Source organism: Gigantopelta aegis, chromosome 4 (genome assembly GCF_016097555.1).
Source record: "Gigantopelta aegis isolate Gae_Host chromosome 4, Gae_host_genome, whole genome shotgun sequence".
Lineage (NCBI taxonomy): Eukaryota > Metazoa > Mollusca > Gastropoda > Neomphalida > Peltospiridae > Gigantopelta > Gigantopelta aegis.
Window position 1 is genome coordinate 34,288,473 of NC_054702.1, and position 60,600 is coordinate 34,349,072.

Genomic DNA, 60,600 nt, shown 5'->3' on the forward strand with positions numbered 1-60,600 from the left:
TCCTATGAATGTAGGGTAGGGGTAACCCTGTGAAGATCGCCTATCACCTAGGGAGGTTCCAGCAAGACTAGGGTACAAAATAATAAAAGATAAAAGTTAACACATTTTAAAAACATAGGAATGCAAATAAACATTAATAAAATAATAAGTATTAAAACATCGTCTTGAGTCGCCGGGGGGGGGGGGGGGGGGGGTGTTACAATGAGGCATAGTCGGCTATCATCGGAGACATCCATACATTCATTGACTAACACTATGCTTGTCACTGATAAGGTAGAAAGGAAAGGGGCAGAGGGGGTGTTAGGGCTATATCAGCAACCAAATATTGACGTGGGGGATTAAAAGCCACCACCCCCCTCATCTGGGAGGAAGGTTAGTTAAGGGGAAATAATAATAAAAATAAGTATGGGCAGTCCTCAGGCCGTCTTGTCTGTCAGAAATAACATTAATATATTAAATTAGAATTTTCGTGGCCTCTACAAAGGCCATAATAGCCTGCTCCACTAGTTGTTTATGTACTACGGGTGGGTTAAACAGTTTAATTGGATTGAATTTAATATCTAAATTAGTAATTATATTTTTCAGGGTAGAACGCTGGTCTTTGTATTTATTACAGTAAAACAGATAGTGTCTGACGTTATCAGTTGTATTACATGCTACACATATAGAACTAGGTGTCATATTTAGTCTATGTTTGCTGTCGTTCAAGCCAAAAACTAATCCCAGACGGAGTCTAGTTATAACTTTCTCAGTTTTAGTATCTAAATAGGTGGGACATTTTGGTGTCCCACTCTTGTTGCCAAAAATTAATTAAGTTATTATGTGCTATGGCCATAATTTCATTAAAATTAACATTAACCTTAATATCTATTTTATCATGTAAAAGTGCTTTTGTAGCAAAAAGGTCGGCGTGCTCATTGCCAGAGATGCCAACATGAGCAGGAACCCATTCCAAAACAATATAGTGACCTTTATTACTAATGTAGTTAATTAAGTTAATAATTTGTTTAATTAAGTAAGAACTCCAGAATTTGAGGCTATGAAGTGCTTGTAGAGTGCTCAAGGAGTCGGATAATATTAAAAACGTTTTGGGTGAAGTAAAGTTATTAGTGTTAGAAAGTATCCACTTAAGAGCCGAGGAGATAGCGACCAGCTCTGTAGTAAATACAGAGACATGGTCGGTCACTCGTGCTTGGCAGGAAGTGGATTTGGCTAGCAGTTCCGGTGTGACATAAAATGCCATACCGGTTCTGCCAGTGGATGGGTCTTTAGAGCCATTTGTATAAATATATGTAAAATCAGGGTAGAGATCATTTAGAGCTGCCTTGAAAATGATATTTTTAAATGGATTAAATTCAGTTTTAAGAGTCATTTCTTAAAAGTAATGAGTTATTATGTGGCTTAATTAACCAAGATGGCTCCATAATACCGGTTATTATGTCAGCATTCAGATCCAGGAGTTCTAGATTAGAAGCCATTCTATTGTTAAAATTAAGGGCAGAATTAATATTTATGTCTAAATATAAATCATTATTTGGCTTCATCATAGAGACTGGATTTGTAGGGACCAAATTTTTAACTTTAAACCAGTGTCTGAGACACTGTTTGGTGCGCCTAACATTTAGGGGGAGGATATTAAGCTCAACACGCAGACTGTCGTTCGGGGTATCAGGGAATACCTTTGCTAAGATCATCAAGGCTTTGTTATAGACTGTTTCTAGTCTATCTAACTGCGATGGGGTTGCACAGCAAAAGGCCTGAGCACCATATTGGAGTCTGGAGACTATTAGAGCTTCGAATATCATTAAAAAATGTATGTCTGTCTGCTCCCCAAGTGGTAGCTGACAGAACTCTTAACAGATTAATATATTTATTACATGAAGTGACTACATTAGTAATATGTTTAACAAAAGAAAGTGATTGGTCAAAGGTTATTCCCAGAAACTTAACAGTAGAAACTTGAGGAATAGGAGTATTATCACAGTTAAGGTTTAATTTATGGGTTCTAATTTTAGCGTTATCAGTAAACAATATAGCAGATGCCTTGAATCTAGAGACAGTAACCCCCCAGGAGTCGGTAGTAGTAGTGGGGCCTGTTTGGAGGCATGACCTACTTTCTCGTGACCTTGGCCTTGGTATGAGTCATAGCATGACCTACTGACCTACTTTCTCGTGACGTAACTGACCTACTTTCTCGTGACGTAACTGACCTACTTAGACCAGACTCGAGAGTATAACACACAGGGTATTTCGTTAGTAACTTCATTCACTTTCTACGAACGAGAACTGAATTCATTTGACATGGCCTGTTCGACAAGTGGAAGCAGTACCGATACGAGATGCAAGATAGAACTTGGAAGTAACGTATACGTTGTGGCCAAACTGTGGAAAGGGGACATTGCCATTCACATCAGGAAATTTGACGACGAAAATGCCACTTTACCCACGAAGCGAGGTATTGCACTAACCCTTAAACACTGGGTCGAACTGTGTACAAGTAAGAGCCAGATAGACGACACCATTGCAATCTTAAAAGAAAGGAAAGAGGAGAAGTTGTTTCGTCATATGGGGTCCAACGTGTACGTGAGCGTGGACAACAACATTGTCGGTGTAGACATTCGACAGTGGTGGTGGTGCGTTGACGCGATCAAGCCATCGAAGAAAGGAATGTTTCTTCATCTGGACCAATGGGAAAAACTCAAAGACTGTTTCGCAGTCATGTGTGACTTTGTACCAGAGCTGAACTCGATCGTGCCCTGCGCCATGCAAGACGACCAATCTAATTAAAATTAGCTCCACTATTACATGTGGATCTAAAGACAGCCAGTTGGAGCTCATGTCCACCAATCAAAACCTTACTTGCAGAATCCTGCCAGTGATTTAAAAATAATTTGAAAACATTCTGAATTATCCTGAGGGTATACGACATGTTTCGTGTGAATTACGAATGCCTTAAAACATGTTTTATTTTATAAAATAAATAATTTGTAATGTAAAACTGAAGACTGATTTAGTTTTTTTTAATTTTATAAATAAATAAATAATTTTTAATGTAAAATTGAAGACTGATAACCCACCCCGTACGTATTGGTATGGTTCGCTGTACTGCGGCCACTAAAATAGACTCGCCCGATATTTTTAGAATTTGTATGCTCCAAAATAACGTTATAAAAGGCGAAGTGTGATTGGTCAATATTTAAATTATTATTTACAGACAAAATGTTACCTGGACATTGGGGACTACGCAGTGTTGTTAGTTTTAAATCACTGGCAGGATTCTGCAAGTAAGGTTTTGATTGGTGGACATGAGCTCCAACTGGCTGTCTTTAGATCCACATGTAATAGTGGAGCTAATTTTAATTAGATTGCAAGACGACCATCAAAATCAGATGGGATTCCTACAGTGTAACTTCTGCAACCCGAACGAGTGCCATCAGTGGCTATAAAAAGTGGTTTGTGGTATAAACGTTATTTGTTTTACGACTGTCCTAGGGAGCAGACGTGTTTTTATGATTCTAACATTTTTGTGTCTTGTTGCACTCTATCTGGAACGAAGAAAATGGCATCGGGATATTCGATCAGTGTTAGTAGCAGCAGCAGTAGCGACGAGGACGACGTCTTGGTCTGCAAATGTTCAGAAAGACATACGATCAAAAGAATGGCTACCAAACCAGAAGAACATTTCACGGATCAAACGGATGCTGCCTGTGACAATATGGATGAAAATGAAGATGGTGAAATCAAAGAAGCCGTGGATCAAACAGATGCCGCTCGAGAATATAAAACAGACGCTGCCTGGGATGAAGAAGACTGCTGTTCGAGACGTTACCTGTTCTGCCATCGTCCCGAAATGCGCCACGTGTACACGCGGATGCAGACATTTGGGTGGTGGCCAATACAGTTACGCCAAAAACCGAGGGAGCTCGCCAAGGCCGGTTTCTACTACACGGGAGATCACGATGCCGTCGTCTGTTACTGTTGTGGGCTACGCGCCTACCGATGGCAGAGAATGGACGACCCAGTGATGGAACATTACAGACTCTCTCCGAGATGTCCCTATGTGAACAATGTGTTCAGACGCATTTGAAACACCTGTATGTTTTTGCTATGTTTTGTCATATATTTTGTGTATTTCTGCTGTTTTTAGTAATAAATTTTGTTTTGTATATTGTGAATCTGTTGTTTATAAATAGCATGTCTTTATGATCTATCGGTCAGTCGAGAACCATGTCTCCATGGGAACGGTACCTGGAATCTGTTTACTACGATGCGAAACATCCTGGTAGTTATGCAGGTCCTGTTAAACTGTACCAAGCCGTTAAAGCAGAGGATAAATTTAAAATTCCTCAAACGCAGATTAAGAAATGGTTGAAAGGTCAAGAGACCTATACCATGACAGATCAAGTGGGGCGAAAGTTTCCGCGTAATACCTATACGGTGGAAGGCTTAGACAGCCACTGGCAATCCGACCTGATGGACATGATCAGTTTGGCTAAATATAATAATGGGGTGAAATATCTCATGGTGATAATTGACCTGTTCTCCAGATACTTGTGGGTTCTGCCGCTCAAATCGAAAACGGGCAAACACGTGACAGACGTTTTGACAGATCTATGGAAGTCAGAGTTCAGAAAACCCAAACTGTTTCAGTCTGATTCGGGGTCGGAGTACAAGAACCATATGGTCAAAGCATTATTAAAGTCACACGGTATAACGCAGTTGTTTTCGCTGAATGAAACCAAAGCCAGTTATGCAGAACGGGTCATTAAAACCATTAAAATGCGCCTGTATCGCTATATGTTAAAAAACTTTACTTACAAGTACATGGATGTGTTAGAGAAAGTCGTCCATAGTTATAATCATACCATACATAGGATGATAGGTCAAACACCAATCAGTGTAAACAAAACGAATGAAGAAGAGGTCCGTCTGTCGCAGTATCTGATCAAATCTAAAAAGAAAATCCAGAAAAAGAAGAAAAAGTTTACTTTTGACATAGGTGACAAAATTCGAGTCAGTCATCTTCGTGGTACTTTCGATCGGGAATACCAAGAGAAATGGTCTGGGGAAATATTTACCGTCGAGAAAAGATACTGGTCTCAAGGTAAAGACATGTACAAATTAAAGGATTGGAGTGGTGATGCCATCGAAGGGACATTCTATGCTGCCGAACTTCAAGAGGTGACAGAGCATCCAGAACAGATATACCGCATCCAAGACATCGTGAAAAAGAGAACTCGTAACAAGAAAAAAGAAGTGTTGGTGAAATGGCTTCACTGGCCTAAGAAGTACAATACGTGGATTCCAGAAGCAGACGTCGTTCGATATCAGATGGTATAAAAGACCTCAACACCTGTTTAACTTTCATTAGTATGGACGACAGTCACCTGGATCAGATGAAAGCAAAAACCGTATGGTCAGTGATCACGGATCGCTGGAGATATGCAGGATCTCTATAAATAGGATGTCTGTCAAAAACCATCATCATTTGAGGATAGAACCTTCAGAGGAGCAACATGTCAGACCAGTACAAATTGTATGTTCCCGACGTGGATAAGTGGACCCGTTTCTACAAATAGCAAGCAGAAGGCAAACTTCAACCTCACTTCGAAATTCAACGTGGTGGGAAAAGTCAGATCATGTACAGTGTGGATCGATGTCTAGAACTCTACGATCCCACGTGAAAAAAAGAACAAGAGGAACAGAACAAGCCCCCGACACCCAATGTTGTCATGGTCTCCCCAACGCAGCAAGTGGTGGAGCAAGCCAAGGCCGATCTGAAACGGAAACAACAACAACAACAACAAAGTGGTACGGGTTGGAAAGCCCCAAAACTGCAGAAGCATTTCTAAATAAACTATAAAAGGAACTATGTGGGTCAGATATCGTCATTTCATTTAGAGTCATCATGCAGAGCACATGTTCAGAATGTGGTTTCACATTCTCGAGGAGAGACGCCATGCTAAGACATTTTCAACAAAAACATGCTAAAGGTATACCACCACAGCAGCAGCCACCACCACCACAGCTGCAACCACCACCACCACCACCACCACAGCAGCAGCCACCACCACCACAGCTGCAGCCATCACCACCACCACAGCAGCATCCACCACCACCACCACCACCACCACCACAGCAGCAGCCACCACCACCACAGCTGCAGACATCACCACCACCACCACCACAGCAGCAGCCACCACCACCACAGCTGCAACCACCACCACCACCACCACCACAGCAGCAGCCACCACCACCACAGCTGCAGCCATCACCACCACCACAGCAGCATCCACCACCACCACCACCACCACCACCACAGCTGCAACCACCACCACCACCACAGCAGCAGCCACAACCACCACCACAGCTGCACCCACCACCACCACCACCACAGCAGCATCCACCACCACCACCACCACCACCATGTTCGTGTCGGGACCCACGTCGTGTCGAAAGACATTTTTGGTATACAAATTGTTGAGGGATGGTAAGATCTTCCCATCGCCTCAACGCATCGTTTGGCTCTACAAACGATGGCAACCCCTCTATGATACGATCAAAGTGGTTGCTTGAGTGAAATTTGTTCAAGGCATACCCGAGAATTTGGAAAAGGATCGTTATTTGGATTCGAGAGTCAGAAATCTCATCGTGTTGGACGACCTGATGTCTACAGCTGGAAAAGACCCTCGCATCACCGACCTGTTCACGTAAGGAAGTCACCACAGAAACGTATCCGTCATTGGCATCAACCAGAACCTGCATCACAGCAAGGACCCGACACAGAGAAGAAACTGTCATTACCTGACACTGTTCAACAACCCCATCGACAAGCAGCAAGTCCTAACCTTGGCACAACAGATGTATCCTGGAAATACTCGTCATTTCATGCAGCGGTTTGAGGAAGCTACCCACAGGCACTACGGACATCTCTTGGTGGACTTAAAACCGACCACGACCGAACATTGGCGCCTTCGACCTAATGGTTTAGAGACGGGGCCGTCCGAATGGTATAAAAGCACAAACGTAACGACGAATGTCTCAGAAGAGTTGCAGCCACCGACGGAGAAAGAGCTCTACATGCAAAGAAACGCATTCAAAAGAACACTACCAGGCATGCCCGCCTACGAAAGTGACGACGAAGAAGAAGATGAGGTGGAACCCTATCTGAAAAAAGTCAAGAGGATGCAGTCTTGCGATACGTGTGGTCTGGTCTTTAAAGACGGGAGCGACTTGCAGCGACATCTGCGATTTAAAACGTGCGAGGAGGGAAATGAAAAAGAAGAAGAGCTGTCGCCCGACCTGGAAAACGAAGGCATTCGTCTCATGGTGGAACGTGAATTCGACATCAATCATGACTATATCGAAAGCAAGAGAAAACGCTACGAAGAAAAAAACATGTCCCAAGATGCCATCGAAAGAAACATGAAGACTTTACAATGGAAGTTATTTAAAGACACGTACTCTCGCTTTCTGAACTATATGCATTACTTTGACAAAGGCCCCAACACGAGGAAACTTCTACAGTCTGTGAATCCTAACCGAGATGTCGGATCACAAATTCGTTCTAAATTAAATCAGTATCGTTCCTGGATCGGCGAATATTTGGACGAAATAGACGACGACCATACCGATGATGATGATACTGATGATGAGGACGAAGATGAAGAGAAATGAACACTAATATTATTCATATGTCGCCCTTAAGGCCTCTCGATGTAACCCAATGCGTGCCCCCATTTTATATATGTGTCAGTGATTTGTAATTTAGAAATAAATGAAAAACCAAACCATTGCGTTTTTTTTGTTGTGTGTTTTACTCTATGACTAGATTTGTGATTGGATATTTCTACCGCTACTTTATAGTAGCAAGAGTTGTGTGTACAGGACAGCACATACCACGACCTTTGATATACCAGACATAATACACTGGTTGTCTATAAAGGGTTGTAGTCTAGGGAAATACTTGTGTTTAAAATGCAGTTAAAAGATCATAGGTTAGGTTGGAGCGTTGATTTGCAGTCACGCGTTCTGTCTTCAAAGCAATGGGCTGGGAATGTTTCACACACACACACGCACACACACACACACGCACACACACACACACACACATTCCTTTCTTCGAGACAAATATGTCTTTCTTTCCCTGTGACTAAAATAAAATACTAAAAATAAATATTTGTATTCAATTAATCTTTATTTTACGAGGAAGGAAATGTTTTATTTACTCAATATATTTTATTTTACGGTTATACGGACATATGGTTAAGGACCACACACACACACACACGCACACACACACGTTAATACGCGTGACTGTTTGAAATTCAATACCGCAATTTTTTATTCACATTCAGTCGGGCCTACTTACTATATTCGTGAAATTTTGTTTTGTATACCTAACAAATAGAGAATAAACAACTATAGATTTATATAAGAAGGAAAAAACAATAAAAAAACAACAAAAAAAAACGAACAATTGCATTACTGAGAACCGACACGGTTCGCCTGTGCTGTACGCTTACGCTCTATTCATTACACCACAAGATGAATGTGAAAAATAATTCTAATTTAATTTACATAACGAAACGATACGGTAGGGTAATTCCTTGTTTGGAGGTAAATAGCTTCATATTATGTAGATGAACAAAGACAGTCTTTTCGCTTGTCATAATCATTATACGCAAATTAACTGTCTTGTGGCTGGCTCCATCGTTTACGTCACGAGAAATGGTGAGCGGTGAAATGGTGAACGGTGGTCTTTAAAGGGACATTCCTGAGTTTTCTGCATTGTAAAATGTTTCCGACTAATAAAATAGTTCAACGATTAAACTTGCATATTAAATATATTTTCTTGTTTAGAATATCAGTGTCTGTATATTCAACGTGTTTCTGGTCGTCTTAATATTTGTAAGAAGCCCCAAACTGGATTGTGTCTTCAAATAATTTTGTACGTACGAAATAAACTATATTTTAGGAAATAAGATGCAATTTAACCTAACAAATATTAGAACGATCAGAAACACGTTGAATATACAGCCACTATTATTTTATGCAGAACAATATGTTTGAAATGTAATTACAATCGTTAAACAGTCTTTGTTAGTCGATAACATCTTAAAAAACTGCAGCAAACTCAGGAATGTTCCTTTAACAATAAAACATATTTAATTAGTTAAAGCTGTGTACCTGTATTACGGCACCTGTTATTTCATGGTCTTTACTAAAGAACGCCACTTATTTGTAAAAGTATTGTCCACTGTCGTTAGCGTGTGTATGTTAACATCTCGATAGGTGACAATGATGTCATTATCCACCCCAGGAGAGGAGCGCTTTCCCGCGTTCATTGTGGTTCCGCTGGAGCGTTACGATAAATCTAGTGTTAGGCAGTTAGTCGCATTGACTTAAAGTGCCTTTATCCAATGAAGGTTTAGTCACCTCTTCCGTGGATACCGTTCACCATCAAAGGCGGGACCCGTCGATGTCGAGTCTGTACCCACGACGAGGAACGGGAACATCTGGTGTTGTTATCTTTTTTAAATGTGTTCTTTTCGTCACGGTAATTAAGTTGCCATATGGCATATGGGGATGTTAACGGGACTTGATTGCTCGCATCATAGTATGACGATTATAAATTCATTGCTAACATTCATTCATTACTTCGAACACAGCTGCTAACAGTCATTCGTTACTTTGGACACAGCCATGCACCCCTTTCAAACGTAAGTTTTACATTTACTTCTTTTTACGTATTAAAATTGCATTCATTTATATATTGCAACGATTTTAAAATCAGTACACCTCTTAAGAAATCTCAGTTACATTAAATGTCGTTCTTTTTTTTTCAGTATCGATGATTTTGATTTCGAACGTCTGTTCGATGAATTAAGGTTAGATTATTTTATAAATTGTTACTAGACTTTTTATCTTTTATTCAACGTCTACGAAATACAGGCTCTGTTGTTTCGTAGATTGTCCAAACTTTGCAACAACCAATATGTTGATCAATTGTTTGTCAATGATTAAGTGAACAAACAATATACTGTTGATTGATTGAATAAGTATACAATACAATACAATAACTTTATTTCCATGTTCATATATGAATAATAAAAAACATAGTCTGGTTGACCAGCAAAAATAAAGTACATAAAATATTAATCGCTAACATAAAAAAACCTAAACTATAACTCTAATAAAGTACATGTAGTGTAACAGATTATATTGTCTTTTGTCTGTTCTTCAATATTCGGTAAATTAAAATAAAATAAATAACAAATTATAGCAAACAACAACAATTAGTAATATGTAGATATCAAAAGGAGGAAAGTATGTTTAACACTGCTGAGGTCATTTAAAGTAACCAGGCAGCCGATTGGATAGAATTGGTAATGTGGTGCGCAGCAGCTGTTTCGCTGATATTATGTTTGAGACAACCGGAGACAGTGCGCGTTGCATAACGTCAAATACATGTACATCGACCGTTCTTTTCATTAGTAATAAACTGTATTGTAGCTTAACAAATCAACTTGTTTGATATATATATATATATATATATTATATATATATATATATATATATATATATATATATATATATATGCTGACCTCGCTAAAAGTTTTATGTCGTTAATATATCATTGGTATGGGCGTCGCTAAATTGTTAAGGTCTCTAATAATTAAATGATTTACAGTATCACTTGTATATTTCCAGCGAAGAAGAATTTACCTGCCCCCCTCTCGCTCCCTCAAGCGTCACCACTACCGTCGTCTCCAGCAGTCCTGACGCCACCACGAGCGCCATGGATAGTGATGATGAGTAAGTGTTAAGTTTTACATAAAATAAATATTAAAATTGCATTCAGTTATACATTGCAACGATTTTAAAATCAGTACAACTCTTAAGAAATCTCAGTCGCCTTAAAGCTAATAATGAACAATGCTCTTTTTTTTCTTCTTTTTTTTACGTATCTCCTATATTTTCAGCGACGTGTTTATCTACACGCCCTCCACCATCGTCGACTCCGGCAGCCCTGTCGCCACCACGAGCGCCACCGTCGCCAACTCTAGATTAAGGTCTATTTTGAAGACCCCCTATATGTAAGTATTTACTGAAAACACACTATACCCAACTGTGCTTTATTGTATTACGTTATTTTGTTTTGGATGTTGCTTTTGATATTAATGTTCAAGTCCGTTCAATCTGGCATTAAGGAGGTGGAGTGATTGCGTGTATGTTCTCTCTCTCTTATACAAAGACTAGACATACTGATTAAATGACATTAAACTGATAAAACAAATTTACGTGTTAAACATCTTAAGCTGTTAAAAAACTAAATCAACATTTAATGGGTTTTTTTTCTTTTTCAGGGGCAGACAGGAACAAAAACGAGTTCTTGCAATGATCATCAGGTCATTGCAAGAGTTTCACGATACACTGTAAATAAACAATAAAATAAAACTGTGTTATGATTTTTGGCCAATAATAACCTGGGTATAGTAATTCGATCGTCGGCTGATTAGGAAAAGTAGAGTCTGTTAACTGTTTCATTCTCTCCAGTATACTTCAATTATTTTGTAGCTGTGTCGAGTGCGACAAAGCATTCATGTGATATGCGAAAAATGGTGTTCAGTCTTCAAATAACGTTGGTAAAACTTTTATTTATATTAAAATGTGTTTCGTATATTTAGAGGACACATTTCTGAGCTTAAAAATAAACGCATCACCTTTACATCGTTAAATACACATTTATTGTATAATTATTTTTCTACCACCAATTCATACTCATCCCTATAGTAGTTAAATTTATAAACTATAATACATACTTACTTTTTTTTCTCGGTGAATCTTCCTCACAATCAAATAATGACAGTCCGATACAGTTATCTAACAGCTGCAATGTTTGTGGTTCAGCTCGGAATGGCGCAACTTTTTATACACTTGGGCGTCTGGTCTAAGTAGGTCAGTAGGTCAGTTACGTCACGAGAAAGTAGGTCAGTAGGTCACGAGAAAGTAGGTCAGTAGGTCATGATATGACCCATACCAAGGCCAAGGTCACGAGAAAGTAGGTCATGCCTCCAAACAGGCCCCACTACTACTGTCGGTCCAGTTTTGAAGTTTATCAATATCTTTTTGAATATCTTCTTTAACTTTGTCTAAACACTTTCCAGAACGCCAAAAGGCCGTATCATCGGCAAAAAACCAATACTCAGCTTAGTATCTTTTCCAGATGTATTTAACAAAACAGAAGCTGAGTCATTAATAAAGATACTGAAAAGTGTGGGAGCTATGACAGAGCCCTGTGGGATACCGTTGTCAAGGTTCAATACTTCAGAAAAAGATTCTGCTACATGTACATTGACAGAAAAGGTTCTATTAGCTATGAAACGTTCAATAAATGTAAACATGGAACCCCTAATACCCATGTTATACACTTTAATTAATAAGCCATGACGCCAAACTATGTCGTAGGCCTTTTCCAGATCAACAAAGATGCCAACCACTTTTTCGCCAAAACTAAAAGCATTAGAAATTTCAGACTGTAGCCTAAATAAGTGGTCAATCGTAGAGTGTTTTTTTTCTGAAGCCACTCTGGTAACTAGTCAACAATTGATTACTTTCTAAATAAAAACTTAGTCTGGAATTAACCATACACTCCATGGTTTTGCATATGCTAGATATTAGTGAAATAGGCCGATAGTTGAAAGGGTTAGTAAGGTCATTGTCCCTCTTTGGGAAGGCTGAAGACTTCAGCATGGTTCCACGCTAGGGGCAGGCAACCCTGTTTCCAAACTAAGTTATACAATTCCAGGAAAAGGTTGAGGATATTATTGAGCATATTTAAAAAAACAAAAAAACTTATCTGGACCTGGCGAGGTACCTTTCCTATGAGTAAAAGCCTCAGTCATTTTCTGGATAATAAAGGGAAGATTATAGTTAGATCTAGAGAATTTAGCATCCAGAGGAATTTTAGTTGAATTTTCTAAATGGTCTTTAATTTTGGCAAATTTAGTAGGAAAATTACTATTACTGAAAATTTTTTGGAAAGTTTGCCACAAAATATCTGCTTTTTGTTGATTATTAGTATATATTTTATTATGACTTAGTAAGGACGATTTTGGGGTAGGTTTTCCCTGGATGCGTTTAACCTTTGACCAGACATCGTTACTATTACTCTTATTATTGAGTGATGAACAAATTTTCCCCAAGAGTCCTTTTTAGCTTTTAAGACTGCTTGCGTTACTTTGTATTTACTTTCTTTAAAATTATTAAAATTATCTTTATTATTATTTTTGGGGTAAATTTTCCTCATTTTATTTCTGTGTTTAGTTAAATTAGCAAGTTGATCACTCCACCATGGAACAGAATTACATTTAGATTTATAGTTTGAAATAGGGTTCTGTTGGCAATATCAATAATGCTATCAGTGAATTTTTTATTGAAACTTTTAATATTCTTATCTCGGATATCATCAATTTTTAATTTAGAACATAAGTGAAAGAAACCTGGCCAATCAGCTTTATTAAAATTCCATTTATCCTTTGCTTTAACTGGCTCACTCGCAATCTAATTAAAATTAGCTCCACTATTACATGTGGATCTAACAGCAGTCCGTTGGAGCTCATGTCCAGTTGACCTTTCAATCGACCAATCAAAACCTTACTTGCAAAATCATGCCAGTAATTTGAAAAAGAATTTGAAAACATTCGGGATTATGCCGAGGGTATACGAAATAATTCGGGTGAATTACGAAGTATGCCGGAAACTAATTGAAATATAAAATGTTATATAAAATTCGTTTCAAGACGAAAACAACAAACCGTGAAGGTATAGCCATAAAATCTGTTTATACTAGTATACAATCCAAAGTTTATTACTGCACTTTCCTCCCTGTTTTTTCAATGTTGAAATAGACCAACAAGTTCGGCTATTGCATAAATAATCTTGCCCGATATTTTTAGAATTTGTATGCTCCCGAATAACGCTATAAAAGGCGAAGTGTAATTGGTCGATATTTAAAGTGTTATTTATAGATGAAATGTCACCTGAACATGGGAGTCCACACAATGCTGTTAGATCTACTGGCTAAACCCAGTAGAGCTAATTTTAATCAGATTGGCTCCCTCCATGACCTGTCTAGAATATAATGGGTAATTACAGGAAAGTGGTCGCTATTAAAGTCATTCATGACTTGCCACTCACACTTAGGGGCCATCCCGTCGAAGACCAAGGTGAGATCAAGGCAGGTCCAGCAGTGATAAGAATCGGAATAAAAAGTTGGGGAGCCATCGTTAATACATGATATTTGAACTTCCTCCATAAATTTTTCCATGATGGCTCCTTGTTTACAAGTATTGTTGGAGCCCCAAAGAGTATTGCAACAGTTAAAATCTCCAACAATAATCACTTTGTCGCTATGGTCTTTTGAAATATTTTCTAAATAGTTTTCTAATGTTAAATTTAGGCGGAGGCTGCCCGGATGGATATAAAAATATATTATATATATTTATATTCTCTGCTCGGCCGTGCACCGTCACACCCATGACATCTATATTGGTATGAGTAACCTTTAACGGGATGCGGGAGTATGACAACGTATTCCTGACATAAACAGCTATTCCTCCCCTATATGTGCCACTAGTATTGTGGAAAAAAACTAAATAGCCTGGGGTATTTAAGGATGTGACATTTTAAAATTATGGTGGCTGGGTGTGGAGACAGGAGTCGGCTTGGCCATTCTGTTAGTGTACCAACTCAAATTGTTTGGTAGCACACTTGGTTCACTAATTGATACTCCCAAGTGGTGTTTAAATGAAAGGCAGGCCGCGTGTGTGGCTGATTTAATGGCCTTCTCATTAACATTTCCCTTACCAGCCGCCCCCAAAGAACCGTCCAGAAAAAGACCGGTCAAGATGCGCATTAATTGCACAGCTGTGATCGGGCAGTCTGGACTGTTGATAAATCTATTTTTCATCAAGGGGGGGGGGGGGGGGGAGTTGAGTAGGCGCCCCTAACATTGTTATTGTGGAATTTAGTAGGCAGGTGAGGAGACACAGATGTGTGTCTATTTTGAATGACCGGGACCCTAGGTACACCTGAGGGACCAGTTGTCTCCCTTGGCTTGGAGCTTAGTAACCTCATCGCCTCTTTGTAGTGACCGTATTCCTGGCTATGTGTGAAGTGCTGGCCCTTACATTTAGCACACCTAAGTGGCTTGGCGCATGGATTGTCTGGTCCCCGCTTTGGGCGCTTGTCCCCACATCTGAAGCAAACTGGGTCTCCCCTGGTCCTGCATTTCTTAATATTATGTCCCCATCTCTGACACTGGCTTCACGCACACCTGACACGGGCTTAATCTCTGACTTTCACCAGTGACTAAGTCCGGGCCAGGAGTGGGGGGTAAGTTTGAAGTGGGCAGAATTTGGAATTAATTGGAGTAGTCGGGGCCGCAGACTGCTCTGATCATCCTGTGAGGAGATCTGTTGTCTATCTTCGGAAACAGGACGGCTTGTCTGTAGGTCTGGTCCCTTTTAGTTACGGCATTGTTACGGAAACTTTCGCCTACGTCTCAGTTAAATAAGTACATGTGAATAAATAGTGAAATTCGTCTCCAATGTCATTATTGTTACATAATGTGCACGTTCGACCTTCTACTGGGGTGTTGTTCCAGCATCCTATTTCGATTGGTAAGTAGTGGTTAGATGTTCTACATTTTAGTAATATAGCCCAAAATGTTTGTGGTAATACAATAAGATATTTTTCTAATCTAAGGTTTTCTTTAAGTATAGTGTACGTTTTACCTCTTGATAATAAAGCTATGTTACTATTCCATTGTTGTAAATACTGGTCGTTTTGTCTTAATTTTACTTTCTTAAGAAGTATTTTTATGGATGAAAAGTTCCGTGACATCCAAACATTTGCCATGCCTAGCTGGTTAAATATATCTTCGACCATTTTTATCCATTTATAACTATATCCATTAACAGCTCCGCAAGGCTCAATGGGTAGGTGTAAACCACTTGCACCGACCAGTGATCCATAACTGGTTCAACAAAGGCCATGGTTAGTGCTATCCTGCCTGTGAGAAGCGCAAATAAAAGATCCCGTGCTGCCTGTCGTAAAAGAGTAGCCTATGTGGCGACAGCGGGTTTCCTCTAAAAAACAGTGTCAGAATGACCATATGTTTGACGTCCAATACCCGATGATAAGATAAAAACTCAATGTGCTCTAGTGGCGTCGTTAAATAAAACAAACTTTATATTCATTAACAGAAGAGTCGTGTAACATTAATTCATGCAGTAAAAACGATGATTTTGTTTGTTTACCAGATACGATACGGGCGCAAAAACTTATAATTCTTTGTTGAATAATTAATTTAAGGGGTCTTCTTCCTAGTTCTCCATATAACATGAATAGCGAGGTGCCTTTCTTATTGGTAGGATGTATCTTAAGAATTTTATATGAATAGTTTCAATGATATTGATGTTTTCGTAACCCCATATTTCGCATCCGTATAAGAGAATCGGAAGTACAATGGAGTCAAATAATTTTAATTTGCATTCTACTGAAAAGTTATTGTCTTTAGATTTAGACAGAACAAAGTACATTGCTCTTGTTGCCTTTTGAGTTAGCTGTTTTTTGCTTGTAGTAAATTTATTTAGTTTGGTAAAAGTAAGACCTAGGTTGGGGGTTTTCACGTTTTCAAGCACATCATTTCCAAGTGTAAAAACTTTCTTGTAGTCATTACTGGTGCCATTGAAAATTATTATTTTAGTTTTACTTGCATTTACTTTGAGTTCCATTTATGGCACCAGTCATGGTGTCTAGACAGAGAAAAAAATACGTACCCGTTTTATTAAGATAACTTAAATGGTAATGTACATTATCAGCCGTCCTGCTTTATTACTGTAAATAATTCTGTAAAACCCTTGATTAAGTAGACTTTCCCATCTAAAATCACAAAACTGACCAATTACGTAGTCCCAAAAAGAAAAGAAAATTATCACTTGGGTATCGTGAGTGGTCGTTTTTGCTCCAACGTACCATACCAATAGGCCTAATAATATGCATTTTTCTTTGGATTTTTTTAAGAGAAAAATACTATAACCCCATTTAGTTCTGTTAATGCAAATTGAAATATATTTAGTTAATAGTTTATTATATTATCAAGTCATTTATGTTGTCTTACAAGTCAGGTTGATACTGATGAGCTTTACAGCTCAAAGTTAATAAAGAATTGAATACAGTTTACACTGTGCATACAGGAGTTGGTCGTAGCTGACGTCACGTCGCCTCAAGCTAGAATTCCGGACGCACCGAAAACAAAAGAAAATGGCTGCCCCCAGTTAGCAGGAATAATCACGTTTTTTTGTTTTTTTTATTAACTCTAAAATTACGCATTTATTATTGCTTAAAGGGACATACCTGACTTTGCTGCATTGCAGGATGTTTTTGACTAATAAAATATTTCTACGATTAAACTTACAAATTAAATATATTTTCTTGTTTAGAATATCAGTGTCTGTATATTCAATGTGTTTCTGGTCGTCATAATATTTGTAAGAAGCCTAAACTGGATTTTGTCTTCAAATAATTTCGTACGTACGAAATTTTTTTATTTTAGGAAATAAAATGAAATTTAACCTAGTACAAATATTAGAACGATCAGAAACACGTTTAATATACAGCCACTAATATTTTATGCAGAAAAATATATTTGATATGTAATTACAATCGTTAAAAAGTCTCTATTAGTCGATAACATCTTTAAAATTGCAGCAAACTCAGGAATGTCTCTTTAAAGTGTCAGTATGCTTTGGTGGTCCGGGTATGCATCTTTCCAACACATAAGGCTCATGTTTGAGTTTACTCTCCCTTTAGCAATTTGTTCAGATCCATTGATAGTTATATATTTGTACAAGTATATCTGTTTTTCCTCAAGTTTATCGTGTGTGTGTGTGTGTGTGTGTGTGTGTGTGTGTGTGGTCCTTTATGTATAGTGTGAAAAAAAATCGAATGTTTTAACACTGGTGACAATTAATCTGAATTGTCACTGGATATTGTCAGATATATCTTTGGAGTTCTTGAGAATCCGCATGTGATTAATACCACCTGTCTCGAAGACTGTTTGGCAATGTAATTGTATTAAACATCCGTCCTTGGTAGTAGTCAGGATAATTGTTAGGTTTAGAGACAATGATTTGGTGGTGAATTCTGAGGAATGTTCTCAGATTTAAAATTTCTTTTGATCTACAATAATTTAGTTGGGGTCAGGGTTACACACCACCATTAATTGTTCAATGTAGTTCAATATAATTTCTATGTCAAAAATACATCAATACTGAGAGGGTCATCTGACAACTAGTTTTAGGGAATACTCTCCCTTGACAAGTATCTGGCAGAAAATTAACATAATTATGTTGACCAAGAACATTTTCAGTTAGCCACTCTCATTCCAGGGTACCACCTCGCGTTGCTGTTATACATGTCGTAGTATACCACAGTTCTTATCAGTTATTATTAATCAACTAGCCGTAATACGTTGGGAACTGCCCACATCGTATATGTCGTTAGCGGGCCATAGCTTGTATTTGTCCATGGGCTCATACGAGATTTTACTTCCGGTATTATTTTTTATTAAGAAGATTTTCTCTCTTCGTTGTCAGGGTGACCAACTTTCCGGAATTTTCCGAAAAATCCGGAATTTCAATCCCATACGCGGAGTTCCGAAATCGATGCCAAATATTCGGAATTTGTTTTCAAATTCACTAACAATTCGTTTTTAAGCAACTAATTTTTATTACATTCTGCGTTCTCCATTCCAACCTGAACTCGGTAGTATCTGCAGTTCTGTTATTACTAAGACGTTTGTTTATTGGCTGTATTTGTCAACAGCCGACCAATGAAAATGTTTTTGACAATCGAGTAAACTGAAACTATATATGAAATTTGTCTTACTTGTTATGTAGTTTATGTATTCATTTTAAAGATATTCAAATATCATATAGTAATTACTACGAGGCAGAAATCGGTTCTATGGCGATGCATGCATCTTCGCCACGGTGGGTAAAATCCTGAATGTATAACAGAACACTTGCGATCGTACGGAAACAAAAGAAACGGATCCACAATTCTCTTCTTTTCGTATGCTTTCACATGCAACATTTCACTAAATAATATTTGGCAACCAGTAATCTGTGACACATTCGTGACATTAATATGCCTACCGATCTTGTTTTATTCAAGTAAGTTAAACTATAAACAATGTAAATTTTCACAAACCATTGTTAGATTTTGCAGAGATATTTTTCTTTATACTGGCACCCCAAAAGTGCTACTATAATAGTAATGTAAGCGTAATGTAGAACGATAGCCAATCTTAATGTGGGTACCAGACGTTTCGTTCCGATTCAGTTAACCACAAATGATGAAATAGTGTAAATGTGGCAATGTACCTACATAAAAATAACATTGTTCCCAAGTGTGTCACTTTATTACTAATCTGTAGGTGGGAGTGAAACTGTGCTACACTATTTTCTTATAAAGTTAGGCTTTTTATTTAGAGGGGTTTTTTTTGTTGATGATTTTTTATGTTTGGTCTGTGTGTGCGCGCGTGTGTGTGATAATGCTATTAATTGCTGTACTAGGTATAGTAACTTTATTTACACTGGTGAATATATTTAACATGTTTTACTAGACAAGCCATAAAGTAGGCCTATGCCTAAAAAGGAAGTAGAACAATTCTGCCACTTATGTGGATTGATTTATAATTTTATTATTGAATACATAACATTCCAATAAATAATACAATTTTTTTTATTGTTATGTATCTCTTTGGGGGGGGGGGTGTTTCTTCAAATATTTCAAACATGGCGCTGTTTAAATTATTTAAAAAAAAAATATTTTATGAAAATGGCGTTTTCGCGTGCTTTAAAATATTGTGTTGAAAATGAAAATACCAGAAAATTTCGGAAAATATTTCCATTAGGTTGGTCGCCCTGCGTTGTGAGTAATCCTGTAAAAAAAAAAAAATTTACTTACTTTTGTTGACTTATTAAATGAAGAACTATTATTTTGTTAATTTTTTATGCAGTGGTGTCCAGTGTATTTGCGCACCTAAGCATTCAAGGACCATTTTCTGTCTAGATTTTCTAGATGACGATGATTTTTTTGTGTATCTTTCCAGAGCAGTACTGTTTGACTAGTTATATCGTCAGTCTGTATTTCGTCCAAAAGTTCCATGTATAACACCAACATTTTATCTTTAAAATATAAATACAAATCGTATGTTAAAAGTTTGGAAGTATAACATTATACACAGAAAAAATGTTATGCATTGAAAATATAGTAAAATGGCTGTTTCTGCGATTCGTTATCGGTCAGTGACCTTCATTAGACAAAATTTGTGACCAATTTATGATCACAGTAATGATCAATAAAATTTTTGTAGGATTTGCCTGCAAAACCCAATCTTGACATTGAAGCCAAGTAAAATGTTCCCGTTGAAGATTGCATATGGTAAAATACTGAAATAAGCCATTGCCATGGATTTATGCAACTTGCGAAAGTGCCCATGTAAAATTTTAAATCTTCAAAAAGATTCCCCATTCTCTAGAACTACATTTTAAACTTTAGAATCACTAAAATACCTTGCATACTAAGTATTATATAGCCAAAAAGGTTGTCTTCGGAAAGTTTGGCAACCATATTGAATTTATGAAAATTAGGGACATTTCAACAAGGTGCATTCGGGTGCATTTTCAATATATTGTTCTACAAACCTCTTCATAATGCACGGGAAAGAAGAATAAAGTTGCAATTTGTGGTAGGTCTGGCACCATATTGATTAGACTACAGTGTTTAATATTTCTTTTGTGCGTACATGCGTATAATACAGACTAGTAATGTGCTATTATATATGCAAGACAACAAGAGGAGTGGGGTTGTGAAAATTATATGTTAGTTCAACTGGCGGTAGTATGCTAGGCAATATGGATAATCTTTATAGTTGGGTGAGGGGCAGTGCTCCCCTGTCTACCCCCACCCGCGCTTCGACGCCTACACAATGGATGGATGAATGTTTAACTACACCCGAGCATAACAATGTATAGGTATATCGGTTGTTTGGTGTCGGTGATTATCTACATTATACATAATATACACATACACATACAATTACACACACGCACGCACGCACGCACACATGTACATACATACATACATACATAAATATATACACACACACACACACACACACACACACACACACACATGCTATATAGAAACAGATGTGCCAGTTCTATACCCAGTGTCTAAGAGTTTTCTGTATCTACTAGATATTTATGGAGATGGTATAAATAAATTACTTTTGAGAAGCACATCTAGGTGATTCCAGTTCCATAGTTATTACCATACAATGTCATGTTGATGCATATTTACACTTTCTGTCTCTTTTCCCTACAATGCATTAAACATTGGTGTAACGACAGTACCACTTGCTGTCAATCTGGGGCTGTTTTTTTCAATATTCTCTCTATACACAGAACCTTAATTTTTGAGTTTTGTATTCACGAAATGTTCACAATTACTTGCAAAAAGAAAGGCACATGGTCAAAACTAGGTGGTGCTTAATTAATTTCCAGATTTCTATAAACCAGTAACGTTTGCTTTGTTTAACGACACCACTAGAGCAAATTGATTTATAAATCATCGGCTGTTGGATGTGAAACATTTGGTAATTATGACATAGAGTCATCAGATGAAACCCGCTACATTTTCCCATTAGCAGCGAGGGATCTTTAATATGCACTGTCTCACAGACAGGAAAGCACATACTACGACCTTTGACCAGTTGTGGTAGACTGGTTGGAAGGAGAAAACCCCCAATCAGCTGAATGAATCCACCGAGGTGGTTCGATCCTGCTACATAAGCACCTCAGAGGAGCACTCAACCGACTGAGCCAAATACCGCTCTACATGTTGGTAAAATACAGGTCCATAGGAACCGATGGCGGGGTGGAAGGAGTCCTACTATACAAAACAGCATATTTGTCATTAAAAAACCCCGCCAATTTGATCCGATGTTGGGAATTTGCGTTTCAGACCACTGATAATAGGAGAGAGAGTGTGCCTGGAGCGGAAATATTCCGCGTCTCACCTCACTTACACCCGCCATTTTTGTAGGTGGCAAATCTTTTTATATTAACCAATAAATATAGGATGTTAAGCCTAGAGTTAAAGACATTTTGCTAGGAAAGACATTATTTCAGTCATTTAAATTTTAGGACACATTTTTTTAGTGTTGTAAATACGGTACGTAGCCCAGTGGTAAAGCATTCGCTTGATGTGCGGTCGGTTTGGGATCGATCCCCGTTGATGGGCCCATTAGGCTATTTCTCGCTCCAGCCAGTGCATCACGACTGATACACCAAAGGCCGTGATATGTGCTATCCTGTCTATGGGATGGTGCATATAAAAGATCCCTTACTGCTAATCGAAAAAGAGTATATCTGTGTGGTCCTTAACCATATGTCCGACGCCATATAACCGTAAATAAAATGTGTTGAGTGCGTCGTTAAATAAAACATTTCCTTCCTCCCTTCCATCTTGATGCTTGTATAAGCCCATTCCTTCTAAAACACTACAAACAACGATCGCTGATTATGTTAACCACTATAATTTATTCACCTCATTTGATTAAATACATTTTTGTGTCAGTTCACGATAAATTAGTTAATGGACGTGAACAATATAACAGAAAGAAACAGATACGGACTACAGAGTGAGAGTGACCGAGAAACTGACATACAGACACACAGGGACAAAGACAGGCTACCAATTAACAATTCCGTTACCTGTAATAAAACCTGTTTAATACACACAGAAAACACAGCTATATCATAAAGATACGTTGTTACAATATATAATACAAATTATACTCTTCAAAAAAAGTAGGGGAACCAAAAATATTAAAACATACGTTTTGACCACAGACATCCTAGTAAAGAACGTTCAGATCTGTTTGTCAACACACCGAAACACATTCCATAGTTTGCACATACATCACGCACGTGCGTGGGGTGTCATTCTCGATTTTGACAATGTCCAGGAAGGTCCATTAATCACTGTGGAACATTATTTCTGTCAATCGTTTTCATTCTGTTCATCATACAGTTGTTATTGTTTTGTTTTTAGTCATTTTCATTGTTTGAATTTGCGATTTACTGATAGAAAAGCGTCAACTTTCAAATTTCACTTCTGACCCCAGTCGTCCTTCAAGATTTTTGGTGGTGATAAAACTTACTGTAATACTGAACTACCGGTTGTAATGTTTGCCCAATTAATTCACTATTATCATATAACCAATCCCTACAGCTAATTTTGGCAATTGTAAATTCTTATTAGAGTTCCCCTACTTTTTTAAAGAGTATATATATAAGAAGCAGGGTCCATCTGTGTGTATGTACATGTATAGATGTATTGATGTATTGATGTATGTGTGTGTGTGTGTGTACTCGGAGACTATGAAAACGCATCACCTATATGTTGTTTTAAGGAAATTATTAAACTAGAAATGCAGTTTACTAATTTATAATCGTCACCTTTGTTTGTTTCGTAATTGTTTTTAATGCAAATGCACTGACAACATTGCAAGATGCCAAAATGGTAAAACGCGTATTTTTTACTTGAAAGTCGAGTTCATATGGTAATCCGAGATTCTCGTGCAATATTCTCCTTTACATAATAATACAATCAAGAATCGACGCCGTTACTTTACCTAACTTTCACCTAACAAATCCACGATGCCTAGACTTTCTGAAAATCAACGCAACCAAGCAATAGGTCTTTTAGCAGCAGGAATTTCTGCCAGAGATATAGCCAGACGACTTAATTGTCACCATACGACACTTACACGATTAGATGTAAGGTATAGACAGAATGGAGTTACCCGGGATCGAACGAGACCAGGTGCACCATATACGCCTGCTTCATTTATGCGACCGTTTTCGAACATCAAGACGTACAGCAAGACGACCTTACGTTGGACCAATTTAGACTCAAAGGCACCGTCAGCAGCGAATCCAGATGGCACAGCAACATCACAATTGGCGTAGATTGCAGTCGAGGCAAGTCCTTTTCACAGATGAAAGCAAGTTCCATCTCTACCACACTGATGTTCGTCAACGCGTCTGGAGACAACGCGCGGAACGTCTTCAAATTGCTGTGTTTTGGAATCCAACAGATGGGGAGGGGGAGCGTAATCGTTTGGGGACGTTTCAGCTACCATCACCGGACTCCCCTGTACATTTGGAGAGAACGCGTTACTGCTGCCAATTACAGAGATTACGTTCTGCGGTCGACAGTTATCCCCCATTTTCGTGCCCATCCAGAATTACAGATTTTTCCGCAAGACAATACTCGTACGCACACTGCACATGTATGCATGCAGTTTTTGCAAAGTAGCCACATCAACGTCATGCAATGAACATGCGTGGGACGAAATTGGGAGGCGATTGTCCAGTGGGCAGCAGTTACATACTGTGCAACAATTAGAGGACGCTTTGGTGCGAGAATGAACAAAATTCCACAGACATTCTTCCAAAACCTTGTCACCTCTATGAGAAGACGATGTACTCTTTGCATAGCCGAACATGGAGGACACACACGATACTTACATTTAGAGACATCTTTGTAATCTGATCTTACATTTTAATTTTACTGAGTAATGAATTCATCAACATATTAATAAAATTCCATTCAAACAATTTTAAACTTTTTTCATTTTTACATTTGCTATGCTATCATAATTATAATTTGAAATATTCAGCGATTTTAATTTCCTTCAACTGTTTTACTGAGCCTTGTATGTATGTACATATGTATGTATGTATTTATGAATGAATATCTATATATTGTATGTATGTCGAGGTTGACTGTTACATACATAGATATTAACGCACTGGCACAGCGGATAATTAAATCCTTTCTGGCTTCACAAATTGTCCCATGCCGTTGCTGGGACTCGAACCTATGGCATTGGAGATGCACTGCCCATAGCCAAGAGTTTCTGGGATTTTTAGTGTGTATGTACGTATGTATGTTTTGTTTCTGTCAGGTGTGTGTATGTGTGTATCCATCCGTGGTAAAACGTTTTAGCTTGAATATAATGACCCTGCTGATTTTCATAAACACCCTCCAAAAAAGAAGGGAAAAAAAAGAAAAGAAGCAAATATGGATAAAAGCGAAAAGCATATTTTAAGGCAAATGTTTATACATTTCATGTTAAGATAAAATATATAAAATTATACGTTTGTACATACATAACCACATGCAGTAAAAACAAGTATAATCTTTTTGTAATTATTACGACTGAGAAGATCCATAACTAATATTGCTGAAGCATTGTTTTTATGCAGTTGTCGTGATTGTCTCAAACTTAAAAGGTCTCAGTCGGTATTCTCTTTGAGACATCTTCAGAGCAGACAAATGTGATTCTTTTGTAGATTACGATAGTATGTGACTCTAAGAGAGCACGACATCTGTGTATCGATGTTGGGCAGCACGCAAGGTACAATTGTAAGAGTCATAGGCATAACGTTAACACGTAACTGACCGTAGTTTCCAGCGACGTTCACTTATTTTCCACATGTATTCCATTTCAGTGCGAGTGCGAATAATTTTTACATGCTCATATACCACTAGAGTTTCGAGCATGTCCGTCCCGGGGCCTGTCTCTGGATAACCAGGGGCTTGTCCCGGGACAGAAAAAAAATAATTAAGCGGACAATTTTAAAATTTACATCCAAAAATTAAATAGTGGGCCTTTAAACTTTTGATGCGCATCTGTAATTAATATAATTAATAAAGAAAATTCTACTCATTAAATTTCGTCGCTAGATTAGATAGGGTGGTCAAAAAGAAATTAGATAAGATCTGTGTCCTGACTCGGGATGGATGGGTGAGGGGTACTATTGAAAATGGGCAGGATTTTGAAAATAGCAATTAGTTAAAAAGTTAATAGAATTTTGAAAAAAGAAAAAGGTTACAAGCCAAAAATAAAAAGAATTGACTGCTCGATCGAATATTTAAATAATTTGGAGCATTTTAGAAGGACAGTCCAAAAATAAATAAGAGAAAGAAGAGAGGATCGGACTATTTAATATATATATATATATATACTCTTCAAAAAAAGAAACGCAAAAGGGTACAAATGGGTTATAACTCCGATTTTATGTTTCCTACCGGTTCATGCTTTGTGAATATAAGGTCATTGCATGTCCCAAACACATTCCCACGGTTACATTCGATAAAACGCAGCTACTGTACAATAAAGTTCCAAAATGTGAATATTCGCAAAAACGCAGCCACGTACAAACCATGTCACCACTGCACGTGCGTTGTCTGCACGTGCAACATGAATACTGACAGTATAAAAGTGCAGGGTGTTCGCTTGCCTGGCCTCTGTATCTGGCCGACAGTTGACAATCCAGGACATGCCACGTCTCAGTGCTCAGAGCTGGCAGCAGCCTTGCAGGCCGAGTGGGCCACCATCCCCCGGGACGTCATCCGTACTCTGGTTGCTTCAGTGGGCAGGCGGTGCCAGGCAGTTGTCAACACACGCGGAGGCCACACCCGGTATTGACTCCAGATGACCTTGACCTTGGTGGTGTGTCCTATCACTTACTCACAATGGACTAGAGTGAATTGTGAACAATCCTGCAACATTTGGTAATTATCGGACTCACCATTCAATAATTAAATCAATTCTCCAAATGTTACGACAATGTGGTTTTGCGTTTCTTCTTTTGAAGAGTATATATATATATATATATATATATATATATATATATATATATATATATATATATATATATATATATAAAGAAAGAAGTAATTTCGACATAAACTTCTGAACGAAGGTCTAAAAGTTTAAAGTCCGATCTATATGTCCACGTGAGTGGCCTCGTTAAGGCCGTTAGGGTGCACAGCTTGTAGGGACGAGATGGGTTGCATCCCGTCAAGAAAACCCCTAGATTGACAGTCAACAAACGTTGAAGTTGTAGTGCTGTGCTGAAATACAGATCTTAAGAAGCTGGATTCGTCTGAACGAGAGAGAGAATCAGACTAGTGTATAGTCCAGTCGTCATGGGTTGGTATAGTGGTGCGGACGGGCCCGACTCCGGAGCATACGAGATGATATCACAATAAAACAAAGTAAAGTCTAGAAAAGAGTAGTAGGGCCCGACCCCGCTTCCTATTTCTTCTTAGAGTGGGGTGGTCAATCTTCCAGTGCTGTTAGGACAGGCTCGGACATGTAGAGACTAAACGCGAACAACCGTGGCGTTCTGCAGAATGGCCGTCATACGAGTCACGAAAAAACAAGTCAACATAGTCAGACGGAGAAATGACGTGGAGGCGAGGAATCTCGCTAAAAAAGAATCCAACCTGGTGGGTACAGACTGTCGAAAGGAGAAGCGTTCCAGCGTTCAATCAATTCCAATGGCCGCATACATCCCAGTAGAAAACTTCACTTCGCTGATAAAAACAACAAAGTGAAGGATCCCCAAGTCGAGCCGCGAAAGCACGTGCAATGTGCACAAGCGAAACAAACACTGTCTTACCGCGAATTGCTCCAGACTGGGAATGTTCCATTTCATGTGTTTTTAATTGCTATAATAAGTCGCCTCCAAAACAGATCAATTTGACCCTCATCTCTGTTATGGGGATACGTGATGTACGAATCTGTTTTCAGATGATACAAGACTTCCTTTGGTATTTTCCTTGTTGAAATATCTTCGAACATGATAATGATCAAAACGTCCCGTCCAGTTTTTATGCTTTCCATGTTTGCCATTTGCAATTCGTACATACACCAGTAACTTTCCAGGAAGTGTCTGGACAAAACAACAACAGTCTTTTTGCTTCCTTGAATTGCGGACAAAATATTTGATGCTATTTCTTGTCCAGGTATGAAATCTCGGTGATGTATGTTAAGATTTAATCCAGAATCTTCCGTTTCGAGACGATTTATCATTTCGTTTACAACAAAATCTTCATCTTCGTCTGCGTGGGAAACGAAAGCAGAAAAAGTAAACGAATCACCTTCCTCATCCACCAGCAACTCACTTCTTAATCTCAGTCTAGCAGCATAGTACCAGTAGCGCAAATTCCACCGGTACCTGTACGCTGTTGCTCCGCTCACAATGACCAGTGCAAGTATACCACCAAACACTGAGCCGAGGATTAGTGTAAGATTGTTTGAGCATTCCTTCTGCAATGTAGTGATAACATCTTTAAACGCGCCCATTGAACTAAACGTCTTGTTTCCAAAGGCACAAGTGTAATTGCCGATTTCAACGAAATGGACCTTCGATGACCATATCCAATTGAGAAAGTCTAAATTATTGCAAGTGCATGAAATAGGGTTCCGTATCAAATGAATTGTTATGTTATGAGATTTAGCCAATGTGTCTAAGTCTGTCATTAGTACTTTAGAAAACCACCGTACCTCGTTATTTGTTAGATCCAATATCTGAAGTTTTTTCATGTGAACTACCCGAAGAGGGTAGTTGAGGTATATTGCGTTGTTCGAGAGATTTACCGTCTTAACAGACACCAAGTCATGAAATATATTATCTGGAATACCATGTATATCATTTAACGACATATCCAGAACCTCGAGAGATGTTAATCCATCAAATATGTGTGACATATTTGCCATATTCATAACAGAGCCAATTAAGTTAAAAGAAATATTGAGTACTTTAAGCTTTGGAAAGCTTCGGAAGAAAGTTGTCGAGGTATTTCTAGCTATATTGTTGGAAAGGTCAAGATATGTCAGTTGTTCCATACCTTTCACGGGACCAATCCAATTTCCTAGCAAGTTGCAATTTAGCTTTAGTCGTGTTATGTTGTTAGCACTCACTTGTATCTGTGTGAGGTCAAAATCCAACTGTGCGCATGTAACGTGCAATACCTGCAGATGCGGTGGTACCTTTATGTCTGTGGCATAATGCGAGGGACCTGAGAAGTGTGAAGTATATTCAGGTTTTGGTTTACGATAAGGCTGACAGCCAGTGTCAGTATTCAGCGGACATTGAGCCTGGTTCTCGTGTTTCGGTTTCTGTAGAAATGGTATAACTGGAAACGGTCTTCGATCGTCATTTCCCAAATACAAATGAGTAACACCTTTTATCCATGACAGTTCCGTGAAGTATGAGGTGTGTGTAAAGCTATTGTATCGTGCAGAGATGTACCATAGCGTATGCGGCAAATTCGATAAAGCTTCTGACATGACAAATTCTACACGATTGTGATCAAAGTATAATTTTTCTAATTTCGTCATCTTCAAATGCTGTGTGTGTTCACCTTTTAGTATGTTACAGATGCACTCTTTAGCAACGATAGCGTATGCCTTCAGAACTCGAATTGAGGAGTTTGTCAGTCCATACGTAGCGCTTTGGAAATTTTTGAACTGTAGATTGTCGTTATCCGATATGTCCAGTTCTTCGATGGTTTTTAAAGTTAAGAATGCTCCAGTTTCTATATTATTTAAACCGCACAATGATAAATCTAATTTGTTTAGATATGGAACATATTCGAAGGTGTTGTTGAAAATGTTAGTTATATTGCACCGACCTTCATGTCCGGACAAACTCAAAGAGGTCAGTTTCGTCAAGTTTTGAAAATGTTCACCAAACGTCATATTGGGACTTCCATCTAAATAGAGTTCCCCCAGCGAGTGAAGAACAGACAGAGCCTTATCAGGACACTGAACACGATTCCCTTCCATGTGCAAACACTGGAGATGTGTTAAGCCTTGAAAGGAATCATCATCCACTTGGTTAATTATGTTATGAGAAATATCTAAATGAGTGAGATTTTCAAACCTAGCGAATTTTTTTGATGTCAGATTCTTCAAGTTGTTATGGTCCATCAGAAGGACGGTTATTGTTGCCGGAAGTGTGGTGGGTACGTCTGGCAGTCCTCGGTTAGAGCAGTTGGCAACTGACTTGATTACACTGCAAGCCAGGATAGACTGAGATGTTGTCGAAAGCCTCTTCGCTGCGGGAACACTTATTTCATCTTGTGATAAAATCAGAACTGGGATCGTCAGTAGTGTCACCAAGATTACTTTGAAACTGAAAAAGAAAACAGAATAAAATTAGTTTTCTAACCGTTTTACTTGAGGTAACAGTATAGCAAATAGAATTTCAGAAGGTTAGTTAAAGTTAAAGTTTGTTTTTGTTCAACGACACTACTAGAGCACATTGATTTATTAATCATCGACTACTGGATGTCAAACTTTTTGTAATTCTGACTCATAGTTATCAAAGGAAACCCGCTACACTTTTCCTAATGCAGCAAGGGATTTTTTCTATGCACTTTCCCACAGACAGGAAAACACATACCACGGCCTCTGACCACTTGTGGTGCACTGGTTGGAACAGAAAAAACAATTGGTTGAATAGATCTATAGAGGTGGTTCGCTTCTGCGACGGAAGCACCTCAAGCGAGCACTCAACCGACTGGGATAAATCCCTAGAGTAGTGAAAGACGCTTCCTATTATTGCGACCACTGTTCACAACCGATCATAATAACTTTCATTGAGGTCAGTTACAATGACGCTGAATAATGTTAATTTGACAGCAGCTGCTATAGCTACTATAATGACGTCAGAAGTGTGCCACAACAGTTTTCAGTGTATTTATATAACCGTTTATTGAAGATCATGTGGGTTTTGTCATCGGACATAAGGTTGGTAGGTACAAGGTTCGCAGCCCGGTACCGGCTCCCACCCAGAGCGAGCTTTAACGACTCAGTGGGTAGGTGTAAGACCACTACACCCTCTTCTCTCTCACTAACAACAAACAACTAATCCACTGTCTTGGACAGACAGCTCAGATAGCTGAAGTGTGTGCCCAGAACAGCGTGTTTAAACCTTAATTGGATATAAGCACAAAAATAAGTTGAAATGAATGAATGAACTAACACCGGAACCTCTCTAAACCTGAATTACGCAATCTGATTAAAATTAGCTCTACTGGTCTACCAGTAGATCTAGCAGCATTGCGTGGACTCGCGTGTCCAGGTGACAATTCATCTATAAATAACAATTTAAAACTACATTCCCTGGAATATTTTTATTATTTAAGCATATAGAACAGAAAATCCAATTACGTTTGGTGCATATATGACGTCGCACTCCGCATTAGTTTCACTACGCTGGCTTATCCAGGTCAAAAACAAAGGCATTGTTATTTGGTTTGTTACTATTAACATCTAGTATAGGATGAATATCATTAATTTTGGCCTTAAATCTGTTAAAAATTTATATGGATGACAACTTTATCACTATATTTAATTTTTCAATATAGTGTTTTTGGGACACAAACATTTTTGCTACATTCGGTATCTGGCCCATGGACTATAAACCTGAATTACGCAATCTAATTAAAATTAGCTCTACTGGTCTACCAGTAGATCTAACAGCATTGCGTGGACTCGCATGTCCAGGTGACATTTCATCTATAAATAACAATTTAAATATCGACCAATTACACTAGCGTTATTAGGGAGCATACATATTCTAAACATATCGGGTGAGACTATTTATGCAATAGGCGAACTTGTTAGTCTATTTCAACATTAAAAAACAGGGGGAAAAGTGTAGTAATAAACTCTGGATTGTATACTAGTATAAACAGATTTTATGTCTATACCATCACGCGAAACGAATTTTATATTGAAATTAGTTTCCGGTGTCACGAAATAGAATCGCCCCCGTAACATTTTCGCCCCCCGGCGAATCTATTTCGAAATAAAACCTCCCCCCTTGAAATAGAATCGCCCCGACCCACGAAATAGAATCACCCCCATAAAATATTCGCCCCTTACTCATTTTTAGTTATTCTGTCATTTAATGAACAATATTCAGGTAAATTATTGTTGAACATATTTATATCACTGTTATGTTTTATACACGTGAGCATGCCACACACGCGCACACACACATACATAGACACACACACGCACATATACATATATATACACATATGATACAGACCCTCGCAAAGATAAACACACGCACATACACACGCACACATCCAACTTCAGTTACTGGAATAATGTAGCCTATTAATTATGCATTTGAATTGTCAAATATTTGAATTGTCAAATATTTGTAAGCAAATATAATGAAAGTTTATAGCTAGATACTTCTTCAAGAATTGTTTGTTTCCTTTCTGCAAACAGTAAACATCTGTCTTAATGTGGTGGTACTAAACATTTTATATCTGTTATAACGCTACTAAAATGATGTTCTTAGATGATATTTTACATATACGCCACTACATCAGTAGAATCACTTGTATAATGGATAATAAAGTGACCCCTATAATTATATAATTCAGTTTACAATAGAAGTCGTCACTACAAGCGAAACATATTATCTGAGTTTTATATATTTGACGGAGAGTATATGTTTTTATTCAAATCATATCCATGGATTAATGTCTTTCTGAAATGTTTTAAAATGCATGACGTATGAATACCTTATGGAGGAAATCGGGGCACTGCATTCACAAACGAAATAAAGAAATAAAATATCGTCTATAGTCTCTATACTATAGATAGAAATTAATTATAATCATAGACAGTGTAAACTAAAGGTAAAATAGAGGGTATTCTTCTAATGTAATGTTGTATAATTAGAGAGTAATTCGCTTGAGAACTGTTTCCAAAAAGTGTAATATATACACAGAACTTCACATACGTTTTTTTTCGTTCCTATTTATTGCACGAGTTTATTGTGCGCAAGAATAATATATAGCACGAGACCGCGTGGCGGTCGAGTGGTATATATTCTTGCGCACAATAAACAAGTGCAATAAATAGGAACGAAAAAAAAAACGTATGTGAAGTTCTGTATTTATTACATACCTTCTTTCGTTTATTTATTTATTTTAAAATTAAAAATAATAATAAAATAATAATAAACATTCAAGGGAGCTAACTCTCAAACAATAATATGGGGGATTCCCCCCAAAATAGTTAAGCTTTTATTGGACATATGTTCAATAAAAGATTTTTTAATTGCACGGATCGGAATGGTCTTTATTACTATACTAAGATTGAATGGATATGTAATAAATAAGGATATTTCTCTCTTTTTTCGATGACTATTAAAGACAGCACATAATTTGTATGCGTATGGACTATGGTAGAAATAGATCATCGTCCTATATATAACACATTATATGGGGGGGGGGGGGGGGGGGGGGGGGGGGGGGGGGGGATATTTGGAGGGGGGCGAGAAATAAATCCGCCGGCCGGCGATTTTCTAGGGGGGCGAATATATTTCGCGACACCGGCATACTTCGTAACTCACTCGAATCATTTCGTATACCCTCGGCATAATCCCCAATGTTTACAAATTATTTTAAAATCACTGGCATGATTTTGCAAGTAAGGTTTTGATTGGTCGAATGAAAGGTCAACTGGACATGAGCTCCAACGAGGTGCTACTAGATCCACAAGTAATAGTAATTAACCAGTGGAGATAATTTTAATTAGATTGTGAATTACGCATCTTTAAATACTGAAGTTTACCTCTCTCAACTGGAAACGTCATTAAACTGAACACCGGATGAATACTTTTGTACCAATGTTTTTATGGAGTGTAAATTGTACCTCTGATATTTAAGTAACTATTATACACGTATGCACTGCGTTTATCTGGAGTTCCACCGTTGTGAATTTAGTTCAGATACGCTGAGTTAGGGTTTGCGTAGGTGGTCGGTTTCAGAAATAGCTTTAAATTCTTCTAAAATAATATTGAAATCATTATTAAAATAGACTATTGTTTTGAGGAATAAGCCAGGAGCATTAGGTCAAACCTGGAACAAAATGGTAACAAGCTGAAATTTTCAAAAGAGTATGATACACACGTATCGAACGAGTTAACACGCAAATTTATGATGGCGACCAAAATGGCCGCTGTTATTTATTTTATCATATTTTTGCAACCAAATATAGGACAAATGCAAATAAAGTGTCTAAACATAGGTTTTCGGCCACAAGCAATACCATGAAATAATTACCTGAAATGAAAAACCGAAATCTCAAAAATTAAAATGTGTTGCCACTACGGCGGTCAATACTAACCACAATGCTTACGACTTTGCAAATGTCAGCGTGTTACCAATTGTGTTAAGTTTGAGACTATTTTCAGTTATTACTCCCGACCTATTCTTCACTAAATGGGGTCTACAGGGAATTGTAAACGAAAGTAAGCAGCCTTCAGTTGTTTCAGTTATGCTGACAAGCCCATACGACTTCTAAGCCAGTTTTCATGGAAGCTTATAAATTCACTATGCGGTATTTGGTTATCATTTTCATCTTCATCATTTACATCAAAATTCAATAATGTTTGTGCAGTGTCTTTATCTTCATCATTATCCAACAATGCAGGTCTAGTATTGTTGCAGGTTTCACTCTTGTATTTGGTGCACATTGAGATGCATAACACTCCAAGTCTCATGCCATGATCCCACAGCCATCTTCATTGCACCCGCGGAATATACCATGTTGAACAAAGTGTCAGAGGCAAAAGAGAGGACAGTTTCCACTACTGTGGGTTTATCATCCTGTGATATCTACCCCATTTCAGAAATGGACTAGTCACTCATACAGAAGCAGGCATCACGGCAATATATTGATACCTGAGTACAGTTTATTAGTCACTTTCTGTCATGGGCGTCGGCAGGATTTTCCAAGGTGTGTGTGTGTGTGTGTGTGTGTGTGTGTGTGTGTGTGTGTGTGTGTGTGTGTGTGTGTGTGTGTGTGTTTGTGTGTTCGGGGGTGGGAGTGCAAGACATTTTGACATATAATAAAGTAGAAACTGATTGAACGATAACCAAGCATGATACTGCACAACTGGTTAATGCATAAGCTTCTATCAATCCTGGCTCAGAAGTCATACGGGCGTGTCATCATGAACTGAAACAGCTATGGCTTACTTACTTACTTTTGAAATTCCTGACAGGCCCCAGTTGATGGAGGATAGGCCAGGAATAATAGCTTAAAGGAGTCCCAAACCTGAACAAAACTGGTAACAAGCTAAAAGTGACAAAGTCATAAAAAGTGTGGTTTGCATTGCACATGTTGACTGCTGCAGTGCCCACAATTGCTTGAATCTGAAAACAAATGTTTGCATTTCTGTTATGTATGTTTGCAAAGATATGATAAAACAGATACAAGCGGACATTTTGTACGCCATGTTGAATTCCCGAGTTAGCTCTCCGTGGATTTGCGGTAATTTTTTGATATGTGTTTTATCATACTCTAAGGCTACTTTTCTGAAAATTACAGCTTGTTAACAATGTATTCAAAGTTTAGACTATTTAGAGCTGTCACTCCAGGGCCTCGTTTCACGAAGCGATCTTAGCACTAGGATCACCTTACTTGCTAGTTAATCAAGAAAATTTAATTATTATAAAATAATTCGATCTTTTATTTTTGGTGAAGTCAATATGTTAGAAAATATGGAATTTGATTCAAAATATATAGAATAAAATCTTTTACCAACCATAAAAAATAATTTTTGGAGAGATACTCTTTTATTTTGGTGCATCTATCTTAAAAAAATGTAAAAATAAAATTGTTAGTGAATATGATGTCCAGTCTCAATATATATGGTTTAATGATGACATTAAAGTAAATAATAAATCAGTGTTTTATGACAGCTGGTACAAGATAGGAATTAGATTTATAAATGATTTATTAGATGATAGTGGATTATTTATTACATTCCCACAATTTAAAAACATTTATAATCTTGATGTCAACTTTTTAAAATATCATAGTCTTTTAAGTGCAGTGAAGCAGTATTGCAATACATTTAAAATAAAAAAAATTTAAAAGAAAGTTGCAAAATCCTATTTTTCCCTATAATAATTCGAATCTTAAGATAAGTTGTAAAGGCAGTAAACATTTTTACAATATTTTATTGGATTCGAGATTTTTAAAATATAAATTTATTTTAAAATGGGAAAAATAATTAAATTTCAAATATGATGATGATGATTGGAAAACGGTAAATACAATACCTTTTCGCTGCACAGATAGTACAGAATTAAGATGGTTTCAATACAAGATTATTCATAGGATATTGGCTACAAATAAGTTTTTACATAACATAGGATATATTGATTCACCTCTTTGCTCCTTCTGTAAACATGAAATATCAACACTAATACACCTATTTTGGGAATGTAATGACGTTAGACATATTTAGGAACAATTAAAGTTTTGGATGCAACAAACAAACTGGTATAATAATGAACTTTACAAAAGGAAATATAATTTTGGGATTTAAGACGAGTAAAAGTGATCCTATTAATGCTATTATATTAATAACTAAACAATTAATATTTAAAAGTCATTTAAAGTGTCTCATCCCAGACTCACGCTCTCTCGCGTCTCCTCTGTCCATCCTCCATCTCTCCTCCTCTCTCACTCGCTCTCCCTTCTCCTCTCTCTCTCTCTCTCTCTCTCTCTCTCTCCCTCTCTCTCTCGCCTCCTTTCTGTTTGTAATCTCAAAATCTCTACAATCTCTCTCATACACTAAATGAATATTAAACCCATTGATTACATTTTAAATCTCTCTTCCCCTCTCTCTCCACTCCTTGCTCGCTCGCTCACTCTCGCTCGCTCTCTCTCTCTCTCTCTCTCTCTCTCTCTCTCTCTCTCTCTCTCTCTCTCTCTCTCTCTCTCTCTCTCTCTCTCTCTGTGTTCAGCCGCCATACACGCACACACCATACAAACAGAAAGAGAGAAAGAGAGACACAAGGAGGGAGAGAGAGGGGGAGGCAGAAAAAGAGAAAGAGAGGAAAGAGAGAACGAGGTAGAGAGAGTGAACATCTGAGTTCCTTAACCATAACTTCATTCTTATGTGTTGAATAATTTGGATTTCCAGAAAGAATAGTAGTGGAATCGCGATTTATATAATGAAACATGATCTTGTTCCGAAGTTCAGTGTATAGGGGGCAATACCGAATAAATTGCTCAGAATCTTTAATAGAATGCCCACAACCACTGGTTGGTTCATCTGATATAAAAAGTGAAAACGTATGACCATTTAAATTACTAATACCAAGACGAAGTTGACAATGTTATATTTGCTCTCTTCTAGTACCCAGGTAGAGATATTTGGGAACATATCTCTCTCTCTCTCTCTCTCTCTCTCTCTCTCTCTCTCTCTCTCTCTCTCTCTCTCTCTCTCTCTCTCTCTCTCTCTCTCTCTCTCTCTCTCTCTCTCTCTCTCTCTCTCTCTCTCTCTCTCTCTTTCTGTTTGTATGGTGTGTGTATGGCGGCTGAACATGCCTTCCTAAGTGAAAAATATATTTTATTTTCTAAACCTAGCATGCAAGTGGCCCAAGCAAGTTACACTGTCCAAAAATACATTTCTATTTTGTTCTTTAATACTAATGAGTTGTAAGCCTTGTAAAATGCGTGGTGATTCTTTTGCAACCCCATATAACTATCTTATAGTAATGCGATGCAAATGTGAATAAACGTTATGGGAATTTGTTCAATTTCGTTTTCAAACTTCAAATTTCGGGCAAAAATCACCCCCTTCCCCGCCTACAAAAAAGGAATCCCGTACGCCTGTAGTATTCAGAGTAGACCCTTTAACCATACGGAAGCCTGGGAGTTTAACGTCGGCCAATTGGTAGCTGGTTGTAGATAGACCGCTTTGTTTCAGACATTATATACCGGTTAAAGGACAAGTGAGTAGTTAATAGTCTAAAACTCCTCAAACAGTTAAGAAGAGAATTTTCTTTAAGTTTCTATAATGCCCCCTTTGCCCCCCCCCCCCCCCCCCCCCCGCGCTAGCCACGGCCCTGATAGCGGACATGTTTTTGAAAGTGACGAGGTTGGCAGCTTGAATATGAAGTTGGAGGTTCTAATAGACCCAAATCAATTCCTATTGCCGATAATGTTAACGTTTACTAATAAAACTGATATAAGCAGCGTTTCAACACACCCAGGAAGTACAGCAATAGAAAGTGTGGCACCTCACATCTAATCTACCTGCAAGAAAATGGAGGGTCACGTATCATTTAAGATATTTAATTAATGTTTTTAATAGCAACCGTCATTTTGCTGAAAATTGCAGTTCCATTTTTGGGGGTACCCCGCATTAGTTTCAACCTCTGGTATATACTGCATAACAACTGTATAACAAATAAAAGTGTATTTATTTATTGTCAATGGATAATAGTATTTGCACAAATAATCAATGTCACAGATTACTACCAATCACACCCACAGCTGTTTTTACTCCGTAAATATTTGACAGTGCACGTCGAACTATGACACGGAACTCTCTTCTTTGGTACTATGCAACCTATACCAATTTTTTTTTTTTTTTTAAAGTGTCCAATTGGGTGTTTTCATGACTATCAGGATCTTTTGTGTTCTGATATGATGTGACAACATAATTGAAAGTGTTTTTCCTACAGTGCAACCTGATTTAATGTGCACCTCAGGAAGCATCAGTGTTATGCAAAGTTGTATACAAATGCAATGTATCATATTTAAAACAAATAATAAATAAAAATACTACTCTTGAAGATACATACTATGGGTTGGTTGTGTATGCTTAGTTGTATATGTAGTGTGTGCATGCATAATCAGAGTCTCATTTCCAATAAATAATTACCTTAAAACTCATTTATTGCAGTGACCCTGTGTTTTGAAAGACTTTAATGGACATATAATAAGAACTTCACTAGAAAATAAGCATATTACATGTGGCATCTGAACTGAACACCACTGCATCCACAAATAGTGGTACATTAATGTGGTACACATCATGGTGGGGAAAACACCCAAGGTATGGAATATGCTTGGATGTCAAGTCACTGAATGCAATATTTTCAAACCCATCAGCCTAGTTGGTTTTTATATATACATTATTAAATCTACTGACAGCTACCAATATATCTGTTGATATTTTATTAATAATCTCCAGTGATTGGTGTTTACAGACATGTATCATATCTAGAGTTATCATTAGGGTTTTACATTTTTATTTAACCTGGATAGCACTGTACAACACATCGAACATAATGACTCACCTCATTTTCACCAGAATAAAGAGCTCACAATTCCACGTGTATATATCGTATATCAAAAACACACAGTCACACTGGTCATGTAAAAGACGAAGTCCATAGAGTAGGCCTAATAAATATGTTTTGAATACTGTTAGAACGCGATGTCGTGAGACTTGTTCTCGACAAGAAAGTTCATTATTCTTGAGATCAGTATGTAAGTGTTTACTCGGGTAATAAATTATATTATCGCAACACCGGATTGCCAGATCTTTATAAGTAGGCTGTGTCAATAGATGTTTCGTTTGAATGGGTGTCAGGAAAGCCCATAAACTTAGGCATGTTCAGGAAGAGGCTCATTCGCGGTCGCTCGTTAAAACTATTTGTGTTTGTTTGTGTTTCTGTTTTCGGTGCAGCCTAAGAGAATAAAATTCTTGTCTTGCTATAACAGACGACATGACTTTTACGAAATGTAATTAGTATATATATATATATATATATATATATATATATATATATATATATATACACACACACAGTATACACACACACACACACACACACGCAAAAACACACCCACAATTATAAAGAGAGAGAGAGAGAGAGAGAGAGAGAGAGAGAGAGAGAGAGAGGAGAGAGAGAGAGAGAGAGAGAGAGAGAGACATTGATCATGTTTAGCCATGAGGACAAATGTTACCCTTCCGGGACCACCTAGTCAAAACGGTGTCGGCTCGGGAAGCAGAAAATCCTGTTTTGGGTAGTACCTGTAAGCCGAATAATAAATGTTCCGGGAAGCAGAAGGGTCTTATTTCATTTTATTTCTAGTTATTTTTGTGCTCATATCCAATTAAGGTTCAAGCACGCTGTCCTGAGCACACACCATAGCTATCTGGGCTGTCTGGCCAGGACAGAGGGTTAGTAATTAGTGATTAGTGAGAGAGAAGAGTGTGTAGTGGTCTTACACCTACCCATTGAGTCGTTAAAACTCGCTCTGGGTGGGAGCCGATAATGGGCTGCGAACCCAGTGCCTACTAGCCTTATGTCCGATGGCCTAACCAAGACACCACCGAGGCCGGTCTAATTAATTTACACGTTCTTCATTGCTATATGAGCCGTGTTTTCTTTAACAACGAAACGAGGAAGCGTACTCGCATAGGATTACTAGATACAGTTTTTGTTGTTGTTGTTTTTTGTGTTGGTTTTTTTCTTCTTTTTTTATGTTGGTTTTTGTTTAGTTTTTTTTACATTCGGGGTATCATTTGTGCTTGTGCGTGTTTTATTTTCTGTTATTTCATTTAGATTGCTCGTATTAGGTTCTACTATTTGAATGCAAAATGTGGGTGTTTACCATATAATGTTCTGTAGCTGTCATGGAACAAATGTACGAACAACCGCTGCATAGAGGCTTCAGGAATACATGGCATGTATATCATGAAAAATCTATTGTGTTAGGTCATTTATCATTAGGTATTTTTTAAATAAAGTACTTTTTGTTGTACATCAATCTTTTTGTCATTATTGGAATGCTGTGAATATATGGCATACTAATATGCTTGTACTTGCCACGTTATCATTGTTATGGTGAGAAATGTTGGCGTCGCACTATTAGTTTCCGACATAAATTATCTTGGTAGAAAAAATACAATGATAAAGTATATATCGATTATAAAGAGATAGAAAATGGAAATGATAAAAGTAGAAATACCAGTCACTTGTTTTTGAAGCCATTTTGGAATCTTGGATTCATGCATTTCTCTTCCCATAAAAAAGCCCTGTATTTGGAGTAAAAAGTATTGTTCGGGGGAAATATATCGTATGTAAGATATTTCCATTTCTTACCTTTGGCGGCTATTTGTATTGTCACCTTGGATCTAAAAGATGATACAATATCTCAGTTAGCAAGAAGTCATTATAAATGAATTCCATGACTCATAAACTTAAATCATTAACACAAAAATATCGCCCTGGTTGATGTAAAATGCGATAAATTGTGATTTTCCTGTTTTAGCTGCTACAGTGGCGGCCGTCTTGGATTAAAATGATGTTGTAATCTCATAATAAGCCAGGAATGGTTCAAAATGAATTCCTAATGAATGTTGACAAGTGTATTTCAGTTTGTATGATTAAAATTATTTTGAGATCCAAATACATACATCTATTAAAAAAAAACCAAAACCCCCAACAACAACATAGTTACGTTTTGTGCCCTCGGATGGCCTAACCACGACGCCACTGAGGCCGGTTCTAATAAAAAGCTAGGAATGGTTCAAAATGAATTCCTAGTGAATGTTGACAAGTGTATTTCAGTTTGTATGATTAAAATTATTTTGAGATCGAGATACATACATCTATAAAGAAAACCAACAACAACATAGTTACGTTTTGTGCCCCCGGTTCGTACTAACTGATCAAAAGTGCGGTCTCAGCTCATGGACTAATTATTTTATATTATATATATTATTATTATTTTATTGATTATTGATACCCTCAATGTAACCAACCACTAATATATGTACTGTCATACAGTACCAGGTCGTCGTTACCATTTGACTGCAAACACCATCCAACATGTAATAGGGCAATTAACTAGTGCCGGGAACTAGGTATTCGTAATTGGTAAATAATACCGAGTTGTCACACTACGTTGAATTCATTTTGGGACCATTTATACAAGTTTATCTACTTCACGGTCCATAACCGTCATAACCTACGCCTCGTTTATGGCCCTGTTTGCAGGACTGTGGGTTCAGTAACTCCAATGTCCAGTCTGTTTGACAAACCTTCAGTTTGGACTGACCCTTGCAGTTTGAACCAACAGTTGTTCTTTGTGGTTTTTGTAATTTTGGAAGATGTTGATTAAGGATACAATGAGTATTAAACGTGGCACCCGTGAGCATTTTGAAATGGAGTTCCCTTGAAACATTAAACCTATACTCGTCTGGTACAAAAGTCTGTTTTGGGGTAAAACTGGAAAGGGATCAAGCTATATGTCTGTGAGAATCAGAGACCCACTTCACAAAACATCGTAAGTTTACGTCTGCGACTAGCAGTTATACCGGTTATACGTTAACAAAATCACGCCTTTACTGAATATAAAGAATTTTAAGGCAAACGAAATTGAAATATATATACTTCAAACTTTACGCTTTCAAACTACATTAGTTGTACTTTTAGTAGTAATAAGAAGTGTGGTTTAGTCTTGGATGTACGTTTAGGTGCAAAATTAGATTCACCTCAATTTTACTAGATTAAAGAGTTCTCAGTATACACGTGTATACTATATTGTGTATTAAAACCCCACAGTCACACCGGTCACGTACAAATGAAATCTTCACAAGTCCACAGACTACCTTACGTTTTGTATACTGTTGAACGTGATCCCGACAAGAAGGTTGGCTGTTCTTATTGTATAGTTTCAATATTTAGTCGTCTTATTAAGGTCCCTTTTTCGTTGTACGTGAACCTACACACGGCTGAAAATTTACCGTAACACCGGACTGCCAGGTTTCTATTTATAAATATGTTCCGCCGTTTGCAGTGTCCATACCAAGGAGAACGTAACCCAACAACAGGAAAATGACGCATGTTCACGAGGGAGGAAAATCGCGGTTGCTGTCTAGACTGGCTTTTGCAGCTAACATTAGATAAAGCTAATATGATAGAGCGCTTAAAGGGACATACCCTAGTTTTTAAACACTAAGACATATTTTTTACCATTAGAGGCGTTTTTGATAACTGAAACCATACTTTACTTAGATTTTATTGTTTAGATTATACATTTCCGTACATTCGAAGTGTTTTTGGTGATCCTGGTGTTTTTAATATCACACAATGCATTTCTCATATTTTTTTAAATGCACATGCTTCTGAGAAGTAACAGATATGGAGTCGAGTTTAAGTCTATTTTTAGAGGGTATTTCACCATTTCAAAGTTACAGACTCATGTTTCACTCAGTTGTAACTTTATCCAAATGTGTTACAGGTTTGTAGATTAACTCAACTTAGTGTTAATTTTCATGGACAGAAACTAGGGTCTGTCCCTTTAGATAAAGCTGATATGATAGATCGCTTGGCCTCGTGAACATTCCACTGATTTCGTGCGACTGTATGTCTTTGTTACTGTAATGGGGGGGGGGGGGGGGGGGGGGGGGGGGGGGGGGGGGGAATGTCATCTCCAGCCCACCCCTTATTGATATTGATATTCCTCTAGATATCAATATCAATAAGGGGAGGGCTGGAGGTGACTCGAGCTAATTGGTAAAGTACTCACTACGGCGTATTTTTCACCATTAGAAATGTTTTTGACAATTGAAATCAGACAATACTTACATTGTTTATGCTATCCATTTCCGTTCATCCGAAGTATTTCTGGCCATCCTGGTGTTTGTAATACCACAAAATGCATTTTTCATACATGTATTTTAAAAAACATGCGTGCTTCTGAGAAGTAACTGTTACGGTGATGAGCTCTGGTCTATTTTAAAGGTATTTCTCCCGTGTCAACGTCACAGACTTGTTTATTGCCATTGTATCTTTATCTAAATGTGTTACAGGTTTCTAGATTTAACTAAACTTAGTGTCCATTTTCGTGGGTCTGCGACTTTAATATTAACTTTGTTAATGTAATTCTATAGGTGCCACCCACTTGATGAGATACTGTGATAAAAATGGCTATGCATTACAAGATTTAGTCACCATGATGACAGCTAGGACAATTAAAAATCAATAAAAAATCAATTATATACAAAAGATCGAGATAACACAGACCACTGACCTATTTAATGGTCTAACAAAGTATTACCTGGACAAAAATAATTTGATTTGTCCCTAAGTGTACTTTATTCAACCATCTTCATAACCATCATACTCAATTTATTAATGATATTTTGTAAAATTAATTGAATTATGGCAATGGTCCATAATTCAAAAACTAAAATTGCCGAGAGGGTTGACATGGATTTCACTCCATCATGGTTCAGTCGAGGTGATGTAATAGCTAGATATGGTGTCCAACAATTAATGTAATTTTTAGCTATTATCCATTTTTAGAGAAATAAGGTCCTTAAATCCGTGACAGTATGCCTCTAAATGTAGAATTCCCAGTTGCAACATGGTGTGGTTTTAAACAAAATTATTTCCTTAAATTACTTAAAATTTAATTTCTAATTTATGCATATGCAAACACAGTAAGAGTGAGAATGTTCAAAATTCCACAAGTAACAACGTGGACAGTGACAGGACAATTTCAAATAATGTAGAATGCCTAGTTGGTACATACATGTAGTGTGTTCTTAGACAAAATAATTTGCTTAAATGTTTTAAAATTTTATTTTTAATTTGAGCATATCCAAAACACAGTAAAACAGTAAAAAAGTAAAGTTTGTTTTATTTAACGACGCCACTAGAGCACATTGATTTTTTATCTTATCATCTGCTATTGGACGTCTTTTTTAGAGGAAACCCACTGTCGCCATATAGGCTACTCTTTTACGACAGGCAGCAAGGGATTTTTTACTTGCGCTTCCCACAGGCAGGATAGCGGCAACAAACACGACAGGGCGGCACAAAACGGGGGCAGGGCGCAGCGCCCCTCTATTTATTGCTAGCTAGAACACTGCAACATGGGATCTTTTATATGCATTTTCCATTTTCTCACAGACCGGAAAGCACATACCACGGCCTTTGACCAGTTGCGGTGCATTGGTTGGAACGAGAAAACCCCCAATCGGTTGAATAGATCCACTGAGGTCGTTCGACCCTGCGACGCAAGCACTTCAGACGAGGACTCAACCGACTGGGCTAAATCCCACCCCTGCTACATTCAAATGATAGAAATGACGTGGAAGATCCCTTGTAGGAAATACATCAAGATCAAGTTCAAGGAGTATCAATTATGCCACGTTTAGTATGTTGGTATCGGTATGGCAGGACCGTACCCTGATCAAAATCCTAGGGGGAGGGGCACTACTTTTTATAAACAAATAAACACTATACAAATTAAATCCTGAGATGTGTATGCTATTTTCTGGAGTAAAACAAAAAGTGAGATTCTCAGGGGGGCAATAACATTTCCTTCCCGTACTGATTCAGTCCTTGGTTTTGAACATTTATGTTAATCACTAGTTAAGCTAACTAACTAACATTTGAACAACTATGTTAATCACTAGTTAAGCTAACTAACTAACGTTTGAACAACTATGTTAATCACTAGTTAAGCTAACTAACTAATGTTTGAACAACTATGTTAATCACTAGTTAAGCTAACTAACTAACATTTGAACAACTATGTTAATCACTAGTTAAGCTAACTAACTAACATTTGAACAACTGGCCCCTGATGTTTGAATTTCAAAAATTGCCCAACATGTAATGGTAGTCAACCGTGGAGTTAACTGACAAAACATTCGCGTTCTTAATCTTGAACGACCTACATGTTCTAAATTACACGAATCAGCCAGTGTTGTTTTTTGTTTGTTTTGTTTTTAATATTATTCCACAGCACTCGTGTTTCATAGCGTTTTCGAAGCTGGTATTACATACAAGAGGTCATTTGTATCTCGCAGAGAGAGAGAGAGAGAGAGAGAGAGAGAGAGAGAGAGAGAGAGAGAGAGAGAGAGAGAGAGAGAGAGAGAGAGAGAGAGAGAGCAAGCCATTGAAACGCCATTGGTAAATAAAACAGAAGGCACACAGATGTTAAAGGAATAGGTCATTTATTTAAAACAACAAAATACATATATATATATATATATATTTACATTTTGTGTAATATACAACCCACACACAAATTATAAGATTAATGCAGTCTTTGTTATGAAGAATTAAATGATTCAAGTTACATTTATGGTTAGAAATAAAATGATAAAACCACCACAGTTGTAAATGCACAGCACAAAGTTAAACAATACATGAACATCAAATGATTTCATAAAGTCCGACTCATCTTGTAAATCTTTGTGAAGGTTATACGCATCTTTTTCGCGTTAAGAACTTTACACTTCGCCCCACCCATCATTACCATTCCGAATACCAAAAATAACCATTGGCGTAGCCAGGATTTTATTTTGGCGTGGTCATCCACAATGGGGAGGGTGTACAATATTTGAGTCGTGTTATGGGGTGAAAAGCAAATATAAAAAGGTAATGGAAAAGGTAAAGAGATGAGATGTGACTTGACGGGTGGGGTGGGGTGGGATTAGTTCTACCTGACAAAATATAACTAGTTCAATAAAACAGACGGACCCTCCGACCTGTATAAAATAGCAATTTATATCTGTCCTTATTTGCATTTAAGTACTTTCTACAGCTTCAATAAGTCGCTCCCAAAAGATGTCCGTTTGATTCTGGTTTCCGTGTCGTGGATATTCAATGTAACACTCCGTTTTCAAATGATACAAGACTTCTTTGGGAATTTTTTTTGGTAAAATATCTCCATACATTATAATAACTAACACGTCACGTCCAGTTTCTCTGCTTTCCATGTTTGCCATCTGCAGTTCATAATTGCACCAATAGCTTTGTACAAAGTTCTTCGACAAAATGACAACGGTTTTTCTGCTCATTTGAACGGCAGACAGTATGTTCGTTGGTATTCTTTTTCCAGGTAAAAAATCTCGGTTATGCAGGTTAACTTTTCTTTTACCTTCATCTTCGATTCGGATTGTCATCTTTTTTGCAAACTGTTCATCTTCGTCTGCGTGGCAAACAAAAGCATCAAATCTAAATGTGCCACATTCTCCATTGAGCAGCGACCTACGTTTACATCTCAGGTTAGCTGCATAGTACCAGTACCGTAAGCTCCATCGGTGTCTGTATGCCAGGGCACCTCCAACAATAACAAACAAAAGACCCAGTGCAAACAGACATGCAACGACCAGGCCACTATAAACGTTACATTGTTTTTCCAAAAGAACAATAATGTCTTCAAATTTATCAATAGGACTAAATGTCTTGTTATCAAAAGCACAAGTGTACGTTTTTATATGTATAAAAGTAACTTTTGACAATATCATCCAATTAAGAAATTCTACATTATAACAGGTGCAAGCAATTGGATTTAATGTCAGATTAATTGTTATGTTATTAGATTCAGCCAGTGTATCCAAGTCTTTTACGAGTGTACTAGAAAACCAACGAACATGGTTATTTGAAAGATCCAACATTTGAAGATTTTTCAAGTGACCTATCCGAAGAGGTATGTCAAGATATATTTCATTATGTGACAGATTTAATGTCTTAAGAGAGACTAAGTCATGAAATAGATCTTCTGGAAGATAATGTATATCATTTTTCGACAGGTCTAATACTTCAAGAGAAGTAAGACCATCAAAAATAAGGGACTTGTTTTTTAGGTGCATTACAGAGCCAAGGAAATTCAGAGAAATATAGAGTTTTTTGAGGAGAGGAAATCCTTTAAAGAAGAAAGGCGAAACGTCAGTTGCCATGTTAAATGAGAGATCAAGGATTTCTAGATTCTCCAAACCTTCCACTGGGCCAGTCCAGTTCGACAACAAGTTGCACGTTAAATTCAGCGTGGTGAGGCTGTTGTTTGTAAATAACATCCATGTGATTTCAAATGACATCTGTTCACAAACAACATGCAATACTTGCAGGTGCGGTGGTAACACGATTATGAATGGTCCGCTGGTATTGTTTGGCATCAATAACGAGGCTGGTAAGTGTTCTGAACCATAATCCAAAGACTTCTCAATATCAGACTGACAAGCATTTTCCGAATCCATCTCACACATACCGTTCTCGTCACTAGTGTACTGTAACAATGCGTTGGTCTCATCTGTTCCAAGATAGGCATGAGTCACGTTTTTCAAAGATGACAAGTCTGAGATATAGGCCCCCAAGGTGAACATATTGCGCCGGGCAGAGATGTACCAAAGGGTATCAGGCAAATTCAATAATGCCCCCTTTTGACACAGTTCAAGACGATTGTCATCAAAGTAAAAAGTTTTTCAAGCTTTGTTCTTCTCAAATAGTTTGTATCCTCATTGTAAAGAATATTGCAAAGAGACCATTTTTTCACTATACGGTTGGCTTTTAATATTCGTATGGAGGAATTTATCAAACCATACGTAGCGTTCCGGAAACCTCTGAATTGCAGTCTACGGTTATCAGATATGTCCAGCTCTTCGATATTTTTTAAAGGCAAGAATGCTCCAACATCAATATTCTCCAACATACAGTTTGACAAGTTTAATGTTTTCAGATGTGGGACATATTTAAAGGTATGGTTGTATATATTATTTATCTCACACCTACCTTTGTTTCCAGACATACTCAAATAAATTAGTTTGGACAAATTTTGAAAGCATTCTCCGAAAATCATGTTTGTATTTCCATCTACAGATAGTTCCTCCAATGAATAAAGAACAGATATAGCCTTCTGTGGTAACTGTGCATTATTTTGTTCCATGTGTAAATATTCCAAATGTATTAGCCCTAAAAAGGAATCATCCATAACTTGCACTATATGGTTGTTTGAAATATCTAATTGCGTGAGATGTTTAAACTTGGAGAAAAACTTTGTGGACAACCTTGAGATGTTGTTGTGGTCCATTAGCAGGACGTTTAGTTTCTCCGGGAGAGTGCTGGGGATACATGACAGGTCCTGGTGGGAACAGTTGGCAATCGTCTGGTCGACAGTGCAGATACAAGGATAGCAAGGTTTAGATGCTGGCTGGAAGACATCTGAGGTAACTGGTGGTACAGTCTGCACCACTGTAATAGCGGCCACTAAGAACACACTGAGACTGAAAGGGAAAGAAGACCCAGTTAATATATAATATAACATGAGAGATATAACATTTGTAGTATTCGTTTTATAAGAGGACGGGACGTAGCCCAGTGGCAAAGCGCTCACTTGATGCGCGGTTGGTCTAGGATCGATCCCTGCCTGTGGACCCATTGGGCTATTTCTCGTTCCAGCCAGTGTACCACAACTGATATATCAATATCCGTGGTATGTGCTATCCTGCCTGTGGGATGGTACATATAAAAGTACATTTTCTACTAATGACTAAATGTAGCGGGTTTCCTCTCTAAGACTATATGTCAAAATTACCAAATGTTTGACATCCAATAGCCTATGATTAATAAATTATTGTTCTAGTGGTGTCGTTAAACAAATCAAACTTTGACAAACTTTTTGTTTTGTTTTATAAACATCTGCTTCCAGTATATTAAAGATATTAATTCTAGTTATTAGGCATTGTAAATATGCTCGGCTACTGCAAGCCCTTAATTAATTTTGTTGAGTATGTAAAAGAAATTAACATCTACAGTTACATATTATGGAATAATTCCTTGATCACTTTGGTTTAGCAATATAGTAAAACCAAAACCGTACCTCATTTCCAGTTGAAATACATTCATAGCAGTTCAGTTAGTTGCATATTAACACAGCGTACACAGTTCGAAGGATTGTGTGTGTGTCATCTGACACCAGCGACAAACACGGGGAAGTTAAATACACTTCGACCTGGTTTCGATTCCTTTGTGTTGATGAAACCTTTTTTAACATACTAATGAAAGTCTCCATTCAACCTGTTAGAAGCAAAATGAATAGCTTCCCGGTAGTTGCGTGACAATTATTCAAGCAAGAGACAAAAATGGCCGACACACCATGATCTATAAATCAGGCCACATTATACAGTTTTCCGGAGTGAGTCAGAGTTGTGGTGTCATCAGTAATTTACCAAACAGATCTTAAATATTATACACACACACATACACACACACACACACACAGAGAGAGAGAGAGAGAGAGAGAGAGAGAGAGAGAGAGAGAGAGAGAGAGAGAGAGAGAGAGAGAGAGAGAGAGAGGACCGAAAGAGAGAGAGACAGACAGGCAGATATATAGATAGATATATATGTATGTATGTATGTATGTATGTATATATATGTGTGTGTATATATATATATATATATATATATATATATATATATATATATATACTCAACAGCAAAAGAAAAGTTTTTTAAAGAGGCTAAAAATTAATTGAAAAGTTAGATATTTCACCTGCATGTAATGTAATGGGTGTATTTTGAAGCAAATCGTCCCTTGGAACAGTTTTCATTTCGTTTTGTTCGCATTTACGGTTGAAGCATATCATCAAAACATACCATAGGAAAATGTCATGGGATTGTCAAATAAGATATCCTCGTGAGTATAAAAATACCCAATTTAAAAAAAAAATTATTCACCAATATTTATGTCGTACGAATATGCCAAGACCTACCTCACAACAGCGGGAACAAGCAGTCGGACGCCTACAGGCAGGTGAAAGCGTTAGTAATGTTGCCAATGCTTTTAACGTTCACATCACAACCATTTAACGTCTGCAAGATCGTTTTGTCACCACCAACAGTACTGCTGACCTTCCACGAAGTGGCCGTCCTTGTGTCACCACCCAACGACAGGACAGACATATTTATTGCTTGCATCTTCGCGATCCATTCCTAGCAGCCAATGAAACAGCTCGACAGACAATTGGAGTCCACAACCGACCCATCAGTGGTGACACAGTTAGACGTAGACTCCGTATAAACACTCTCAGTTGTCGTCCTGCTCGTCGTCCCAGTTTGATTCAGCAGCACTGACAGAACCGTTTACAGTGGGCCACATTTCACCGGAATTGGCGTTATCAGCAGTGGAGACGTGATTTTTACAGATGAAAGTCGGGTTTGCATATCCCATGCTGATGGAAGAGTTCGAATATGGCGCAGACGTGGACATCGTTATAATGATCAGTGTGTGATGGGAAGAGATCCATGGGGTGGTCCAAGTGTTAAGATATGGGCTGCAATTGGCCTGAATCAAAGACTTGGCCCAGTTGTCTTCCAGAATATTGGTCCGGGAAGGGGTAATGGTATTACAGCTCAGCGTTACATTGATCAGGCCCTCAGACCCCATATAGTGCTCTCTTTTTTTGCTCGTCGTCCGCAATACACGTTCCAACATGATAACGCCAGACCATACACAGCTCGGGCTACGGTTCACTTCTTACAGCAGCATAACATCAGAATGTTGCCTTGGCCAGCCCTTAGTGCCGACTTAAATTCAACTGAACATTTATGGGACGAGCTGAAAAGAAGAATTGATCAAGTTCGTCCAAGACCAAGAAATGCAGCTCAGCTTCAGGCAATCATACTTCAGACCTTTCCACTTATCTCCATGGCCTTTATCAACCGTCTGATCCATTCCATGTACAGAAGGTGTGTCGCAGTTGTGAATGCAAATGGTGGACATACACGATATTGATTATTGATTACTCTTGTCTGGGTTGTCTGCCCTTGTTATCATTTATGACTGATGCCTATTAACATTCCTTGAAGTTAAAAAACTTTTGGCTTCAATATTTTTTTTATTAGTTTACATCAGTTTTGTACAATGCTATCTAAAAATAAATACCATTCGTATTCTTATTGTAACTTGCGTTTCTTTTGCTGTTCAGTATATAATTTTATTTCTTTTTCCAATGTGTATGCCTTATCTGCATGAAACAGACATGGCAACATCGATTCACAATCAGTAGAGGTAGCGCTAATTACGGGAGAGATGCACACGTGGGTTTCGTGACATTCATTATGCACGTGATTCCGATTTTGATCGCCATTTTGGTAGAAATGTTTGCTAGGATACCCTCAAACCAAAAAAACATCAAATTCCATTTTGGAGAAACCGTACAATGTCGCGTCTTCACAACAGTACCAGGGAACGAGCAATTGGTATGTTGCAGGCCCGACGATATCACGTGGCGAGGATCATCATTGCCAGGCTATGTCAGCGATATTTGACGACCAACACTACTGCTGACTGACCAACATCGAGTAGACCTAGGTTAATGCCATCTGCGTAATCGGTTCGAACGCCTTCCGCATAATGCACATGTGATCCCTGGTCTGTGCAGTATTTCTCCTAGAACTATACGTCGTCGTTTGGCTGAAGCAGGCCTACGCGCAAGAAGACCCTAACTCAACGTCACCGCCAACAAATCTGGAGTGGTCGCGACGTCACCTGCGATGGAGCATTCGTGACCGGAAATACTTAATCGTAGCCAGCAGGATGTAACATCTCGCGAAATGCGATTTTAAGCTACGCCCTTTTTTGTAAGCCACGCCCCCATGTCACAAAGGAGTCTAATGTTTCCGCGGGAAATAAACATAAATATGAACGAGGCCTAATTCCTTATTATATTGGTAAATTATGCAGGACGTCTTGTTTACAGACGAGTCTCAGTTTGCTCTACGTTATGTTGACGGCCGCGTCCGAGTATATCGCAGACGAGGTGAGAGGTATTCGGACCCTTGTGTCTTGCGTCACGATCGTTTTAGGATGGAAGCGTTATGGTGTGGGGCAGGTTTACAAGAAATGGTCGCACAGAACTCATGTTCGTAAATGGAACACTAAACACTCAGCGCTATCAAGAACAAATCCTCATTCCACACGTGTTATCTTTTATGGCAGCTAACGGAGGGACATTCCAGTACGACAACGCTTGCGCCCACGTCGCAAACATCAACATCGACTTCCTCTGTCAACAGAACGTGGATGTGTCACCGTGGCCGACTCTCTCACCCGATCTCTCCCCGATAGACATTATGTAGGACCAGTTAGGCAGACAAGTCAGGAGAAGAGTAAGCAGCCAGAAACGTTGGCGGAACTTACTAACGCTTTGCGGCAGGAGTGGCAGCGTATCCCCATGGACAGGATCAACCGCCTGATAACTTCTATGCGTCGCCGATGCCAGGCTGTAATCAACAACAGGGGATCATTCACCCCGTTATTGACTTTGTGAACTTGTTGTTTTGACGAAACAACTGCGGTAACGTCGCTTCGCCCTGACGTGATAGCGACTAACTTGTCTTGTCGTCCCCGATTGACTCAACAATGTTTCTTGCCACATCATTTTATTTTATAACAATTAATTGAAATATATTAAATAAATCTGTATCATAATATACACATGTAACGTTTCTTTTGGCCCTCAGTATATATACACACACGTGTACATATATATATATGGGTCATTCCACAGAAAAGGTGAAAAATTCAGATTTTGTTTTTCTTAAAAATGAAACAACTTCAATCTATTTTTTATTTTCAATACTGTATTTAATATATATTTCTGCACATGAAATGATGGTTTGGCACACTAATAGCCATTTCAGTTTGTATGTGTGTTTTTTAAAACTGTCACCTGTAAGAAATAGTGTCCACAAAGTTATGGACAACAGCAATATCAAACATTGCACTAAACATACACGGGGGACATTTTATATGGTACTACAATTTAGGCAAGCTGTCCCTTTCTATGAATTAACGTCACTTTGTTACAAGATAAGGTTATATTTTATGTAATCACCTAAATGTTTACTCTTATCATATATTTTCTTACAAACTATCATTTATAATTTGAAAAATATTTCCTATATGTTGCAAGAAGTAGTTTTACTATATATCAACCAGCACATCCTTTTACTGTCCTTGTAAATATATGCTAATATCCATTAACAACATACATTTTAATTTTAAAAAATACATTTGTTCATGAAAGTAACCTAGTGGACATGCGGTAACATAGTAGACCAGGTTTAACTTCCACTAAGTTACTTATAATAACCATCTAATGAACTAACTGACTTACAGTAAAAACTTTGATTATCTATATTTAATGATCAGAACAGGCTGATACAGTAATAAGAATGAGTAACAAGGTCATATGTCTAAATACAGACAAATAATTATTTTACTGATGTGAGGTCATCATCAGATGTAAATGATTCAATCGGAATTGACAATAAATAACAATTAAAATCTTAACTGTTACACATTTAATTCAAATGAGTAAATGAATGATTAAAGACACCTCATCATGAATATCATAATATTTGGAATCAAACAAAATGTTCCATGGACAGTGTTTCTGCCAGAAAGAAATGTATGGGTATGGCGGTATGGAATTGAATGCAACCACAGTATGAGGGCCTCCTCCATAAAGAAAATGGGTTAAGTTTTGGGCTAGGGTTAAGACAATTATACAGTACTGATAAGAATAATTAATTTTGTCAAAAGTTAATTAAAACAAAAATCTACCCAAAAATGTGGGTATGGCGCCATACCCGTTTTACCCTCTGGCAGAAACTCTGATGGATCAATATAACAAATACAAAATTGAACTACATGCCAATATACATTAGCTGTTGTTTTGGGAAGGAGACAAACAGTTTTCATAAATATACCCATAAATGTCCTTATTGTTGAGGCAGAATGCACTCCACCTGTATAGCTGTCTCATTGTACAACCTTATGATACCTTGTTTAACACTGAATCGTAAAAACAAAATACAGCCAGATATATTTAATGCAAAGATGCACGAATATCCTTCATTTGTAGTAGTTTGAGGTACAAGAATAAGGAGTGTACACATCAACAGCGACCCATGGGATTATATATATATACAAGAAGATACAACAACAGTCACTTCAGCGTTGATAGAGCTATTTGTACTGTAGTTTGAATAAGAGTAATGTTAGCCAATATTTCATAATTAACGTGACTCTACAGAAGTTAGAATATAACAACTCTGCAGAAAGAATGTATTTGCATTTGCACAGGTCAGCTATTAAACAAACATAACTGGCATCCCCCTGGTCAGAATTCAGTGTGTGTGTGTGTGTGTGTGTGTGTGTGTGTGTGTGTGTGTATGTGTGTGCAGTGTTCTAGCTAGGATTTTGATGGGGCATGGCACTAATTTAATTGCAGGGCATTTTTAACGCGAAAATCTTATTTTTGAGACAAGTGCTGGATATCATCGAATTTTTTACATTACAAAATATCATATATGTAAGAATATCTATGCTGGTTTTAATTTACAAAACGTTTTTGGAGGGAGGGGGACAATCAATTTCTAAACCCAAATTTATTATTCTTAAATTTGGATGTTTGATGAAACAGTACATTCATCGCCGTATGCAATATTATTGTACTAAATATAGACACTATTAAAACAAATCTCGTCCCAGCCAGTGCAAAACGACCGGAATGGTGTTTGCTAGGTAGTGTGTGGTTATGTGCGTAACAGTGTGAGGATTACTTCGCATTCAAGCTTTGTAAGACTGCCTGTCCGTTTGGCTGCAGTCATATCGACTTACAATAGAAAAGAAGAAAAAAACATATCACGTTACTGCTGTCGGCTTTCACAACTGTGGCCAAACAATGTATTGTCAAACGTTTTTTATTTGGGAATTCAGACTCGTAACAACACTGTACACGCTTTGAGAGGAAAGCAAGATTTTGTATTTTTGTTTGACAATGAATTAGGGCAGGGCGGCGATAATCTGGGACGGTGCGGTAACAAACAAGGCAGGGCGGCACAAAACGGGGGCAGGGCGCAGCGCCCCTCTATTTATTGCTAGCTAGAACACTGTGTGTGTGTGTGTGTGCGTGTGTGTGTGTGTGTGTGTGTGTATTGTTTGTTTGTTAATTTTTTATTTATTATTATTTACTTCAGTGACACTTTCATGTGTCAGGTAGAGAACACATTCATTAGGATATATATCACTAAATCAAACTGAAAAGATGCCATTAGTAATAAACACAATAGTGCATACAGCAGCTATATGTATAACCATTATTTTAATCAACATATTACCACAAAATTTAAATATTAATACAGTGTACACCATAACACCTGACCCTTAAAATGTTTTATATATCGGGACACATCTCTGACTTCTGACTAGTCTAGTTCCACATAAAAAAGTTCATTCTAATTTTACTGGCACTCTTCAAATGTTATAAACACGGTATATAGTAATTAACTGGTACACTGGTAGTAGTTTAAATAAAATCTACCTGTATTTATTAAAATAACTGAAAACAAGTATGTGTCCATCATTAACTATTAGTATAAATCAATGTGATGACAACTGTGATGTGTTTTATACTGGTAACTGATATACTGACAGTGTGGCCACTAAGTTACTCTGTTGTCCGCTATGTCACTGAAGTGTCACAAATGTACAGTAAAGCTAATATTCTAGGACTACACTTTAAATAGGTAAACTATTATTCATTATAAACATGTAGGAGACGTATTAATAGTAATATTTTAGCAATAACTCCATGTAATGATGGCATTTCTACCCGTTTGTCTACTAGGTTACCAACAATGGTCTACTAAGTTACTTTGTTGAAGGTAACTTAGCAGACGGTAACATAGTAGACATTTTCTTAAATGTCTCATCCTATGACCTTGCTAGTCTGACATATTACCACTCAGGCTTTTGTTTTAGGGTTTGGTATACTTAACCTACTTTGTGGTATAATGGTCAAACTCACTCAGTATATTGGTGGATTACTACATTGGTAACCTTGCAGACATATAATAAAGGTACGACTGACTCGCGTTTCCAAAATTGAAAATAAATTAGAAATGTGTCACATCTGATCAAAACCATGCTTCTCATTACTGACAGGGATTGCAATGCCATCTGGTGAGTATTTAAAAACATTCCATATATATCTCTCAGTGACTGTACTTGTCTAAAATAAAATAATAACATAGTGGACATAATAAATGGGGACACAAAGTAAATCCTAAATAATTTCTATAGTTTCAACAACTGTGTCATTTATAAAATTGATTTCAACACTGGACACTATCCAAAATAAAATGGTTTTGAATGAAAAATAATACTACCTGTTTATTTGGTTCATACAAGAGACTGTGTATGTATAGACTTACTGTTTGGGACAGTAACTTAGTGGACAAATTTGACAAAATTTGATTTTTGACTATCAGTTTCGGTGAAATAATTATTATTGAAATGATGAATGTTTATGTTCTTGCTAAAGCATGATCCACAATATTTATTTTCATATAAAAGATAAAAGTGAAGTAATTTTTTACTGAATAAGTGGATGGGGACAAAATCATCCATAATTGTTTACCTTTTCTGTGGAATGACCCATATATATATATATATATATATATACACACACACACACACACACACACACACACGTATATATATATATATATATATATATATATTGTGTGTGTGTGTGTGTGTGTGTGTGTGTGTATATATATATATATATATATATATGGGTCATTCCACAGAAAAGGTAAACAATTATGGATGATTTTGTCCCCATCCACTTATTCAGTAAAAAATTACTTCACTTTTATCTTTTATATGAAAATAAATATTGTGGATCATGCTTTAGCAAGAACATAAACATTCATCATTTCAATAATATATATATATAGAGAGAGAGAGAGAGAGAGAGAGAGAGAGAGAGAGAGAGAGAGAGAGAGAGAGAGAGAGAGAGAGAGAGAGAGAGAGAGAGAGAGATTGATTTATTATTCTAGAATCACATAAAATAGATAGCTAGAAGTGGAGTGAGACATTCGAACAGTCATGGGCCCCGTTCCACAAAGCGATCTTAGCGCTAAGATCTCCTTAAGTGCATATGTTAGCTGTGCAGTTACGGTGATCTTAGGGCTAAGATCGCTTCATGGAACGGGACCCTGGATCTTCTGCAGACATATATTTATAAATAAGTTTAAATGAACTGAAATGCAGTATGAAGATCTGTTCGAAAGTAATCCTGCTGAAGATAAGTTCAGAAGGAAGGTACACGCTTTGGCCTCTGTGTGCATGAAATACATTCAACGTGGTAATGTAGCTACCAAAAAAAGTTAAATGTTAAATTTTTATACATTATGAATACAAAAATGTAGTAAACTATTTAGAAGTTACTGACGTTTAAATGCTCATAATAAATGCACAAAGGGCAGACAAAATGATAATGTTTATTATACTGGTTGCAAAATAGTATGTATATACATGATGAAACAGATACATTTTTGAAGGTAACATTCGCGTTATAAAAACTATTCTAGCGCACCGTAATTGAACTGGATCAGTTTTAAAGCAAATAATTATAAACTGTTCAACACGTATTAAGAACAGATACTTTTAAACATGCATAACAGCCTGCATCCCCCCCCCCCCCCCCCCCCTCTCTCTCTCTCTCTCTCTCTCTCTCTCTCTCTCTCTCTCTCTCTCTCTCTCTCTCTCTCTCTCTCAATATATATACATACTAAAAATCGAAATATATATACATGTATATGTATAGTATATTTCATATATAATGCACAATGTTGTACAAATAAAAAAATTCCATGTGTCTCTTGTACAATAATAAAGTTGTATGAGAAGTGTGGTATTACTGTAATACCGAATATTACAGGTAAAGAGAACGTCTAGTCCAAAAATCTACACTCCATATAAAACGAAGCTTTCCTATGTTAGTGCCACTTGGCATCTTGTAGGCATATTTTACATTAAAGGGACATACCCTAGTTTTTAAACACTAAGGCATATTTTTGACAATTGGAGCCGTTTTTGATAACTGAAATAATACTTTACTTTATATTTTATTGTTTAGATTATCTATTCCATACATTCGAAGTGTTTTTGGTCATCCCGGTGTTTTTAATATCACAAAATGCATTTCTCATAGTTTTAAAAACGCATGTGCGTCTGAGAAGTAACAGTTATGGAGTCGAGTTTTAGTCTAATTTTAGAGGGTATTTCACCATTTCAACGTCACAGACTCTTGTTTCACTCAATTGTAACTTTATCGTTTGTAGATTAACTAAATTTAGAGTTAATTTTCACAGGTTGAAACTAGGGTGTGTCCCTTTAAAGTGTTTTGTTTAGTTTAACGACACCACAAGAGCACATTGATTTATTAATCATCGGCTATTGAATATCAGACATTTGACATAATATAGTCTTAAACAGAGGAAACAAGTTACATTTTTGCCATTAGTAGCAAGGGATACTTTATATGCACCACCCCTCAGATGAGGATAGCACATACCACGGCCTTTGATATACCAGTCGTGGTGTACAAGCTGGAACAAGGAATAACCCAGTAGGCCCACCGACGGGCACGATCCTAAACCAACCGCACACCAAGCGAGCCCTTTACCACTGGGCTATGTCCCGCCCCTATTGTACAATTAATATTGGTTGTTTGACACAAAAAAGCTAACGTGTACACGATCACACACACACACAAACACACGTTTCGGTTCCTCATCAGAACTATGAAACGTATTATAGTCTTAAACAGAAGATGATGAACAGAAACATGTCAAAGGAAATTATAAAAAAAAAAAAAAAATTAAATACATATTCTGTACACTTGTTTTCTTATATAATATATATATACACATATACATATTCCACACATTATTACATGTACTTATACATATGCCACACATTATTAGTGCACACATACAAACACATGCACTTAGGGGTATAGGCTGGGGTGGGGGGGGGGGCGGGTTCGGGGGGTTCGTCCGAATCCCTCCCCTCGCTGAAGCAAATGGTCCGCTTTCAGAACTAAAACATACAGGTTTATACATATGGAGTTTCTGGTGGTGTAAAAACAATAGAAAAAGGGTCCACTTGGTTCATATTCGAACTCCCCCAGGTCCAGATCACGCTACGCCCCTGTGCACTAACACGCGTATGCACCCACGAGTCATGAATGAATGTGTATTTGTTTGTGTTCAGAAGACATGTTCAACAATGTGAAGCACATTTTAGAAGTGTACAAAGATATATTTTATTTCTTAATTTAAATATCCTTGAAAAGTGCAATCGGTATAAAGCAAAGTTGAGTTGGGATCCTATAACGCTAACCTGATTACGATCATGTTTGCAGGAGATCTCGATATTACAGTTATTTGTAGTTTTTATTTCTTACACACCCTTTGGTGAATTTTATTTTTTAGATTAATTTTGATAACACATACTTGTTTACAAATGTACGTGTGTTAACAATTTCAAGACATACAATTGGCTGCTTCTAGGTGATGACTAGGTCACCAATGCCATACACCCAATGAAAAAACCAGCACGATTAAAATCGATTACACTGTGAAGTATAGTTAACCTGACAATCATTTGTCTGTGACATGTAAGTTAGCTACAAATGCAAGGGCTGTAAATAACTTTTTGTCGAAAAAGATGTTAAGATGTGCTTAAAACCTGGGGTATTTTTGAGGATATGTAAGAAACAGAATAAGAATTCGTGTCCTTTAGATACCATTTATCTCACAACTCATTGTTTAAAAACGTATCAAACTCGCTTTCGCTCGTTAGATACATTTTAAAATAGCTCGTTGTAAGATATATGGTATCTAACGGCCACTCATGTATTATTCTCTATACAAACAGCTCGTTGTAAGATAAATGGTATCTAACGGCCACTCATGTATTATTCTCTATACAAACAGCTAGTTGTAAGATAAATGGTATCTAACGGCCATTCATGTATTATTCTCTATAGGTTTGTATTTTCAAATCACGTTTGCATTTTCAGATCTCGTTTTCATTTTCAAAGTTTATTAGTGTTGGAAATCGGTTGGAATTCCATCACC

At 37.5% G+C, this 60,600-nt stretch overlaps 2 protein-coding genes across 2 annotated transcripts; both read right to left on the bottom strand.

Annotated features, from left to right (window-relative positions):
* Positions 1-27,527: 27,527 nt before the first annotated feature.
* On the bottom strand, positions 27,528-39,149 carry LOC121369802 (toll-like receptor 4). The gene is made up of 2 exons (XM_041494876.1): positions 39,145-39,149; positions 27,528-30,140 (listed from the first exon to the last, which is right to left on the bottom strand). Exons 1-2 carry the CDS (start codon positions 39,147-39,149, stop codon positions 27,653-27,655), a joined length of 2,493 nt encoding a protein of 830 aa, XP_041350810.1. The 3' UTR covers positions 27,528-27,652.
* A 6,664-nt stretch (positions 39,150-45,813) lies between these two features.
* Positions 45,814-49,655, bottom strand: LOC121370443 (toll-like receptor 4). Its single transcript, XM_041495671.1, is given in 3 exon segments — positions 45,814-48,071; positions 48,074-48,881; positions 49,478-49,655. Coding segments are annotated over 3 exon segments (2,499 nt in total). The 5' UTR covers positions 49,504-49,655; the 3' UTR covers positions 45,814-46,406.
* Between the last annotated feature and the right edge of the window lie 10,945 nt (positions 49,656-60,600).